Below are 67854 nucleotides of genomic sequence, written 5' to 3'. Positions count from 1 at the left end.
TCATCTTGAGTTCCTCCTTTTTAGTGAATCTGATCATCTGTTTTATAGCTTTACAGAATTATAAGAGGCTATAATCCAGCTGTTCCACTTGAGTGCCCTGAAGCAATTCTGCAAAGGGCAAGTGTCATAGACAGGTCCTGGAGCCACCTATCAGCAACATCCAGTACGCTCCTTTGGTAGTGGAGAAGTTTAAAAAGGTCAGTAGTGGTGTGGGGGGTAGTTTCCAAGAAATATAGGCTAATCTCCACTTAACAGTATGTCAATACCATTTTTGCTTGCTCTTCATTTTTTATGGATGCCATTTTATATCCCATTAGTCACCTATCCACTCTTCCACATGCTTATCAACATCACTAAAACAACTTTGCTATATTAATTTTACATAAGTGTGATGGATTTCCCAAAAAGAAATGCCACATTTATCCCATAGTTGTGGGTGCCATTTGACAAACGTTTGCAAACTCTACTGGGTGGCGATGGGAGACAATGGGGTGGGGCACTGGGGACTGCTAATGAGCACAGAAATGAAAAAGAAAAGATTTGTCAAGGGTGGAGCAGCCTAGCAAGGTTTGTGTGTGCACCTGTGTGTGTGTGTGTGCATGCACGCACACACACATGTGTGCTTTCATGTAAGTGTGGACAAGCAACGGAGCCAACAGTGAGAGGGACTGAAGAAAAGACCAACCCCTCTGTTCCTTTTATGGTTTCCAAGGGCCTGACTTGACTTGAAATCCAGAATGAGTTGAGACATGGTCTCAATGGTCTCATCTGGGTCACAGCTTCCCTTAGGACAGTCTGACCCACCTGTGACTCACCAGCTCAGTGGAAATACTCAGTCATGTTTAAAGGTTCCTGTCTGGACAAGGGGAAAACAACAAATGGCAAAGTGGAGTAGGAGACAGGGGAGACTGAAAGGCCAGGGAGTCCAAAGAAGAGACAGGTAGAGTAACAGCTCCTGGTCAAAATGCTCACCAACACCCCTTCGGTCTCATAGAAATAGAACCTGCAGATCCTAGGTGGCCAAACAGCCACTCAGGATGTAGCTCACAGTCTTCTCTTTCCCTTGCAGGTAGCTGGATTAGGCAATCTACTTGCAAGACAGTGGAAGCAGAAATGCTGCTTGTTGGCTTCTGGAAAGAAGTCTCAGTGATGCATACTCCTGGTCCTTTCCTCCACCCTAAGGACTGAGCAAGGGAGCGGGTGATGGGACCTACTGCCTGGGACCACACAATAACCCTGGGGAAAATCTTTCTTAGAGTGAATAAGCACACAGCAGGAGGTATAGCCACTGAAAGTCAAGCAAGAACAGTACTTGAGCCCCTGAACCCAGCAGTGCCTGAACGTATGTCCACTAGTATTTTTCCCAGTTATGGAGCCAATAACTGCCTATTTTTACTTACTCTAATATGAGCTGTGCTTCTGTGAGTTGTAACTAGGAGACCTACTACTGTGGCAGCATACAATTAACTCATCCATAAAGATGGCAAGCAATGGAGTTAGCTGCAGGATTAAATAAACTCATGTAATACATCAGACCTCCAAAGCTGACTGGAGCTGCAGAAACATGGAATCTAACTAAGCTTGTTACATGATTTCTTCTCACATTCTGATTTCATACTGGGCATGATTTCAATTCAAACCTTGGTGAAGGGCCCGGCGGCGTAGCTTAGCGGCTAAAGTCCTCGCCTTGAAAGCCCTGGGATCCCATATGGGTGCCGGTTCTAATCCCGGCAGCTCCACTTCCCATTCAGCTCCCTGCTTGTGGCCTGGGAAAGCAGTCAAGGATGGCCCAATGCATTGGGACACTGCACCCGCATGGGAGACCCGGAAGAGGTTCCAGGTTCCTGGCTTCGGATCGGCGCGCATCGGCCCGTTGCGGCTCTCTTGGGGAGTGAATCATTGGACAGAAGATCTTCCTCTCTGTCTCTCCTCCTCTGTGTATATCTTGCTGTAATAAAATGAATAAATCTTTAAAAAAAAAAAACAAACCTTGGTGAAGTTACTGTCTAGAGGCTCATGTGTCTTTGGGGTTTTTTTCAAAGTCTCTTAAATCAAATGCAAAAAATTGGAGGATACATATATTTTCATTCTGAATAGAGTCTCTAAATTTGAATTCTCTCTCTCTCTCTTTGCCTTTGTGTATGTGTGTGAGCACACATGTAACTTCAGTATGGACAGTATGATACAAAATAATCACTAATTTTTTAAGATTTATTTTACTTTTTATTGGAAAGTTAGATATACAGAGAGGAGGAGAGACAGAGAGGAAGATCTTCCATCCAATGATTCACTCCCTGAGTGGCTGCAATGGCTAGAGCTGAACTGAACCGAAGCCAGGAGCCAGGAGCCTCTTCTGGGTCTCCCATGAGGGTGCAGGGTCCGAAGGGTTTGAGCCGTCCTTGACTGCTTTCCCAGGCCACAAGCAGGGAGCTGGATGGAAAGCGGGGCTGCCGGGATTAGAATCCATGCCCATACAGGATCCTGGTGCATGCAAGACGAGGATTTTTGCTGCTAGGCTACCATGTTGGACCCAATAATTACTAATTTTTTCATGAGCAATTGTGTCCTAATCTGTGGGCCTTAATAAGAATTTCAGAACATGTGGCTTGTGGTGTTGCACGGTGAATTAAGCTTCTGCCTGTGACACTGGCATCCCATACAAACACCAGTTAAGTCCCAGCTGCTCTACTTCTAAATCAATTCACTGTCATTGTACTTAGAAAAGAATCAGAATATGGTACAAGTACCTGGGGCCCTGCCACTCAGAGGGGAGACCCAGATGGAGCCTTTGAGTCCAGGCCTTGGCCTCACTCAGCTCCAACCATTTCAGATATATGCGGAGTGAACCAGTAGATCTCTTTTTCTCAAACTCTGCCCTTCACATAAATCAATAAACCCTATTTTATGTTGTGAAAACTGGAGCACAAGAGAGTTACTTTACCCAAGGTGAAAAGCCAAGAAATGGTGAACCCACAGTTGAAGATCAGAGATTAGCTATGAAAATCCAGAGATAAACTATGATCTTAATCAGCACCCTGCACTCACCCACCAACCATCATTTGATATTACACAACAGCCCCTGGGCCCTGACCCATGCAAATGGAATCCAAACAATTTCAGCAGCAAATCAACTCTGTTTCCATCTGCATATCCTAACGGAAAGCACGACTTGGCCAAATGTATTAGGACAAATGTCTCAATTTGGAACTTGATCTGTTTAAACACAGCCCCCAAATCATAATTTATTTTTGGTAAATCATATTTTCTTCCTGTATGTCTAAATGACATTCCCCACTCTGAGAATTCTTGATGGAACAGTGACTAGAATGGAAATAACCCCACTGACAATTGGAACCTCATGGGAAGTTCATTTGAATGGAAATTAAAAATGAGAATAGCAAGTACAGTCACGCTTTCAGTCAGGGAGTCTACAAGGTGGCTGATTTACTTTTAATAAGACAACACAGCAGAAACCCTTTGAGAGACTATGTGCCCAGGACATTGGCCAGGACATCCCAGACTGTCCCTGCATGAAATTATAAAGGGAAATTTGGTTTGGAGAGATCTTAACTCCTTTACCCTTTCTGTCACTATTTTCCTATAATCTCATCTTGTACCCATAGAACTCTCCCTACAATGCAAGCCAACTTTTAAGAATGTCACTGGTATGGAGTAGCAATATGCTTCATGTTTCAGGTCAGACACTTGGTTTTCAATACCTGATCCTATTGCTTCTTAGCTGTGTGATCCCAGGAGAAGTTATCAACCTTTCTGTGCTTAGAGTGCTGATCTGAAAAATGAAGAGAAAAATATTCAGCCTTGGGTTGCTGTGGGGTCTAAAAGAGAACATACTGTTAAGAAGTAGATGAAGTCACAGTAGATGACACTGTATCCCAGTGAGGTGGGAATAGGTCCTTTTTTTTTTAATTATTTATTATTTAACTTCAGTAATTACATTGTATTATGTGACACAGTTACATAGATACTTGGGTTCTCCCCACCCCTCCCCAAACCCTCCCACCATGGTGGATTCCTCCACCTTGTTGCATAACCACAGCTCAAGTTCAGTTGAGATTCCCCCATTGCAAGCATATACCAAACATAGAGTCCAACATCTTATTGTCCAGTCAAGTTCAACGGCTTCTTAGGTATACCCTCTCTGGTCTGAAGACAGAGCCAGCAGAGTATCATCCCAGTCAATTGAAAGCTCCAACATACCATCAGCAAAAATTTACATCATTATGGAATTAATTGACATAGTAATGAGTAACCAATATGTTAAAGATAAATGGGAGTTCCCAGCCACCTTCTGTGACCACCTCACCTATACTTCAATTTTAGTTTATACACAACATATAACATTCAAAACATAACATGTTATACATAACATCATATCATCTTAAATCAAGGCAAACATGTGATATTTAACCTTTTGGGATTGGCTCATTTCCCTTAGCATTATGGTTTCCAGTTTGGCCCATTTGGCCACAAAGAACTGCATTTTGTTTTTTTTAATAGCTGAGTAGTATTCCATGGAGTAGATGAACCATAGCTTTCTTATCCAATCCTCTGTTAATGGGCATTTTGGTTGTTTCCATGTTTTTGCAATTACTGATTGTGCTGCTATGAACATAGGAGTGCATGTTGGTTTCTCATAGAACAAGTGTTCTGGATATATTCCTAGGAGTGCTATTGCTGGATCATACGGTATGTTGAATTTGAGTTGTTTGAATCTTCTCCATACTGATTTCCATAGAGGCTGTACCAGCCTGCAGCCCCACCAGCAGTGGAGTAGGGTTCCTTTTCCCCACAACCTCGCCAACAAGTGTTGTTGGTGCTTTTATTCATGTGGGCCAGTCTTACTGGCGTTAGGTGGTACCTCATTGATGTTTTAATTTGGATTTCCCTTATTGCCAGGGAACTTGAGCATTTTTTCATATGCTTATTTGCCATTTGGGTTTGTTCCTTTGTGAAGTGTTTGCCCATTTCCCGTGCCCATTTCTTGAGTGGCTTGTTTGTTTTGACATTTTGGTTGTTTTGTAGCTCTTTGTATATTCTGGAGATCAGCCCTCTATCACCTATGTCGTGTGCGAAGATCTTCTCCCATTCTGTGGGTTGCCTTTTTACTTTGTTGATTGTTTCTCTAGCTGTACAGAAGCTTCTTAGTTTGATGAGGTCCCAATTGTTTATTTTGGTCTTGATTTCTACTGCATCTGGAGTCTTTTTTAGGAAGTGAGGGCCTACCCCTAAGTGTTCCAGTGTGTTTCCAACATTTTCTTCCAAAAGTTTGAAGGTTTCTGGATGTAGGTTTAGATCTGTTATCCATTTAGATCTGATCTTAGTGTATGGTGAGAGATGTGGATCTATTTTTTTGTTTCTGCAGGCTATCAACCAGTTGTCCCAACAGCATTTATTGAACAGACCTTCCCATTTGCCTGGATTGTCGTTTGTCTTTTTGTCAAAGATTATTTGGCTGTATCTGTGTGGGTTTCCTTCTGGCGTTTCTATTCTGCTCCATTGATCTTCCTCTCTATCTTTGTGCCAGTACTGCCAAAAGCAATATATACATTCAACGCAATCCCAATCAAATTGCCCAAAACATTCTTCATGGAACTGGAAACAATGATCCAAAGGTTCATCTGGAAGCACAAAAAACCACAGATAGCTAGAACTATCCTGAAGAACAGGAAGTTAGCAGGGGGAATCACAGTTCCGGACCTCTGGACATACTATAGGGCAGTGGTTATCAAAACAGCGTGGTACTGGGAATAGGTCCTTTTAAAACGTGCACAAGATGTTTACTTCTGCCCCAAAGATTTCCAATTTTGTCAAAAGAACAGCAAAGAAGTAATGAAGTCCCTTTAATTAACAAGGGTGCAAAATGCTCGTTTCTCTCCAAAAGCTGCATCTAGTAAGACCAAAGTTCTGGTCCCGTTCAGAGCTGCTAGTTTTATCACTGGAATAGCAAGCAATGGTGAACGGTAATTAGGTGGAATCCCTGGGATGTGAATCTTCATTCCACTGGGTTTCCAATCTTATCAAGAGAATAGCAAGGAAGAAGTGATCCAACTCATTTGAGCTTTCAGCTCATCAGGAGAATAGAACATTGTCAACCCGGCCCTCGTAACAGAGCTTTGTTTTGAGCAAGCTGGACAACATTGAACCCTCTAACTGACTGGTAATTGGTGCTTTATTCATTCCCTCAAAATAGTGCTGGAAAGATTCCACCTCAACCAGCTTTGGGGATCTTTCTCTCTGACTGGCCCCCATCCTGTACACTGTGACAAGCGATTTCTCAAGTAACCTTGCTTTGCTCACTGATTTGTCCACCTAGAAAATTCTCCTTCATGTGAGACAAGAACCAAGGTAGCCTCCTTCCGTTGCACTGATTTCCTGGTAACACTATGTCTCTGTATCATAGAAAACCACCAAGCACACAGTAAGAGCTCAATACATGTCGGCTAGCATAATTATATGTGGCATCTTTCTACACTCCATGAAAATGTGTATTGTAGACAAAATTATGCAGGGATTTAAAAAATGTTTGTAGCAAAAGAAATATTTTTAAAAGAGATTTATTTATGTACTTTTTTTAAAAGATTTTTTATTATTATTTGAAAGCCGGATATACAGAGAGGAGGAGAGACAGAGAGGAAGATCTTCCGTCCGATGTTTCACTCCCCAAGTGACCCGCAACGGGCCGGTGCTGTGCCCATCCGATGCCGGGAACCTGGAACCTCTTCCGGGTCTCCCACGCGGGTGCAGGGTCCCAAGGCTTTGGGCCGTCCTCAACTGCTTTCCCAGGCCACAAGCAGGGAGCTGGATGGGAAGTGGAGCTGCCGGGATTAGAACCGGCGCCCATATGGGATCCCGGTGCCTTCAAGGTGAGGACTTTAGCTGCTAGGCCACACCGCCGGGCCCCTATTTATGTACTTTTAAAGAGCTACAGAGAGAGGGAGAGACAAAGAGCAAGAAATCTCCTATGTGCTGGTTAACACTCCAGAAGGCTGCAAAGCCAGGCCGGGCCAGATCAAAGCCAGGGTTCTGGAGCTTCTTTGGGGTCTCCTGCCCAGGGGGTAGGTCCCAAACACCAGGGGCCTTCTTCCTCTGCTTTTCTCAGATCTTTACCAGAGGGCTGGATCGGAAGTGGAACAGCTAGGACATGAACATACACCCACACGTGAGATGAACAAGTTACAGATGATGGTTTTACCTGAGATACCACAATGCCAGCCCCAACAAACTTGATTTCATTTTTTCCATGAGCTCTGACAATTTTCATTTTTATCTGAGGATCAGTGGAGTTGCTGTTTGCCTCTGCCAGAGGAATTTGCACAGCAACTTTCCCTCTCTGTTGAGAATGCACAGTGTAGGGACTCCAGGGACCCGAGCAGCCTCCCATCACACAGGGCCTTCTCCCATCCCCGGGACGGGCTGCCCTGTGGCATAGAGCCAGCTTAGCTTGGTCCTCTGCTCTAAGCACAACCATTTCAGTGCTGCCCTGTCTGTTCTCTCAGATCAAACTCAGTACCTTGTCTCAGCTGCTGGCTGGGTGTCAGACCCAGGCCCAGCGACAGATGCAAGGTGCCATGAGTATGAAAATCCAGTCCAACAATAGCTTCCCATTAGTTGAGTTGAGTTGAAACAGGGAAGGGGATCGCCCAAGTTCATCCTTTTGCAGCGCATGCCTGGAAAAGGTGCAATTGTCCTGTGAAATAGAGAATAGGTGCATGCGGTTTCCTTCGGTTACCTCTCAGCAATCAATCTGGAGTAGGTAGGTTGGGACGCCTCTGGAGCCAATTTTAGCTCCGCTGTTGCTTCCATGAATAAGATTCATTCATTGATGGAGGAAAGAATTAGAAGCAGGGAGCTAGCCCAGCTAGTATCTCTTAGAAATGTACACTTGCTTGCGAAGCCAGCATGTGACTGAACTGATTTCTCTCTGTATTCATCACTTTTTGGAGTCTCCTAAAATAAGTGTTAGGAGATAGGGAGTGATTGCGATGCGTTGTTCCTGCTTGCTTTTCTGCGTTATGCCCTGCGTTCACCCTGTTCTTATGACTCAAATTACTTGCCTGTATGTTGCTTATCAGGCACTTCATCCCCTGGTCATCCCCAGTCATCTTGGACTAGAGGAAGGACCCTAAAGCAGGCGCCTCACGCACTGTCCACTAGGTGGAGATAGAACCTCAGAAGTGCAGGCTCTGAGGCTTTGGGGGCCAGCTGTGGCTTATTAGCCCAGCTGGAAATTGCTGGCAAGACTTTGATCAGAAGGACAGCTGTGAGAGGCTCCTGGGGCACAGGAAGCAGTCAGTGGATGTACAATTTTCCTCGGTTCATCAAAATCAAACAGCTCTCCCCCCAACTCTTGGCAGGAGACAGGAGAGAGGCTCCAAAACAGGCTACAGGATCCAATGTCGATCTTGGATCTGATTGGAGTTATTGGCAGTGGAGAGTAAGGGCAATCTTCCTCTTACATGACTAATCTGCCCATTTCGCCTTTTGAGAAGCCAAGTGTTAGTGTGGCTTCCCCACCGCGTGGACTTCATCTGCAATAGCCACCAGCAAAATCCCTCACTTGGCTCTGCACTAAAAACCAAAGGGGAAGGGGCTCTGCCGTGGTGCTGGCATCCCATATGGGTGCCAGTTTGTGTCACTGCTGCTCCACTCCTGATCTAGTTCCCTCAATACAGCCTGGGAAAACAGTGGAGGATGGCTCAAGTTCTTGGAAACCTGCATCCAAGTAGGAGACCTGGAAGAAGTTACTGGCACCTGGCTTCTGAGTTTGAATTAGCCCAGCTATGATCTTCGCAGCCATTTGGGGAGTGAGCCAGACGGAACATCTCTGTCTCTGCTTCTTTGACTCTGCCTTTCAGATTAAAAATAAAATAAAATAAACCTTAGAGATAAGGAAAGGAGGGTGCGGTGCCTTAGTGCGTTAGATGCCAGCGTGGGGTATCTATATCTAGTATCACAGTGATATTGTGAGTCCTGATTCCTCTGAGTTTCCTGCTGTTGTGCACCAGGGAAGTGGCAGATGAAGACTCAAGTACTACTCATGTGGGAGACCCAGAGTTGTGGGCTCCTGGCTTCAGCTTGACCTGGCGCCAAATGCTGGGACGTGAGCCAGCAGATGAAAGATCTTTTTCTCTCTCGTCTTCTCTCCCCCTCTCTCTTTCACACAAATAAATGGTGTTTTAAAACACACACACACACACACGCACATGTTCTGCTGCTTCTCATAGCAGGTTCCTGTGTCTTTGTAGGCGTCATTTGTGCCTTTGGGGGACTTGTCATGGATACTACTGACAGTGGCTCTTTCATCTCACAGTTCACAGGTAAAACGAAAAGGATAGGTAAGTATAAAATTACTAAAAAAATGGCATGGCTGTGGCTAAACCACAGGACTCCCAGACCAAGTCCTCTCACACCCTGTCCCAACACCTGGAGTGGTATTTGGGGATAAGTAACGGGTATGTGGCACTGCAACTGGCTTGGTGACTTTTCTCTTTTCTTCTGTCTTCCTCTGTGCCTTCCACACTCCGTGACAGTCAGAAGTTTATTGTGTCAGCCCATTTGTTGTTGCTATAGCAAAATATCTGAGTCTGGGTAACTTAGGAAGAAATGACACTGGAGGCAGACATGCCCAGCATCTGCTCTGTGTCTGGCAAGGACCTCCTGCTGCAACACTGTGTGGTGCTCGGCATCCCACAGCAAAGCAGAGTATGCATGCTTGGGTCTCTTCCTGTAAACCCTCGAATGCCAGCTACAGGCGCCAGCCACATGACCCCATGTAGTTCTAACTACCTCCCCAAGGATTCTCCTCCAGACACTATCAGCATTAGTTTGAAGATTAAACTTCCAACACCTGAAGTTTGAGGGAGACACACAGACACACTCAGGAAATGTGGTTGCAATTATGAATGTGCCAGAAGACATCCCTCTCTATAGGATTCAAGGACTCTACATTAAGCTGTCAGTGAAAATTCCAATGATCCCACACACAACTGTTGGGCAGAGCATGGTTTGTTTCCCAGGCAATTAGGTAATGAGAGTATTGTTTGCAGGATCCTTGTTTAAATCGAGCTAAGGTGCTGGATCATCACACACTGTGGGTAAGGACAGGGTAAGGAAGGCACCAGCCCTGTTAACAGGTGGGATCAGCAGCAAGCTCTGGCATTTCTCATGGCTGGAAAACAGCAAAGATTGCTCACTGTTTGGAAGACGGAACAAAATGCTGGTTGATGTGGCTAAGTCTGAGGCTACAGCCACACAGCCTTGCCCTAGAGTAGACAATTCACACAAAGAAGGCTCACAAAATTGTATTAGATATTTTATTATTACAAGCATGGAAAGGAACTATAATTGCATGCTGGTATACTCTATGACATGATTTAAGAGATCCCAAGTCTTAATTATCAAAACACAAAGCATCCAGTTTCGAAGCTGGCATCTTCCTTGCAAGGATAGGGCACTATTCCTGTTACCTTTTAAAAATGCATAAGGCAATTATGTCCACAAGAAGCTCCTTTTTTATATTTGATGTTAGAAGAATCAGATTTCTGCTAATATGGGTGACCAGCTTTATCTTTGCAGAACAGGGGCCCCCTTGTACTTTACAATCCCATGATACAAATGAAATTCATCCCATTTAATCAGCATTTCCAGGACCAAAATGTTTTCTGTGTATTCTTACATGACTTTGCCCTACTCACCTCATCTTCATGTCACTTACATTCCTGAAGTCTTCCAATATACACTTCTCTGAAGTTCTCTACCCAAACCACAAGAAGGCTGTGGTTTCCCATAGTGTTTCTACAGTTCTGGTCTTTACAAGCAAGCTACACCCCGAATAACTCATGAGCATTGACTGACCTCTTTTCTTATCTAAACAATAAGACAAGGCAGGAGATGGCAGACACATGGCTTGTTCATGACATGATGTGCTACCTTACTGCATTCCTTGAAAACACTCCTGCTCTTTCTATTAATTGCTCATCTGTGAGTGCCCCAACCTCCCATCCTCTGAAAGATGGCAGAATGAGAAAAAGTCATAGCCATGACAATCTTAGAGGTCAACAACATGGAAGCCAAGTAGACCACTAACTACTAGGTTTACGCCAGGGTCATGTCTGAGCCCATGTGTCTCCTGCCCTCTGAGATTGGCTGCTGACAGCCCTAGAATCAATATTAACTAACAACTGGAGATCTCAGAACCACATGGGCCTCCTGCTTTCCCATCATGTACAGACCTCTCAACTACTTTCTTCTACAGTTTAGAATTCTACTTAGGCAAAGAGTAGTGGCGGTCAATGGGCTGACAGCCAGAAAATGTTTTGCCCAGTTTTTTGTTTGTTTTTTTTTTTTAAAGAAACATGAGCTAAAATTTGGATCCAGCTGTGCGCTGAGGTTTGCAAGTGGGGAAAACACACACACTCCCGAATATCTGTGTGTGCGTGGTGCGTGTTTGTGTGTGTGTGTGTTGGGGGAGGGGAGAAGGAGTAGTAATGGAACGTGCCTCAATTAATGAACATGGGCACACAGCCAGCCTTACATTTCTATGAAACTCAACTGACGGTTCCTGCCATTATCCAGGTTCCCTTTACAACCTCCAGCACAATGTTTCCCTAGGGATGCTTGCTGAAGTGGGTGGAAGGTCATTGTTTCTTGTTGTCTTGCATTTTTTGAACATGACGGCCATAGCCTTGTCCCACCAGTGGATTCTCGTTGGTTGTTCATGTCAAAGTCGCCCACTTGCCCTTGTGCTGTTATGACCTTGCATCATACCTCCTCAATATAATCCTAGGAATCATATCACAACTACTCTTCCTCAAGTCTTTAGTTTTAATTCGGTTGATACCCTAACTCAGTATTGAGCTCTGATAAGGTTGGTATTTACCTTGAGAATTTGCTCCACACGTATATCCTAACAATCACTTCCTGCAGCAACTTTACATAATGACTCGTTCAGAGAAAGGGATGTGACAATTCTCAGGCTAGCATCAATGTCCCTTGCAAATGCAGAAATCAGAAGCTTGATGCAAAGCACTGTTCATACCTCTGCTCCGTGCCTCTCATTCTCCATGAGGACGGTGCAGTGGCAGTCGAATCAAATTTTATAATGAAAGGAAGAGAAGTTTTAAGGGACTGAAATATTACAAAGGAAACTCTTTTGGACCTCAGTAAACAAAGCACTAGCTCTCATACACTGTGTCCCTGCCTTCCCAGTGGTGGTCCAATGTTGTTCTCAGTCCTTATACAGACCACAAAGTCCACTCATTCCAAAGGGTCCCACAGCTTGACTGTGTCTCATTCTCCTTTTTGGATCAAACTGTGATTGAGAGAGCATGTTTGCCATGTCTACAGCACATGGTGAACTCTGCTATGGGCTGCATTGTAATAAATATTTATATTTTGTATGAAGTACACACACAAAGCAAAACACCCATACACATAATTCATAATCAAATTTTTCAGAAAATCTCTGCCATTTGTACTTCAAGATAAAGTATCACTAGGAATACAGAGCAATCAGCTATAAATTCCTTCTGGAAGCTTTCCATGTGACTGAAAGATAAATTAGACTATAAAGCATGCATAATGGATATTTGTCTCAGAATCTAAACACTGAAAGAAATAATACACAGTGAGCTGTACACGCACCAGGGGCTGTTATATACACAGCAACAATAATAAGTAACAACAACAACAATATACAGTGCTTTGAGATGATTAAACTCTATTCTATGATGCTCAGAGAAGTACCTGGTTAAAGCTGTTACATACGAAACAGTTGGCATCTGTTTTCACTGCAATATATCAAAGTTGGCAATTAATGGGTATAAATATATATATATATATATATATTTATATATATATATATATTTGCTTTCAAAATGTGGAGCAAAATAAAACATAAAGCTTTTCTGATAAAATGTAAAACAGCTAATCACAGTTGAACCTGCTTCGTTCTGATCAGGAATTGTTATTAACTTCCTCTGCACACTCAGTGAGCTTAGCCCAAACCTGGATGTGCATAGGAACATATGCACCTGCATAGCATCAGGGGAATCAAGTCTCCTTCCACTTACAATTCTTGGAAATGTCATTACCCACATGAAAACATCCTGATAATGTAATTTCCTCCTCCCTTTCCCCCCATTCTTGGCTAAGAAAATATTAGGATGATATTAAACCCATTCTCAATGGTTTACTCCTAGTTTCCATTTTTGAGTCAACTGAAAAATTCTTAATGGTTTGGTATCTGAGAGCTTATGCTAGATCGTAACATGTGATCTTTAATGTTGTTTTCCTTTGTTATTTTTTTCTGTTTCTTTCTTTTTCCTTTTTTTCTGCTCCTTCTCTCCTCTTCCTCTACCTTTCTCTCCCTTCCTAGAATTCACTGGAATTATTTCCTAGCCACTACTTCTTTACTTATTATTTTAATAAAAGCTTATCTTTGTGTCCCACATATGAAAAGTGAAAATGTCTCTTTAAAATGTCATTTTACAATATAGACAAGAAGTTTGACCTGGGAGACTTGAATTTTCTTAAATACTATACACATTTGGGTATACCAGGGGCAGGAGGAGGGAGCAGAAAGGAGAATAACAGTGACTTTTAGTTTGTCTTTACAAAAGAGTCTTCTCTAGCAAGAAAGTCTTCAGGGTTTGCTCCCAGAGGCCTGCGAGAGAACACTTTACCATGACTCCAAGAAGGTCTGGTTTTCAGAGACACATCCATATTTGAAGAGGTCACATGGGTTGGATTTTCCTGTTCTTAGTTGAGCAAAGAATACGCACTGGACGAGTTTTCCAGAGATGAGCTGGTTGTTTCTGGGGTGGAGACATTATATGTTCCTGAAAAACAGAGCAGCAGTTCAGCTCTGTAGACCAGTCTTCTTGACCCCTGAACTATGAGCGTCTTCTCATGGACCAAGGACGCTCTAGTCCTGGAGTCAGGTAAGCTTGTCCATACCTGGAGACCCACCATGCCTGCCCTCCTCCCAAGGCCCAGAAGTGCCAGAGAACACACTGAGCTGTGGTTCTCAAGCATGCGTGCAGCCCACAAGCACTAACTACTTCAAATCACCCCAGCAGCCAGATTTCCACAAAAGACAGGAAGATCACAACGTGGAAAGCTTCTCCACATGCCACCACATGCACAGGCCTGGGGAGATCTGCTTGAGAGAACCTCCCTGGGTGATTCGGGAAAGCTCTTTGAAGGAATCTGGGAGTTGCACTGAAAGTCAAGGTTTGTAAAGGGAGGAGAAGGAAAGGTGAGAGAAAACGGCAAGAGAAGAAAAGGCAGGACCCGAAAGAAGCAGATGTCAAGGACGCCAACAGAACCAGTACAGCAAGAAGGCCAGTCTCTGAGCAACTGCACAGCTGGCATGGGCAGACTGGGGGGCCGGGCAATTGTGCATAGAGAGAAATAGTAGGTAGTGTTTGCTGAGCAAGGGGAGAGTTGAAGGGCCCACCCTACCATTACATTGGTGAACTGCCACTGCTAACAAGGTTTCCATCATTGCCTGGGGGGACCTTTGGGGAGGCTGACAACACAAACAATAGTGAGAGTATTACGAACCCCCCAAACAAGTACAAGTGGAGCTGCGTTCATGACCCTGGAGACAGTGGCCATGGCCAGAAATCTCAGAGTTCACATTCAACATTCATCCAACTGATTCAGAAATAAGGAACACATCTTATGGGCCTCACACATCATAATCCTGACTTCATGGAATTCTTTCATCAACTTGTCATTCTCTCTAACAAATGGTAAATGTTGAAGAAAGATTCTAGTCCAGTGTAATTGTTTTAACACAACTAAGTTTTCTTCTTCTTCTTCTTCTTCTTCTTCTTCTTCTTCTTCTTCCCCTTCCCCTCCTCCTCCTTCTTCTTCCTCTTTTCATTTCTTGCCAGGTAGAAACAGTGAGTTTGCAAAATCAAAAGTGAAAATCCACTACTTTCATGTGCAATTCATCAAACTGAAGCAGAAAACACCAAATTCTCTGGAGGTTTAATAACTCTCAAAGTTTGCTTTTGTATGAAAAGCATGGTTTGGAACATTTCCAGGTTTCACTTGTGAGATCTGTTCGGTTCCAGAAAGCTGGAATACATCCTGGAGTGTATTTTCCCAGAGACGATGGTGATATGGGACAGGGGATTCAGCAAACAGCAATAAATAGCTGAGAGCCTTTGCCCAAAGTCATTAAGAGTACTTATTTTGCATCAACAAGGTATATATTTTAACTGTGAACATTTATAATTAAATAGCTAACGTGGGTGTATGTGGCTAATAAACATCAACATGTACACTAGCATCTGTGAAAAAGGGAAAAATAATACATGAAGTCACGAATTGGACGCTGTAGAATTTTCAAAATATATTCATTGTTGCACCATAAGCCAGAAATGTGACCTATTTATTTCCATTCACCATAAACAGAAAGGGCGAGGAAAGCAATTACGGCTCTCATCTTGACAGTGGATAGTTTAATAAGCATTTTCCAAAGGCTGGTCTAAATTTAATATCTGATTCATTGTAAGGGACCATTAGCTGTTGATTGAAGAGAGTTGCCCCTGTATAGCATCCTGGTGATTTGCGAAAATGTAAGCAGACCTTTACATTGAACCTTTATCCCAAACGAAACCATTTCAAGTAAATCCCAGAGAATTGGGACAAGAGCAGGGGTGTTGAGGGCCCCACATTAAGAAGTGCTTGGAGGTTATTATTTACCTGTTTTACCAAATAAATTGTTAAATCTTCTTGATATTGGAGAGCTCATAGAAAATACAGGTGTGGTTGAACCTAGAGATGTTGTCTAGAAGACAGAAAGGAAAAAAGAAAACAGTCATAAAGCACATTTATAGTGTTTTGAGCTGTAGGAAGACTGGGATTGTGTCCTCTACTGTTCACTTCCTGTATCTCTAACCCCATCCAGTTAGGTCACCTTGACATTCTAGAATTGCATCATCTGTATCAGAAAAAATAACCTTGAGAGATGGAGGGAGGAGGGAAAAAGAGAGACAGAGAGAAGAGAAAGAGGATGGATGGATGGATGGATGATAGATAAACAGACAGATAGGGATGGAAATAAAACTAGAAATAGAGATGAAAGAGATAAAGAGAGAAGAAATGAAGGGAGAAAGAGAAAGGAAGAAAAAGAAAGAAAATTAGTCTTTCAATATGTTTTATTGTTTGATACATTTTCAGCATCTTCTATACATAAGGGAGTCAAATATATCCAAGGGCAACATATATACTCCAAAACGGAATGTAGAAAATTGCACCCATTCTTAAAATTGTTTTCTCTAATTTCTTAAATGCTACTGGTAGTCAGTTTCTTGTGCAAAGTTTTAGTGTTAAGTTTATATACTTTGCCATTTAAATTCAAATGTTAAAGCATAGAGTAGCATCTTAAAGATAGCTCTGTGGTTGTGCCTAACAGGCATAATAAGGTGAGAAGCAAAAATTTCTGAGCAACCCATGAAAAACTTAATAATGGAGGGTGAGGGATTGGGGTATAATGTAAATAAGGCCACTGATAAACCCCAAGGAGAAAATATAGTGCCCTCCACTTCTTACTTGGGAAATTAGCAAGGATATGACATAGGAAGCTTCCACAGAGAAAAGTGTTACCTTTGAATGTTGAGAAGACCATCTTGACAATGAAAACTTATTCAGCAAAGCTTCCTGAACCTGCATTGTTTTAAAGATACCATCATAAATTCGTCATGCCATGCATATTTTGGACTTTTCTAAGAATATTAACGTGTACTTGTTCTTACCTTCTGATCCCAGAGGCATCCAAACAGCAAAATGAATAATCCCTGGGAAAAGGGATTAGAAAAAGGTGCGTGTTAATCATACCCTGTTGTTTTGTACAATTATTAGCCTTGTGCCAAATATTTGCTACCCATCTTCCCATATGAGTTTATAGAATTAATCTAGGACATAATAACTTTAAAAGAGATGCAATAAATGGTCCTGAATATTATAATCTTGGGAGAGTATTTTCTAATTTCAATTATGAACAGGAGATCCTGCTGGTTGCTCTTACGCTTACAGTATTTCTCATCCATTGCTACAGGCTGTGAAGAGAAATTACAGCATAGAATGAGATGATTATTTTCTTCTCACTCAGGCATATCTTGAAAGTCATTAGATAGGAGCCTTATAGCTTGGAGCTGTAGGTCCAGCAGAAGAAGTGAGAGTTATATGATCTTGGAGCAAAAACCAGGAAGTTGTAACTCAACTACACCTCAAGACCTCCTGCCTCCTCATTAACTCAGAGGAGTGCACATTCTGCGGCAGGATTATTACTTTTCAAAATCTTACACCTCAGAGGCTGAAACAGAATGAATCACTCCTTTCCCTGTATTCCAAAGTCATCCAGCCTGCATGTCGGTGATAGTTCTTTTAACAGTTGGCCTGCACTGCAATTAATTATGTGTTGTAGTAGAGAAGAGAAAAGAACTCTTTCCAGCTTACAAATAATCCAACAATCTGTCTGCCACTTATTGCTCAATGTATGTTTCCAGAGAACCTATTATGTAACACACAGCATTCATTTCATTCACATGGTTACTGAGAGCCTGATCTGGTACATGGTCTTTAATAGGTGCTTGGGGTGTAGTAATCAGTAAGAAAGATGTGATCGCTGTAGGTATGACACAGAGTTCACTAAATTCCTATGGAAATTAATCAGAGATTTTGCCTGTTTAGATTGTGGTATTTTCACTTAGGAGATAATAGACTCAATCAATATAATGTTACAGAAATTACAAAATTTAGAAATGGTTCTTTCCTCTTCCTTGTATTACCAGGGCATTTAGAAGATCTTGGCTTAGACAACTAAGTCATGCATGCAGTTGAGGCATGAGGTTCCTGGGAACAGAAGAATGTGTTTCTGTCTCATTGAGTTCTTGTAATTACCACCTTTTAGGGCTAATCCTCTAGACTAAAGTCCTTCCCCATTCCTACTCCTGTTTGTGTTTCTGTCATTAGTGTGTCTCACAGAAACAGAAACTTTCTGAGAATCTAGGCACTTCAAAACTTACCTGGAAGGCATTGAGGAGAGTAAATATGATATGGAACACAGCATTGCTCCCTTGGAACACAGTAGCAAGACCAAAACCCCATGTGAGTCCCAAGAGTGGTGTGAGGACCCCGATGCTCTTGCTGATCTGAAATAGGCTGCTCTTTTCTTGTTTGCTTGGCTTGTCTCCAATGGAAGGTCTTAAAATCTTGGTGATGACCACCACTGTGATGGTCACATTGACCACCACAATGATCAGGGCTGGGATGACGAAGGCAAGCAGGGCCTTGGTGTCATCCCAGTTGAGCCAACAGGCATTCTTCCTCGTGTAGACTTCCTGTGGCTGGGTGGCCCCCACTGTGATGACTGAGATGACAAGGGGACAGCCATAGCCAAGAGAAAAGGCAATGGCTTTCTGAATGGACTTGCTTGCATCATGCAGGATGAAAACCAGGCGATAGAAGAGCATGAGGCCCAGCGCCAACATCCAGAAGAAGACACTGAGGTAGAAGAAGTGGATGAAGAAAGTTGCAGCCACACAGGCTGTCTTGTTGAGTGGGTAGTAATAGTCATGGATGGCAGTGGCTACAATGAACCAGGTGTCAGCAACCAGAAGGGAGGCAGCAATGTTTACTATGCAGATATGGCGCATGTAGGAAGTTCGGTTTTTGGTGACTGATTTCCACACCATTGCCTCCACCACTAGACAGGCCGCTAGGCTCAAGATAGAGAATCCCAATCCAATGTAGGAAATTATATCCAGCAGTATCTTCAAGAGGGAGTCAGAGTCTGGCAAGTCTGGGGACATGAGGATGGAGAATGATGTCAGATGGTCACAGGTGCAGAAGACACTGTCCCGGTCCATTTCTTTGACATAGCATCCACTGCTGTCCCACCCTCCTGTGTTGTTGGCAAGACTGAAATTCCAGAAGACACACTGCGGGTTCCCAGCTGTAGGATCGTTGATCTTAAAAATCATGGAAATCCTGAATGGTGTGGCTATAGTGTGGCTGACGGTAGTTGTCATCACCAAACTATTTGCAAAATCATCTCTCTGACCATCCTGAGCAAGGATGGTTTTGAGAGTTGGAAAAGCCACAGTGACAATAGATGAGTCAGGCTGCATGTTTTCCAGCTGACACTTGTCAATGACCACATTGCCCCAGAGGTCAGACTCTGGGAAAACAAATCTCTGTTGATATGGCTTGGGGTGACCAGATTTTATCACCATGCTCCTCATCTGCACATTAGGGTGGGACAGGGACAAAGAGGTGCTATCCCTAGACTGGAGGGCTTGCGAAAATCTTTCCACAGAATGCAGGAGCTGTGAACTTTGGTCGCTTCGTTGCTCTTGTAAAACCTTCCAGGTGCTCAAGACATTCTTGCTGAGGATGACATTAATGGTGGCAAGCACATGCTGTAAGTAACAAGGAATGGCATCATACCAAATTCTTTCAATCATAAAAGATAAATTTTACCTCCCTGGAAACTAGTGGAGTGGTTATTGGTAAGTTGAAGACAGAAGAGAAATATGGGGTAACCCAGACAAGGAGGTGCTATGCCTCTCACGGCAAAGGTTAATGAAGGATGGGACCCTAGTCTGTGTACATTCCTTAAACACGGAGTATTACTCACAATGAGAAGCACCTAGTCACCATTCAGGAAGGACAAGCTGGCAGGCAAGAAGAGATGTTTTGTGTCTGCTCCATTGTGTTTTAAATATTAAGTATGCAAAGGCTTCATGGTGATATTTTAGCAGAAAGAGTAAAAAAGTTCTAGAAGTCTCTCTCAAACTGGGAGCATCAAAGGAAGTGGGAAATTATTGTCAGAAACAGCTGTCTTCTCTGTGGAGCAGTTTGATTTGCTCCTACATGAAGATGGGCTTGCTATTTTCACACATAACTCTCTCCACAAATGATTTCTGTGCCTTTCTTTGCCTTACTGCCCTCTGGAAGTATAATTAGGCTGAGTAGTGGCCCTCAAAATGATATCTAACTCCCAAACCCTGTGATTGTCATCTTATTGAGACCAACAGTATTTGTAGATAGAATTACTCAAAGTTCCATGCTGGAATCCTTGGCTGAATTCAAAAGCAATGACACAGTCTTTATAAGAGATAGAAGAGAAGACTAATGGAGGATTGATGGAGGCCACAGGAGATTGGATTGGTGCAACCAAGAGCCAGGGGATGCCTGAAGCTAGACAAAACTGGAAGAAGAAATGAATTCTTTCAGAGCACTGGAGGGTGTGTCTTTAGTTAATATCCTAATTTCATACTTCTACCCTTCAGAACTGTGACAGAACATATTTCAGACATTGCATGCTCCTTACTTTACAGCAGGCATAGGATATTTATATAACTTCTTGGCATGTTGTTATTAAGTTCCTGAGCAGCTGGCCTCTTGATAGATTTGGCTGGGGGAGGCACTGGCAAGCGATGTGGAGGGATGAAAGAGAGGCTGAGATCCTCTCCTTGATGTTCCTGCCATTGCCTCTCATTCCCTCTGTTCTTAGCACATCTCTGAAAGTAGTTGTGGCCATCTAAGACTGTGCCTCCCACTGAGTGCCACTCCTGCAAACCTTCAACTCTCATGGGCCTCCAGCTCACTTTTTCTCTTTGCCTTAGAGACAGGTAATAGCTAATCAATAGTACAGGTGACAAGGTGCCCCATGACCTTTTTATTTGTTTCTTTTTTAACTCCTGGATTTATTTCTGCAAGCATCTTTTCATTGGAACACTAGTATGGGTGGATTTTATGTCTTTTACAAACCCAGATTGCTTCAAAGTTCATGGAGTGTTTGACCCTGGGGGACTGCTGCTATGTCCATATTCTGAAAGTATCTAGTTCCTGATTTCCCCCAGAAAATAGATAAGAATTTATTTTGTTTTCATGAAGAAATTAAAGCAAAAATTCACTAAGAAATTCCTCTGAAGGTCTAAAGCTGAATGCTAGGAACAACCCCTGACAGCCTAAAAGCCATAGCTGGAAGCACATGTGTCCAAAGGGGAACAAAGGGGATTAGATACTAATGTGAATGGCCTTCAAAGGCCCGTATGTGTTAACTTTTGGGTCCTCCAAATCGTGTGTTAATTGGTTAAGTGTAGATACTTAATTCAACTATGGGTCTGGAAATGGGGACCTTCAAAGAAGATTAAATTGAATTGGATTACTAGAATGAAGGCACCACAATTCCATCTATTCTGCTTACCATAAGAGGCCACAATAACATGGATGAGTTTGTTCCCTGTCTCTCTGCTTTCTGGGTCCTGTCCCACACCACCTTCAGCAGATACCAAGGCAATGATACTACTGAGCCTTCAATATTAGACCTTTAGAACTATCAGTTGGAATAAACCTCCTTTCTTTACAAGTAGTTTCACCCAGGTATTTTGATGATAATAATGTAAAGGTGCGTAATAATAGTGAGGAATTCTGTTTCTTAAAAAATATTCTGAGAAATGAAATAGTAAGACTTAAAACTTCTGATAAGAAGCTGCATGGTGGTGCATCTGGCTAATCCTCTTCCCTGTGATGCTGCCATCCCATGTGGGCACTGGCTTGTATCCAGCTGCTCTACTTCCAATCCAGTTCTGCCTATAGCTTGAAAAACAAGTAGAGTATAACTGAAGCCTTTGGGCCCCTGCTTCCATGTTGGGGACCCAGATGAAGCTCCTGGCTCCCAGTTTTGGATCAGCTCAGCTCTTGCTGTGGTGGCCGTGTGGGGAGTAAACCAGTGAATGGAGGCTCTCTTCTATCTGTCTCGCCTTCTCTCTGTAAAATCTACCTTTCAAATGAAATATCACTTTAAAAACAAAGCAAAACAAATACCTTTTGTTGGGTCTTAAGCAAACTTACCATCATCATTTCTGAATTCACTTGAGTGGGAACTGTTGAGAGCAAATCTAGAATATTAATAATGGCTCCCAGGCTCCCAGGAAATGAGCTGATTTCATGTTTCGCTTTGACTGTGCTGGTTGAAAGAGCTTTCAGGTATGTGGGGAGCTTCTCATCCTGGGAAGGGCTTTTGATCAAGGCCTAGAAAAACAAAAGCCAAAGCAAGGAAAAAATGTGTTATGGAGTTCACCCATCAAGCTCCAATGACCACACATGACAAAACCTACCTTAGCCATACTTAACTCTATTCTGTAAGTATATCCCAGGAGATAACATACTTTTAAAGGATGAACTCAAATTCTGTCTTGTCTAGGAAGGCTTTAGTAAGAGTGCGCCTTTCCCTAATGTATAAACATTTGTTTAACTTAATATGCCTTACATCTACTAGTAGAATTTCAATGTTTTAATTGTAGTATCTCTCCAATTAAATAGAAGCACCTCAATAACCATGTGCATATTCCTTCACATATTCCTCATATTCCATTAAGCCCAACATATTGCAAGACACATAACCTGGCATATTATCTAATAAATCTGTGCTGAATGGGTGAATCAAATGATCCTTTTCTATTGAAAATGTATCTAGGAATAGGTCCAGGGCTTATATTTAAACCAAACTATAATTTTTCTATTTATAGATTAGTATAATTTATATCCCTTATTCTTATATCCCTTATCCATCAAGGTCTAACTGATGCCAAGAGCTCAAGCAACATTTGTTGGTTTATCCTAGCAAAAAAGAAAGTGTATATACCCCTCTAGCTGGTTTGTATTCTGAAACAAATCAGAGTCTGGGTTCTGGGTTGGCCTCTCCATCTTGATAGAATCTAGAATAATACTTTTTTTGTAGCAGAAACTTTAATTAATGTGGTGTAAGATGAGAGACAGAACATAATTTGATAAAACACAAGTCAGTATTATTAGCTCTTTTCTCAATCTCCCTCCAGTGGTTGAGAGAATTTGGAACTGGTTTCCTAGCAGATAAAACCCCACTAGTTTTGTCAACAGCATTTATTTAGTATAAGTCATTGAGTTTTAAGTGTCTCTAACTTACAACAAATTAGGTGTACAAGTGATATTTGTTTTGACAGAATGAAAGGAATATTTCCTTGCTACATGGTTGTGGTCTCTCCTTTAGGTAAGACAGGCAGGTCTGTTCCTTTTTCATTAGTATAGTTTATCTTCAAAAGTTGAAGAAATCGCAGACTTCCAAGAACATAGAGCCAGCCACTTCTTTTTTCAGACTGATACACCTCATTTTTTCATGTTACTCATATTTTTGAAAAGAGGATAGCTATTTTCTGGATATCAAAATCATTTAAAGGAAAGTAGTAAGAAAGAGGATAACACAATGGCCTCTTGGATGTATTGGATACAAAGTACTAGAAGTCAGATCTCAGGTGTTCACCTGGCCTTAGGGCAGAACACATGTTTCATTGACTTCACATTTGAACATAAGCCAAATATCCAGATTCTTTATGCATTTGTTGATGTGCACCTTCTTTGGAAATAAAATATCTTTTGGAATAACACAAAGTATGCCAAAGACCATTTTCCTAAATACTGAGAAACATGGAAAGCCAGAAAGATCTTCGTGCCACAGGCTGAGTAAAATGTCTGAGGGTACCTTGGCCAACAGTAGCAGACTATTTATAGGGGCAGAGATGCAGTCATTCCTGTTCATCTTCCACTTGGAGCCTACACATTCATAAGTGATGACCCCACCAAGACTGCCAGGTCTGTTGGAAGCACTGGTGAATCGGCACAGTTTCTGGATAACTTTCCCAGGTTCCCCAGCACCTATGATGGGATCTTGGCATGTGATGTTCTTTCCTGTATTGGAAACACATAATTAAAAGGAGTAATGAAAAAAGAAAAATAGTGGAAATAGGAAGAGATAGATGTAGGACTCTGACGTTTGAATTATTATTTCCTTTCAATTTCAGTGCTCTTTTTGACGCTATGTAATTTCTTAATTTTGTTCATGATTTTCCAAAACTTCTCATGAATCTCCACACAAACCAACTTCTCCAACCTGAGTTGTGTTTTCTAACAGTATTTATTTTCTTTATATTGAATTTTCATCTCCAATTCTCAGAAATCCTCTCTGATGTGGAGGAAATCTAGATCTTTAAAATGGTGAGCCCCAAATGTGAATTCATCTACATGAGAGACACCAACTGTGCAAGAATCGTACAGGCACAAACCTTAACACAGGGATTCTCAACTTTGGTATATGAGAATAACCCGAGAGGAGAGTTTTTGGAATCTTCCATCATCCTAGGTAAATCTAGCCCAAGTAAATCAGGATTTTCAGAGATGGGATTCAGGCATCAGCAGTTTTTTAAGCTTCCTTGGTAATTTCAATATACTTTTGAGGTTAAGAAGCACTGCCTTACTTCATTTTATGTATTTTTTAGTATATATTTGAGAAGGCGAGAGGAGAGCAGACAGAGATAGAGAAATACCATATGCTGGCTGATTTCCACAATGCCTGCAATGGCTAGCCCAGGCCAAAAACTGAGAGTCAGGAACTTAATCCATGCTTCCTATGTGGGACAGTAGATATGCAACCTGCTGACTCCTAGGGTGTGTAGTAGCAGGAAGCGAAGAAATAGGAGCAGAACTAGAAACTGAACCACAGCACTCTAGTACAGGATATGATCATCCCACGCAGCATCTTGCCCATTAAGCCAAAAGCCCAACCCACACTGCCAAGCACCTGTGTCCTAAAGATTCTCAGCAAAATGTTTAAGCATTTAGTCCTTCTGATTTCCCACATATGTGACTTTGTCCCATTTGTTTCATGGTATATATGACTAGATAAGAATGGGCAAATGACATCTATCGCAGAATCTCCAGAAAACCTTGACTCTGATGAACAGATCCTGGTTTCCCCAGCATATTTATTTATTGTTAATTGAGATCTCAACCACTGCATAGAGTCTTGAACTGAATAAGTAATGTGTACTGGGAAAATGAAAGAGAACAGAACCAAGTGAATAGAACTTGCTGGATAAGATAGACAGTAAAAGACTAACCATTGTTGCCACCTGGAGGGTCTGTGCTTACACAAAGGAGCAGGACCACAGACCATTCAGTAAAACAGACCCACTGGGTGAGGAATCCAGGCATCCTGCCTCTATCTGGGGTTCTGTTTGTGTCCAGATTTAGATGAGGGAGGGCTTTGCTTAGTCCCTTTCCCCATGCTGGTATGGTAGAGGTCTCTTCAGCATGTGTGATCACAGAAATGGCTTCATGAATCATAACCTTTTCCTTGAAGATATTATGGAGGGGGCATATTGACCCTGAGATGCTAAAGGATGGGAAAGGCAATTGTCAATCTTTAGATCAATTACTCTCCTGTAGCCTGTCTCAGGAAAAGGGTGCTAATGATAACAAACTTTGCTGAAATCCCCAAGCAACCTAAGCTGCACACAGATACTACCCACTCTTCACCTTAGCCCTCCAGACTCAACGGAACCATGATTCCATTTGCAAGTCCTTCCTGATCTCTCCTTCCCCATCTACCATCAGCTTTTTCTGCCCACCCATGGTATCTCTAGCTCTGAATGTACCACATTGCAACTGATATAACAATTTTTAAAATCATTGCTACACGCCCCTTAGGCTCAAGGATGGAAATCACGGTTTATTTCTTTGCTAGTTCCCCACGGTTAGTCCAAGGCTTGCCAAAATTGCAGTGTTTGACATCTATTTATGAAATGGATGAAGACGTGAATATATGCATACCTGATCATGACTACAAAGTTTTGGAATTGTTTTCAGCACAACTTACCTGGGACCACATTCAGCTTGATAGATTGGCTCTGGACTGAATTATTAGCAGCATTAGTAAAGCGACAAAACATATCAATACTCTCTGGACAACGCGAAATTGAGTTTGCCATCAAATCATGTTTGTAGCACACTTGCTTTCCATTGACTTCTTTTGCTAAAGATAGAGTTGTTAAAATAATTATGTTTCAGTGTTGAGTTTTCAAAGTATACATTTTGCTAACATAGCTGAATATGTATAAGGTTGTCCAAACAATTTTTCCAGGAAAATTTCACATCGTTTTCAAACAAGAGTTTACATGTGTGTTAGCCAAAATGTCACTTCTTTCATTTATGATTCCAAACCTATGCTCCCATATTTTTGACAAGTGGAATGCTTTTACAGTATCCAAGTCTTCTACCTATCTAAATCCCATCATGCTCTGTGCATTTTGCTTATGCCACCACCTTCATCACTTTGGGCTTTGGTCACCTTCTTTTGGGTCTGTATTTTCCACTTGCCCATAACTTTCTGTTGAAAAAAGTAATTGTTTTATTTATCTTTGCATCTCCCAGAACTTAGCTCAGAATCTGGCACATGAAAGTCACTGAATGCAAACATGTTGGGAACAGTGAATATTGGAATGGTTGAATCTTCAATATCCAGACTCATGCCATTTTACCCACCATGAAACTCTCTCTAAATCTCCAGTCTTAACTGGATTTAGACTTTTCTGAACTTCCATTGTTCTTACATTTTTGTTACTTTGATTAATAATGTTATCTGTTTTGCTCTTTATGACATAGACCATCATAGATATTAAAATATGCACAGCACTTCCTTTGTCTCATTTTCATTGCTTAATGTAATGCCGTGCAGCAAGCAATCCCAAAGACTAGCTATTGAAAGAAGGAATGAGCTTATAAATTCCTTGTGATGGTGTCTGTATTTTGAGATTTGGAATTGTAAACTTGCATTTTATTGATGTTAATCCCTGAGAATCCAGAAATATTTGAATGAGCGTACACTACACTAGAGAGAATTATGTGTGTGTATATGTAGATAGATAGATAGATAGATAGATAGATAGATAGATGGCATTAGATGCTAAAAGTGAAACATTTTAACCCAATTGCTTCCTAGCTTGGAGTTCCAAACCACCTAGGCAGTGAAAACTTGAAGTCCAAGGGATCCCAACTCTGGGATATGGTAGACTAAGCCTCTGCCTGTGGCACTGGCATCCCATATGGGTACCAGTTTGTGTCTTGACCACTCTACTTCCCATCCAGCTCCCTGCTTATGGCTGGAAAAGCAGCAGAAGACGGTCTAAGACCTTGGGACCCTGCACCCATGTGTGAGATCGAGAAGAAGCTTCTGATTTCTGGCTTTGTATCAGCTCAGGTCTGGCTATTGTGGGCATTTGGGGAGTGAAGCAGGGGGTGGAAGACATCTCCCTTCTCTCTGTAGCTCTGGCTTTAAATATAGATAATTTAAAAGTTAAGTCCAAATCTGAGTAAATAAAGTATGGTTTTAATTCTCAGGGAAAAGTGCCCCCTATCCAGAGATGAGGTCAATTTTTCACTGGGAGATGGATTTTGCTTTTCTACCACTCTTACTGAACATGCCTCACTTTGAAGATTCTGATATTGTCTTGATGGCGGATGGAAATAGTGGTGTCACAGTTACTGTTTAGGGAGTACTTTGTGTTATACCTCATTCTCCCACATCAAAACTTAAAAGCTAAAGTGCTGAGTTTCTAATATTGGCAACTATCTACAGGAAAGTCTCAGCTAAAATATTACTTCCAGTTTCCTTTCCTCAATGCTTTTGGCACTTGGTTATTCTCCCTACTGCTCTGCATGATGAGGGAGGTCTGTAGAAGGTGGTTGTGGCACTTCAATATCATTCTATTCTATAGCATGAAGGGGAGGACTGTGAGACTATCCACGCCACCATATGAAGGAAGTAGAAATCCTAGGAAGTCATTTTAATACTGTCTTCTGCAATTTTGCTGAAAAAAGAAAAAAAAAGTCTTTACACCCTCTTAGACCCACAGAGTGTTGCCAGAAACTAATGAGCCCTGGGTCTATCGCCCAGTAGAAGGGAATTAAGGCTCATGGGGTCCTGCTCTGGTGTTCTATTTCTGATACATTTGCTATGCTTTAGAATCCCTAGCTTGTGAGTATGCTTCTAGACTGTGCACATGTGAAGGAGTTAGTATACTCTAATAATCCAGAAGTCAGCATCTTACCAGCAGGAAAGGATAAGGGACCCATGTGGAAAGTGACTATGTAATCTTCATTGTCCTCTACGCAGCACCTGGTGCTGTGGGAACTTCCGCATGAAATACTGGCTTCCAGAGGATCCAACATAATGTTTGGCTGTAGAGGCAGTGGGTGAACAGTGACATCCTTGGTTGCAATGCTGTATGAATTCTTATATCTAAATATGCAGTGATAGGTTCCTGAGTGGAGAGAAACATAAATGAGAGGGAATGAAATAATTGCTCCCAAAAGTCATTTGCTATAAAGGCTAAGAAGGACATGGTTCTCCCTCTCAAGCGTGTGTAAAGATACATCACAACTTCCTGGATTCCGGTGGAGAAAATGCTCGACTGACTTCCCACCTGTGGACCCCATTTATTCGAAGGATTCATCAGCTTCCACTTAAACATGTGCTTACTTAAAAAGAAAATTAAATGGTTTATTCAGGTCACATTGCCTATTAGTGGTAGAATTGTTTTGCACCAGGCTACCTATTTACACCCCAGTGCAGAAAACAAATGGGAGTATGGGAACATGAAGCTCTGCACAATTTTTTTAAGAGCATTTAAGTGTCATGACATTAATCCTCTCCTCATCAGTAAGTAAGCTGGTCCTTCGGATTCCAGAGGACAAGTCACCAGCAAGATTATAATGACATGTGCAGTAAGAACCTTGATGCTCCTTACATTCTTTCTTTTCTTCAACTCTGGAAAGAAAAGTAGAACACGGAGAAAAAAACAGTTCTTTCGATTCTAGCTTGGAGAGGGAGGAATTTAAGTTAATATAAAATGAAAATGCAGATTTAGAAGTTTCAGGTCTTACTTGGGGATTTCTTAATGCTTTAATATGACTGGAAAAGACAGGTCTTTCTAGGGACTCCCCAGCAGTAGGAAAGTGCATTTCAACAGAGTAGGTTTGAAGTTAACATGGCAGAAAAACGCTCCCATGTCCTGATTGTGTACTATGAAGGCCAGGCTTAACAGTAACTAGTAATTTCTACAGTGTTGCTTAGACTTTACATGAAAGGATAAAGCCAATTAGTCTCACCAAATCCGGAATAATTATCCTTAAAGTTAATGGAAGTCTTCTAAATAAAATAGAAGAATTGGCCACTAGAGCCAGACAATGTGAATCTGCCTCCTAATTCGGCCATATACCAGATAAATGACCTAGGAATATTTGCTTAACCTCCCTGGACCTCAGTTCTCTTATCTGCAAAACGGGCATAATAATAGCATTATCCTCTATATACTGCTTTTAATTAATAAGCACATTTAAATACTTTGTACAGTGCCTTTTATATAATAAGCTGGTAATAAGGGTTAGCTATTATTATGACTTCAAAATTTTCTCCTCTTTCAAAGGATAGTGTGTAGAAACAACTTGAAGGTTGGTTTAGCATCGTGATATAGTGAGTCAAATTGCCACCTATAATGTCAGATTCCATATTGGAGCACTGGTTGGAGTCCTGGCTGCTCTACTTTCAATCTAGCTCCCTGCCAATGTGCCTGGGAAAGCAGCAGAAGACGGCCCACGTACTCGGGCTTCTGCCACCCACTTGGAGACGTGGAGTTTCTGGCTCCTAGCTTCAACCTGGCACAGACCTAACTGTTGCAAGTAGTTTGGTGAGTAAACTAGCAGATGGAAGACCTCCTTCTTTTTGTCTCTTTCTCTTTGTAACTTTGCATTTCAAATAAAGAAATCTTAGAAATAACTAGAAAATTAAAGTAGTTATTTCTGTGAAATCCACATCTAAAATGGTTGCCTGGCTTTTTTGTTTTTATGGTAGTGTTGTGTGAATGTGTCTCAGGGACCAATAGAAGTATCCTCTTAACTTAATACAAAGAGAAAAGACTCAGGAGACTAGTATCTACTCTGGGTCCACAGAATGAGTTGTGTGTGCCTATACATATTTATTTGCCTCTCTGAGCCTCAGTTTCCATGTTTTAAAAATGGGAATAATATTCTCCTCAAAAGGTCTGTTGTTTTAAGTATGAAGACATAAGAAGTCTGGAAATTTGATAAAATAAAATTTAAAGCTATGTTTGTTTTGGTATAAAACAACTTTCAAATCCATGCATGCAAGGGATCATCAAAAAAAGTTCAGGGAAAATCATATTGTAGAGAAGCAACGCATGTGTACACATTTTTTGCACCAAGGTAAACATGCTTTAATGTTATTCTTCCACAATCTTTACGAAACCCCATCATACTGAATGCCAAATAGTTGGCAGAGGTGTGTTCTGGGACAGACCCTCTATGGAAGGCAACCCGGAACTGTGTCTTTCAGAGACCAGGAAGCACAGCACAGTGCCTGGACTTCACTCACCATTCCACTCCCTGGTGGAGGTCTTGACTGTCAGTTCTGATACTGCTCCGTCGGGGAACCTTCTCGTGGTATAAAACCTTTGATATATTTTAATTCCAGCAGAAGTGTTCCAGTATACCTCATCATAGTTACTCACATCACTGATGCATTTTATAGAAAAGTTTTGTCCCTCAGAAACAGAAATTGGGTCCGGGGTTATTGTTATGTTGGCTGAAAGAATGCAAACAAAACAGACAAAACAAAACCGACAACAAATGCCATGTTTAGTCTTTCTGGAGGTATTTACACACAAATGAAATTTTAGACAGAGACAAATGGCCATCCTGACTGTGCTGTGTCAACGCGGGACTGGTACCTTGCTGCTCCTGGGCTTTACTTGTCTCTAGGCTGTTCCCGGTGGTGCTCTGAACTGTACTCACTTCCATCACATGCCCGAGGAACTCGTGCACTTCCCTTTTGTGGCTGGAATTATCTCCTGATGATTAGCAGGGCAAAAGGTTGCAAACTTAGGGGTGTTGACATAACTGAGTTCCCATCCAACCTCTTTTGTGACACCACAATGAAGAATAAACGACTGGCTTTCTGCACAACCTCATTCTCTACTCTTGGAAAATACTTTGCTGTAATGTCATACTGCACATTAATTTTTCTCCTTCCATATCTCTGCTCCATCCAGATGTGAACCCTCCAGAATAAGCCTTTTGCTTTTCTGTCTTTGCATGCTTAGCACCTACAGCTGGGTCAAGTACACACTCAGTACTTAATAAACAAAAGAGTGAGTTCTGGAACCACGTTTTAGGTAGGGGACTCACAGAGTTTATTGGCCAAATATTTACATTTAGACCATCTTAGGCAAACTGGGATGGGCATATGCCTCAATTTTAATTATATAACTATGGTAATCTAATTCTTCATACATTTAAAATGATTCTTATTAGCAATTACACATTTCCTTCTTTTTTCTGAGAAATTTCCCATAGGCTTATGAGAAATTATTCATGAAAATTATCAACTTAACTATTACCAATAGGAAAGCTTAAGATGAATTCCACCCATTTTTGCCTCTGTTCAGGTGTTCTGTTTGTCCTGCAGCATTCCTTTCATATGACATGTGAAAATGTCATTCACTTCAGACTTTTAATGGTAAATAGTTTCACGCCTTAAGTCCACTTCCACTATCCTGCTTTCAAACCACTGTAAAATTTTAACCATAATAAAAAGAATCCAGGTTTTCATTATACCCTGTAAGAAACTGGAGTTCAAATATTCACACATGGCCCAAAAGTCACCAAAACATGGTATAGTGTTCTTTTAATTGTTAGCTATTTCTGAGAGTGGAAAGGAAAAGGTTTGTGGAACCATGCATTTTTTTTTTTTCTCTTGGCCAGTGACTTTTCAGCAAAGGCTAACCATCTTCCTAAAATATGTTACCTTTTTGCACAATTTGGAGAAAAGTCAAGTTTATTTTGACATGTTATTGACCTAGAAGAAACCCTAGGTATTTTGGGTGATTTGAAGTTTTCTATAGAGACAGCAGCTAAATGCTTCCAGTTTCCACTTTGGGAATTGTGTTGATAATATATGCTCACCTAGACCTATTAATGATCCTTTCCAAAATGCTAAATCACAATAGCAAATATACAAACCAGAGTAACAGGTATTATTTGTGTTAGTCCTGTCTCTCAGTTCAAACAAAATCTGGTGATTTACCTAAACAATTTTTCCAAGAAAGTTGGAAAAACAAGCTTGATTTTCCCATTTTTGCAAACGAGTAGAAATTTTAATGCTTTGTGATACGAAAAGAAATGACAGATTTATGAACCCAATTGTACTGAATAAAGGGACTAAAACACTTATTTCAACTGTAAAATAATTATCATTAATCTTATTATCAACGTTTAGACAGCATAATCTCTAGAACAGGTTAAATGATTGCGGGGAGGGTGGAGGCAGATGAGGATTTTATAAGGAATGAGCCAGGCCGTTGGAATCCAAGAAATGGATAATAAGATTGAGCAAAAGGGGCACTAAGGGTGCTAACCTCATCATTCATTGAATGGTAGTAAGACTAACCTGGGTGGGAAACTCTAGTTCCAAGATCATATTCTCCCTTACTAATGCAGTGCAGCCAGTTTCTTCTCTGTGAATACTCTTTCCCATCAGTCCCCTTCCTCGTTTTAAAAAGAATTTATCCAGATTTAAGTGCTGGAGAGAGAAACCCTCTTCTATGTACCATGGTGTAATATCTCAGCTACCTGAGGTGCATTATATTTTATAAAACACAACCAACTCTGTGATTAAGATTTGTAGCAAGGGGTACTTACCCACAGAGATGAATGTCACTTCTATGTTCTTACTGCCTCTGGCTCCGTGTGCACTAACGAACTCACATGTGTAGGTGATTGTTGTTCCAGCGGACCCACTCAGGCATTGTGTTCCATCAGCCTTGAGGGTGTATCTGCTGCAACTAGACTCCAGGTCTGTTTCAGACTCTCCTGAAATGACAAAAACAGTCCTTGTGCTGTCAAGTCCAAATGGCTCTGGCTTTGGTGGCAACTATACCAAATCAGTAAGAGTTACTGTTTTGATTAGATTTCTACTCTATGAATGGAAAGGTGGGAGAGTCCAGGGGGCGGGTTGGTAGATACTGCACTCAGGAGTTTTGGCTTCCCACATTGTACTATTCATGAGCAGAACAGTCACTCAGTCTGTTCTGTGCCTCCATCTCTTTGGGTGTCAAATGGGGATAAACAATTAGTAGCTGCTCCCAGGACTACACTCAAGTCACAAGATAATGAACAGTGACTGTCCTGGACTTGGCTCCTTCAAAGACCTTCAATAGTGGACACTGGAATGTGAAAACATGAAAGAGGGAAAAAAATGTTTGGGTGTTATTTTAACTGGAAGGATGCTGGAGTCAGCAGCCAGAGCTGGGAATCAAAACTATTACTGGTATCTAGTGGCTAGAGGCTAGAGTTGGTGCTAAGTATCCTACAATGCACAGGGCAGCTCCTCATAAAAAGAATAATCTAATCCAGGATGTCAGCAGTGCATATGTTGAAAATCCTTTTTGCTTGAAGATGAGATTGAACAGTTAAATTAGAAAACTAGTATAAGCAAAAGCACAAAGCAGCAACACATAGGTCTTTTCAGGGAATAACAGATAATTATGAGGGACTTAAAAAAGCAGAATGAAAATGGAGGTGTGACACCAAAGGGATGTCAAACTCAGAAAACCAAAGTAGGACCTTCATCTGAAAAAATGATGATAATGATGTGTGCTTCACAACACTTTTGCCTTGGGAAAGAAAGATTTGATAAAAGTAAGCACAGAAAACAGAGTTGAATATACTGAATCTGCCACAACAGCTATTTTGTAGTTAGTTATGATACTGTGAAAGAACATCCCCTTTTGCTTTTTTGCAATGTGGCAAAGAATTTTCATTAAATATTATTCCTTTAAAAATGATTTAAAAATCTACTATTCTTGATTATTTTCTTTCTATCTTATTGTTTTCCATAATACTTTGAAAATGTTAGCTCTTGTGCCCAGTGCTATAATCTAGTGACTTAATCCTTGCCTTGAATGTGCCAGGATACCGTATGTGTGCTGGTTCGTGTCTTGGCTGCTCCACTTCCCATTCAGCTCCCTATTTGTGACCTGGGAATGCGGTCGGGGAAGGCCCAAAGCTTTGGGACCCTGCACCTACATGGGAGATCCAGAAGCTGCTGGCTTCAGATTAGCTCAGCTCAGGCCTTTGCGGTCACTTGGGAAGTAAACCAGCAGATGGAAGATCTTTCTGTCTCTCCTTCTCTCTGTAAATTTGCCTTTCCAATAAAAACAAATAAATCTTAAAAACAAAAATGTTAACTGTCAGAGCAAATTGTAAAATCAGTACAAATTCTTTAGGGAGAATTATCTGCTAGACTGCTTCCTTCTGACCCGGAACAACAGGCACTGAAAGAATGTGTGGCATTTGTAGCAAGTAAGCTGCACAGAGCAAGCCAGGAGGAGTGGAGGAAGAAGGGCAGGGTGCCAGCACAGAGGCTAACTGCATTAGAGCACTGACTGTGCAGATCCTCAGGTGGCTGGCCCTGGGGCAGGAAATCCTTTGTTCTAGAGTGGATTCAGCACACACTGGGCATTGTCAGTGTCCAAAGAAATGGTTGCCAAAGAGGTCCCTAAGCATCTGCACTGGACTTCCTGGTTCCTCTGCCAGAGGGCAGGGTTTTTTCACCTCTTCAAGTTGAAAGCTCTAAGTCGGTACCAGGGGGAATTATGCAAGGTCTTTCTCCATCTGGTAGTTCCTTCAGGATGCATACACCTCCACTTCCCCAAAAATCAGGAAAGTGACTAAACACCTTATGCGTTAATATTTTTGACAGTTGCCAGATGCTTTTTCCGTTCATCTGAGTGAAGCTGAATACAGACAATGCAGGTGAAAATAGTTTGCAAAATAGGTATCTTCAGGAAAACATGCATGTAAACTGGTCATCTATTTCACTATTTAGTGTAATCTAATATCAAAAGCTTTGCAAACTGAGGCTCACAATACTAATGTTTCTCATGGACAAAGGCATATTTTGCTTTAAAGATTGTTTTTTCTCTTTAAAGGTGAGCATGCAGTACTGTTTATTCTTAAAAAAGGTGGACTTTGTTCTTCAAGGTTTCCAGACAGAAAACATTGTGTTCAGATAGCTCTGCTCTGACTCACCAGGAATGGTGATTTGACCACAATAAACACTGGAAACAAGAGCTGAGTTTAATCCAGTTCTTTCTTATTACAGTGTGACAATCTGATAAGTCATTTACTCTGCACCCGATTTTCTTATTTGCAAATAAGAGGTGAAGATTGAATTTGGTTCAAAATAACAGCTTTTTTTTTTAAAGAAGAGTTTAATCATAGACTCTAGCTGAGCACAGAGTCAATATGTTCTTTTATCTGTTACCATTCTTCACCAGTATAAGACAGATGATGGGGAACGTCAAAATTAAGATCTCAGATATATATATAAAAAAAGAAGACAGGATCTAAAACAGATAGGAAACGCTTGAAAGACAAACAGAAACATTCAGCAGGAGAAAGAGGCAGAACACACTAACGTGGGTGAGATTACAGAGAGAAGTGAGAAGGAGAGCCAACAAAAGAAGAAACACAGAACTGAGAAGTGCCAAGTCAGATGGCACTGAAAAGCCAGCTCCGTGCTAAGGGTGGGAAGGAGGTTGGAGATGGCCTTTTCTTCAGGCTGGTGGTGTTATAGACCAAAGTCTTTAGGAACACTGCCACCTGGGTCTTCTGCTAGTGGGAATGGATTGGAATCCAAGCAGAACACTTGCATGTGTTCTGAACTTTTGTGCTACAGTGCCTGAACTGGCATCATACAAGGCGTTGCCATACAAAGGAAAGTAGACTTCGGACATTTTTCCCTCCACTCACTAGGTCTCCCATTTTAACTTGATCAAGACATAAATGTTAAAGTACAAAAGGGCTTATCTTGCATTCTTACCTGGAATGCTAATTTTTCCTTCCTGCTTCCATTCTACTGTGCTCCAATTAGCATTATTCTCACTGCAGCAATTCAACGATACAGGATTGTTGTCACACATCACCTTCATTTCCTCACTTGCCAAAATTCGAATAGGTACAACATCTATTTTTTTCCTGGCCTCATATTCAAAGATATCCAACATCAGTTTGCAGACATATTCACCTGCATAGGAAACACAAAATTATTTATTATTGCTAGATAAATGTATTTCCTTAGATGAATAACAGTTTCATTTCATGTTTCCTAATGAGTTTCATGAAGCATAATTTTTAAAGTCATCTGAGATGCCGCCTACACTCTCCTGAAGTAACATGTAGGAAGTGCAGAGGTCACCAGGTATTTGTGATTCCACAAGGTAAGGAGCAGAGATCTAGTAGAAACAGTAGCAGCATTGCTGGGAATTTAGCTAATAAGAATAAACACGTATATGAATGGAAGAGATAGGAAAAAATTGAAAAGTTTTGGAGAATTAGAAGGACATGAACAGTTTTGGTGTCCCATTTAACTCTTTGAAACCTCAGAATCAACAATGATGGGATAGAAGTATCCACTTTATCATGCAGAGAAAAGGAAATGGTCCTGTTAACATATGGGCTACCGTAGAATTAAAAATGCAACTCCATCACAATTAGCCTTGGTGAAGAATCAAGATACTATTCTGCTATTTCCTGGAATGGTAAGGTGGACAGGAAAGCCAGAGGAAGGTGTTACAATGCAATGTAAGGAGATCTCAGAGGGAAGGTGATGGATAAGAACATTACCTTGATTCTGGTGAGGGCTTCATAGGTGTACATGTGTCAAAATTTATTAAGTCATATATTTGAGAGCATTCAAAGCTTATTACATCAATTCTACCTTAATAAAACTACTTTAAACTTTTAAGAAGAAAATTGAAAATGAATTAATAACAATAATAATACAAAAGTGAACATCTAATGTGTTATTGAAAAAATTGAACTAGAAGATAATTGTGATATAATTGCTTTATTTACATGTTTCATTTTTAGTAATATGTACCATCAATGAATTTTTAAAGAATACTTTATATATATAAAATAATAAAAATTAATATCATGGAATTAATTTTTAATTGTGATAAGCCAGAAGGTTTCTTTTTGAAGACAAAAAACACACTGGCTATCCTATACCATGACTTGCGTCTTTATGAGATTTTCCCTTATCCCCTCACACAAGTTGTTGATTGGAAACCCACCAGCATCACCCCTTGAGATGTTGTAAATGGTGAGGTGAGATACTGAGGTCATGTTGTTGAGCACAGTGGTATATACTGAGAATCTACTGCTGTTTTGAATATCGAAGCGCCTTTCTACATGTTGCCAAGACACGTTGGAAGACATAACCTCAGTTTCACATGTCAGTCTTACTGTGTCCCCTTCAAAGATGATTTCTGGTGTGACAAAGAACTTAGTTTCATCTGGAAAACCAAAGGAAAGATATTAGGATACCGAAGCAAACAAATGACATTTATGCTCTTCCCAGAATGCCACCACCACAGAGCAGTTTATGGGCAGTGTGCCTGAGCTGTGTTGGATGAGGTAACATGTTACCTTTTCCCATCTTCTTCACTGTGCCTGAAGCCCACTGACCACCTGTCAGTCTCCAGAGACATGGTTTCCAGGCTGGAGGATTTGTACTGTATGTCTTAGGAAACCAAAGTGGTAGATGGGGACCCTGAAGTTCTTTCCAGTATTTCAGAAACCCTGATTGAAAATTACACCTCTGTTTGCAAAATAGTCACATAAGCAATTAAAAACTTCAAGTTGTTTTGTTACTGAGTAGAATCATGTTAACAGGTTCTTACCAAGGACTGCTGCCTCCTGCTCATTGAAATATCTGACCTAAATCCCTGAAAAGAAAACACTAATGACTTACTGATAATACAGAATTCCAGGGAAATAAGAAAAAAGTTTTAAATAATTATTTTGTGTTTTTATTTGAAGGGCAAAGTTACAAAAAGAAGGAGAGACAGAGAGATATTCTATTTGCTGATTCACTTCCCAAAAGGTCTCAATGGGCAGAGTTGAGACCATCTGAGGACAGAGACTAGAGTTTCCTCTGTATATCCTATGGGGGTACAGAGGTCCAAAGCCTCGGACCATCCTCCACTGCTTCCCCAAACCATTAACAAGGAGCCAGATGGGAAGTGAAACAGCTGAGGTATGAATCGGCACTCATATGGGATGCTGGCACTACAAACAGAGGATTAAGTAGCTATGTCACAATGCCAGCCCTAGGAAATAAGATTTTTTGAAACAGCTAATACCTATGACTCCTTAAGGGTTGGACATTCTCTGTGTGTAGCTTTGAAGAATCTGCTTAGCCTCAACGAATCTCAACTTTCTTGCCTGGAAAATAGGAGCAATCTAGGGAGATGACTTGGGGATGAAAACAGGTAGTATTATTATTGTTATTATTATTATTATTATTACTGTTTTGGAAATAAGGTTACAAAGAATCAATGCAGTAAATCATTTCCCAGATAAAAACTGAAACTGACATTGGTTATTTCTACGCAGTTGAATGAATGCCATTTGCTTATACAGTATACAGGGGTATTTTCTCCAAACTCTGATGCTTTGTGGAAGTTTTGTGAGCTGAGAAAATCAAAGGAACTGGTGTAAGCAGGCTCAAAGTGTCCTCTTATACATGGAGAGCTTAGGCTGAGGCCAGGCCCCCTACATACTATAAACATGAGAATAAGACTGTGGTGGTAGGATGTTCTAATCTAAACATTAAGATATATGAATATTTTTTATCACTTCATTTAGGTCCCTGCTTAAAACAGGATTCTAAAAAATAAAAGTCAATAGAAATCATGATCATCTGTGGGTGTTTAATGTAGCATATCGATCTCACTAGACATACGCAAATGAGACACTAGTGTATGGAAGTGCTAAGATTAATACAGAACAGATGTAGTGTGTCACCGTTTCCATTACTCTTGTTTTTAATAAGGAACATTAGATGAACTTTCGGTACTACATGGTTATATAGGACTGAACATAAATTTAACAAGTATAACGAGAGAAAAAAAAAAGGTGCTGTGGTTCAGGGACGTGGTGATTGATTGATCAGATGTCACCGGATGATTAATATGCAAAAATCAGACAGCACTATTCAGAGGACTCCGCAGGCCTTTTGCATGCCATACAGATAGACATACAAGAAATCCTGGTAACAACTGACTCATTCCAAAATGTTTCTGTTGCCCTCCTCAATCCCAAACATGATTAAAACTACAAGAAACTAAAGGAAAACCTGAGTCACCTGTAGTTTTGAATGTCTGTGGTCCAGGTTAGCAGCACCGACCTTGGGAGACCAAGATGGTATCACAGTTTCTCCGTAAGATTGCACCTGAGTTAAGCTCACATTTCTAGACCTGTGCACATCAGAGATACATACTCTGGTCTCAGAGGAGAGCAGAAATCAGTGCAGATGCTCTGCAACCGAAGATGTTAAATGCTGTGTTCGCAATGATCTCACAACTTTTGGAAGAACAAGTCACAGACAGGAGCAGTGTTGTGAAATGTATTGTGGGCAGTGCATGCCTGATTGACAGTCACTCATTCAGTCAGACTGCTGAACACCTACTCATTTAAACAGCTTACCATTCTCAGCACACTGAAATGTTGGGGAAAAATAAATCATAATCAAAGTTTGGGCATTCTTAAGAGTATTATTCTATGCCCCCCGAATAAAAGAAGTTTTCAGGTCAAAGACAGTGAATCTACTGGTTATTGGGTGACACGAGGGATTGGGAAGGGGTCACATTGCTGATTCCCCCAAACTTTAAGGCCATGTATTTAATTTTAGGGTTTTTGTTTTTGTTAAGGAATGGATCAGAAGCAGACTGGAACTGGCCTTCTGGAAAGCTGGTATCACAAGTGGTGACTCAACCCACCCTGCCAGAATACAGCACTCTAGGTATTTAAATTAGAAATTCCACAAACCCAGAAAGCAGTACATGCTCATGAACCCTCAGCTACCCTCTCTCCTGTGCACCAGATGCAATGATATCCAGATTGGAACACATTGTTTAAGAGGGGAGATAGGACTGGGAACAGAAATGGAAGGTCTCTTTCACAGAGGACATCAAGACATCGCTCCTGGGTTGAAGCATAGTGATAAACACCATGACCACAGCTAAGCAGAATTTGCTTTCAGGAGAAAGGTAATAGTGTTCCACTTACTGCTTGTGACTGTTTGAAAGGAATTGTAATCCATTTTGTAGGTCTGATTGAGGTTCTGCAGGACTTGCTCGTTGGCTTTGTGTATTAATTCAGGTGACACTGCTGTTGCTGTGACTTCATACTTCACAACCACGCTTCCAGGCCTGAACAGAAACCACTCTGTTAATCTGTAAAGAAGCTAGAACCTTATGGTTATTTGTACAGGAATACAAACAAACAGGGACACCCTGGTACTACGATCCTTTGGGTTCCGTGATCTAAGTCTGTTCTCAAGCTCTAGTTGGAAACACAAGACAAGGCTTGAATACTGAAGTGTGTGTGGACAGGTTATCAGTGGGAAAGGCTGGCAGATGGGGACCAATGAACTGAGTCAAATAACCACTCCTCTACGCAGCCACAATGCAGAACTACTGACATCTGTCTCACGGCTACATTGGTCGGTCTGGGATTATCAGATATTCTGAATATTATGTGACACCAAAACTCTATCTGGAAGTCCCTGTATTCCCAAGATTCCTTTTTTTTTTTTTTTTTTTTTAATTTTTTTTTTTTATTTTAAGGTAAGCACCTGTCTGAAGTGCTGCACAAACCCATTCTGAGCTGCCAGGGCACTCAACACTAGGGGGAGCTGTTCACATTGCTACACACAGCTGTGTTCCAGCCGCTATAATTGTCTTCTCATTTGAAGATACCATTGCCTGACTTGTTTCATTTTTATATGTATAGGTCCTCTACTCTACAAACTTATTCAATATATTTATTTTTTTTTAAATCTTGCATGCACATAACGAACACAATTATTTTCCCCTTCCTTTTGCATGGATGTATACAGGTAAGGCATAAGTTACTCATTATATCCTCACTTCATGTCTCTACAATCTGACTTTAGTGTGCAACTCTACCAACACCTCCAATTGAGCATTCCAGGTGATGCCATGCTAATGAGCTTTTCTGCCTTCACTGGTGTTCCCTGTTATCAAATAGAAATTAGCAAATTCTGACGTTCTTACCTGAATCCTGTTACAGTTACCATTTTGAAGCCTGGTAAAATTCTGTAACCCTTCCAGAACTGGAATATAAAGCAAGATAACTGTCATGTACCAGTGTGTACCGAGAGATATGTGAAAAGAGTTGAAACAGAGTAAACAGTGAATATTCTTTTTTATTCTGGGGAAAAAATCCACCTGCATACTTTATTAGCACTGGCATTAGCAGATCTTTGAAGAAGTAATTCCTAGCTACAGATTTTAGTCTCCATTCTCTGAAAAGCAAACGCTAGATTAAATGGCACGGTACTTTGTGCATTACAGTATATATTATTCAAGGAAATGTCCGAGAAAGAACATGGGGAGGCAGTGGGAAGATGTGGAGAAGCATCAAATCCCAATAAAGCACAAAAAGAACGAAAGTTGAATAAAAACATGTGAGACTGAGGCTGAGGTTCAATGAAGCCTTCCAAGGAATCCTGTTTCTGACATTTTGGTTTTTCAGTCAATGACAAGGAACACTTTTGAGGTGGCAACTAGGGACCCTAGCTCCATAATATTCCCTATAATTGGAGATATAGGATCCTCATGGCCACCAAAATATGTGCTTGCTATCAGATGAATATCAGCATTACTTGAGCCAATGTGGATTTTAATGGTGCTCTTATCCCACATTGATCCTTTAAACAACAACCTGTAGATGATTCTGTTTAATACAAGTTACATTTATAGGGGGAGGAGGGACTATAATGTATTAAATATAATGCCAGGCACCTTAAAATATGTACCCTAGTGTGTGGTGTTTTTGAGGAGGGTGCTTGTGCTGGGTGTAGCTATCCATGCCTATATGCGAACTGTAGATACAACAAGCTTCTGAACCAGCACTTCCTCATGACACCTAGGGGAAGTGGTAACATTTGTAGGCCCACTTGAATAAGCAGGAGGCTTTTCTGGGCCTGAGTCAGTGCGCAGTGTCTGGCATAAAATTAACACTCATGGGATACTCTTTGCTTTCTCATATGCAAAAATATACATGTCACATAAATGTCTATCAACCTACAGTACACAGTGGGTTAAACCTTCTGTGTTCAAAAAAATTAGTGTTTTTATTTATGTAGTATGCAAAAATGTATAGAAAAAAAACTGGTTTTCTAGATTTATGTGCCTTAGTAAAGGCTTCACTGAGTGATATCAGCTGACTTGTCTCAACCAATGCACCCAAAGAAGTCTGTCCGTGATTCAAGCTGCTGTCACACTCTCCCCCGAACACTGATTTCAGCACAGAAGGGTATGAATCAGGTTGAAATCCACATTCATAAATCGCAAGCAAGCAAAGCACACACTCCATGGTGTATGAAATGGACTCAGATTAACCCTAAGAGGGTCTTGGAGCCAAAACTTACAGCTGTTTCCAAGTCAGTCTTGTAGGATCGGTAGAGGGCGGAGGATGTGTTCCTGAGGTCTTCTTGAAAGCCCACATTTAGCCTAACTGACATTCTCAGGATAACATCTGCTGAAAATGACCAGGCCATATTGAAAAACCTCATGTTAGTGTTTGTGCACATAAAGAACAGAGAAAGCACTTGCTTCAGCAGGTGTTAAACAGCTACTCAACACTTAATGAGCAGTTACTTACCTCCCTGGAACTGGCAAAAAGGTCCATTGGGAGGCAGTTCTTTGAGGCAACTGCAGTGGTGTCCTGGAGCAGAACTGCTGTGTTTTTGGCAGGTGAGATGATGGAGGCACCTTTCCTGCGGCCACCCATATCCTTTCTCACAGGAGCACCAAACTTCATCTCCAGCAGGTCTGCAGACTATCAGCAAACAGAAAGTGATGGAAGGAAATGGGCAAGCATCTCTTCATAATACATGCTACAAGTCCATATTGCTTTTCTGCAAATGTCAGTATTCGTGTGTGTATATGAAGCACCTCACTACCGTAAGAATGACTGCTGGGATTGCAGTCAAGTCACCTTTTAGGTGAGGATGCCCGACAGTAGATCGTTGAACAATGTCTATGACGAATCATCCAGCTACTCTGCTCCCACATTCCTAGACACAGAATGTGTACAGCTAGCTGCAAAGTGGCTCCTGACCGTGCTATTTTCTGAATACTAGTACACTTTGGTATTTCCCTCTTATGCTATATTGGGGTTGGTACTTTTATGCTGTATTTAGGGTTGGTACCTCTAACGCTGTATTGGGTCTGGCCTTATGTGACTAATAGAATGTGGCAGAAATGATAGCACAGTATTTCTGAGGACTAATAATTCAATACACTGTAGCTTTGCTCAGGTGTTCCTCTCTCCCCTCACTTGACTCACTTTGGGAAAGCTGGCTGCCACGGCATGAGGATGATCAGAAAAAGCCCACATGGCAAGGAACTGAGGTCTGCAGCCAACAGCTAGTGAGGAGCTGAGACCTGCCAGCAACCACAGGAAAGAGCTCAGAAGACCATTTTCTAGCCTGATTGAACCTTTGGCCAGATGACAAACAAAGTGGGAGGATGTACCTTTAACATTTCAAGTCAAATGTGGACAGCCCGTGTGCTCTGAAAACCAAGTGCTCTGAATCAATTCCTACAATCGGACCCAATCACATCCTTGGGAACTGTTTTTCCTGTAAATGGGTGTCCAGACAAAGTCTCAAAAGGTGCCTTTACAAAGGAAAGTCACCAAACAGTTGTTTCTGAAACCGAAGGGACAGTTAAGTCCCAGTGATTCCTGAGACACAAATGCAGACCCATGTTCTCACTGCAGGTTAGAGGAAGCACCATTAGGGACAGAAGTCTGTGCTGCCAGGGAGGGTGGTGGGCACCAGCAGGGTCATTTGGAGGATTGCCAACAGAAACTCCATTGTCAAAATCTGTCTTCTCATCTGAACTTCCATTGCTAAAGTAGTTTTTTTTTTTCTTTGCTGCAAGGGATAATTAAGGAGACTAGTTGAAGAATGCTTGCATCCCATAGAAAATAAAAGCATGTCTTAGAAGGACAGGAAAAAAAAAAACAACAACTATGATTTGGAGATCACCTACTATGTTCCAGATGTTATTCAGTGCTATACATGCAGTGTCTGGCTTTAAAATTTTGTTTTAGAATTATTACTAAAAATATCTTTCTTGAAGGAATTATAAGGTAAGCTATTGGAAGAGGTGTGTGAGAATGGAAAGAGGGAGAAGGTGATAATTTGGGTTCTCAGGTTTAGCAACATTGTACATCCAACCTGCATTTCATATCCATTCCATCCATCTTCTCCTGGGGGTCAACTATCCCCACTTTTTCTTGTCCGTCCTGAGTTACCTAAGAGTTAGAGCTAATCTGTGATGCGCAAACATCCATTTTGTTCAACCTTTTTCACAGTTAACTATCAGAAATATTCGCACTCAGTTATGTCAGTGACCAGTTTTCTGGAAGAATCAAATTTTCCAAAAGTGATCATGTTTCAAGAGATCCTTGTTTACCCATGTCTCTAAAATGACTTACATACTGTAGCCCCTTGATGTGTTCTCTAGTAGTACAATTAAATCCGGGAAAGTTTGTGAACTTGAGAGTACTTTTAAAAATGTTGTTCAGGGATGAAATGAAATGTAAGCTCATTCTGGTGCAAAATAAAGTGCATTGAAATACAAACTTTTTTTGCAATCTGCATTTTTCCATGGATGTTTTGAATACTGTTTTGTACCTATATTGAGTAAATATAACAAAATTCACAACTCAGTCTCCAGCATTCATAATCACAATCTGTTCAAGGAAAACAAATGAGTTAACGTTTCATTTTTATTGACCTGGTTTATTTACCAGATTCTCTTTCTAGCAACACACAGACATAAAAGGCTTCCCTTAAAAACTGAAAAACAAAATAAAATCGATTAACCATCTTTCGAACAATCTATTTTCTCTATAATCAGGGGAACTGATTTCAGAGGCAGAGGGTGTGTGCTAAGTGGGACATTGAGGGATGTTTACTCCACGTGTTCCAGAGTATCCCATTTTTGTGAGATGCTCTGTGGAGAAAGAGCTATGCAAGCAAAACCATTTGGTAAACAAAGCCTTAGCTCAAACCTATATGACATCTCATAGTGAACATTGATATCTAATTGGAGAACCACTAAACAAAATTGTTAGTCATAGAATCTGATGGAAAATGGAATGAAGTTCAAGTACTATATACTTGGAATCAAAAATTGAAATGTGTAGATTAATATCGGGATAAATTGGGCTCGGCAGCGTGGCCTAGTGGCTAAGGTCCTCGCCTTGATCCCATATGGCCGCTGGTTCTGATCCCGGCAGCTCCACTTCCTCTCTATCTCTCCGCCTCTCAGTATATCTGACTTTGTAATAAAAATAAAAATAAAATAAATCTTAATATCGGGATAAACTAATATTTGATACTTCGAAAACAATTTCAAATACAAAGATATATTTGTTAGTCCATTTAAAAATAACAAAATCTAAATCTACTAGTGTTGTTCAATTTACAGAACAGTAACATTTTGCAAAAAGCAGTCTCACTTCACAGCTTCCATGGCAGTCTCAAGTGATAACTCAATGAGACACACTGGAACTAGCATGACCTAGAAGAGTCAGTAATCAGAAAGCCCAGTCAGTGGCCCGAGAGCTTCTGCTAAATGCCTTTTAGTGACATAGGCATATGTCTACTCATTACTTTCTGACCTGTCGCGCCAAAAAGAGAGGAGCTTGTTCCTTTTTGAAAATTTGGACCAGTTTTTGCTATACCTATTATCCAGGGAAAGAAGATACAGTGGTTTGTCTTGAAGATGTGAACATGTGTTGGAACCATTTTATGACAACCGTCATATAAACTATCAAGAAATCCCTTAGTCATCATTTAAAAAAGGAAATCCATGCAGGAAGGCTTTGAAGTCACAGAACTGCACAGTAGACCTGTTAGATCATTTCACCTGCCTTCTATGTATAAAATACTCCAACACTAAGCAGTTTAGCTTTCCTCCTGGTGTACCCAGTCATCCATGACAAAGCAAAGTGTCTCCTGTTACTCACCTGTTGTCACCTCCATGCTTAAAATGTCAGCAGCTGGGACATTGCTGTTCCCTGGAATTGGAAAGCTAAGGCTGTTCAGGTAGGTTTTGATAGGCTCCAAGAAGGATGCATTTTCCAAACTGATCTCAATATCCACAGTGTACTCTTCAGCTGTAGGTCTGCTAGTGGCAACTGAAAGAAAGCACAACAAGATGTTAGAACTTAACCACAGCAAATGGAGAAAGATTCATGGAGATTTCAATAGCAAAACATATAGGTGGATGCAGAGCTCATCTATCCTTAAGAATTTCTGGTGAAAACCTTGATTTAAGACAAAAAAGAAAATTAGTGTATTTACCACCAACTTTTGTCCCCCACCATAAAGAACAAGGAAAGCTATGTGGAAAATGGACAATAATGGAGCAAATATGAAAGCAGGAAGAACTAGCAGACTTTATTAGCCATACAGACACACACTGTCCTGACACACAGAATGAGCATTTCCTGCGTGTTTTAGTTCACCTACACAAATGTATTTATTTATTTATCTATTTATTTTTATTTCAATGGAAGAATTACAAGGAAGACAGAGACAGGAAGAGAGACAGGCATGAACAAAGAGGGAGATCTTCCATTTACTGGTTCACACTCTAATTGCCTTCCATAGCCAACACCCAAACTCCAGAACTCCTCTGCATCTCCAGTTGTAGATGCTTGGGACTCGAGCACTTGAATTATCATCACCTGCATCCCAGGGTGTGTATTAGTAGGAAATTGGAGGAGGACCCAGGACTTGATCTCAAGTACTCCAATACTGATGCAAGCTTCCTAGGAGTACCTTAACCACTACATGAAATAAATGCCTCCCCCCAGACTTCAATATTTATGTATCAAAATAAGCTTATACTTTAGTTTTAATTGCCTTGCATTTCTTCAAGAAACACACACACACGTCTTTGTTCTTTCACATTTAATTTCTCATAGCTTCTCATATTACATCATGTCTAGACCAATAGTTGTAAGCATCCCAAGGGCAGGAACTGCTTCCTTCCTTTCTCAAGACTTACTCATAAAGACAGAGAACATCACATAAAGAATACGTGCCTAGTCAACTTATTACAAAGTTGGTGACTGCGTCAAGCTGCAAATTTCCCTCTTGCACTGAGAGAATGTTTGAGCCAGTGTTAGCCAGAGTATACACCCGGAATGGAAGTTGTAGTCTAAGTTAGTAGTTAAGAATCTTTGAATAATTAGAAATTTTATGCAGACAAATTGAGAATACCATATTGTATCAATTTTAAATGAGGGAAATATCTGTGGACACTTGCAAAACTACTTTTTAAAAATTTCAGTCGGGCCCGGCGGCGTGGCCTAGCGGCTAAAGTCCTCACCTTGAAAGCCCCAGGATCCCATATGGGCGCCGGTTCTAATCCCGGCAGCTCCACTTCCCATCCAGCTCCCTGCTTGTGGCCTGGGGAAGCAGTCGAGGACGGCCCAAAGCTTTGGGACCCTGCACCCCCGTGGGAGACCCGGAAGAGGTTCCTGGTCCCGGCATCGGATTGGCGCGTACTGGCCCGTTGCAGCTCACTTGGGGAGTGAAACATCGGATGGAAGATCTTCCTCTCTGTCTCTCCTCCTCTCTGTATATCCGGCTTTCCAATAACAATAAAATCTTAAAAAAAAAAATTTCAGTCAACTGTGGAAGTCTGATGCGTATATTTTGCTGTAAATTTTAAATTGTATGTCTGTTTTCTAAAAGGGCAAATAAATTTCTCCCAAAGTTGCAGGATTTGTTGTTGAAGTTTTGAGGGCTGTTGACAGGAACCATTAAAACATATTCAATTTCTTAAGAGATCTCCAGTTGTTAAATATTTCTTGGAGAAAATGGTGATATTGGTCCATTTGGAGTTAGAAACCATGCTTATCTTATTGGGTCATTTTTAGCTGTCAACTTTGCTGAAAGAATTCTTTCATTTCGGAATCATTCAACTTGGTGGTCTTAACTCCAACTCGAAATTTTGAGTAGATTTTCCTAAAATTAAGGCTGCATTTTAGGGTATATTTCTTCTTTATATGGAGATTCCACAGGGAAATGGAAGTGTGTTCTATGGTCCGATGTGTGGGACTGGCACTGTGCTGCAGGAGCTTGAGATGCGTCATCTTTAACGTAGCCATCCCTTACTGGAATACCTGTTCAAGTTTAGGCTGCTAACATCAAATCCTGTTCCCTTCTGATGCACCGGGGAGGCAGCAAAAGGTGACCCAATATTTGGTCCCCAAATATTTGAGACTTAGATGGAGTTTCTGGTTCATGGCTTCAATCCAGCCCAGCCCTGGCTATTAAAGCCATTAGGAAATGAACCAGCAGACAGAAGATATCTCTCCCTCCTTCTCTGTTGCTCTGCCTTTCAAACAAAATTTATCCTTAAAACACACACACACACACACAAGCTCCTAGTAGATTATTAAAAAAATTAAATAAAACTTGATGCACAATTTCAGCCTATCATGGTTCTACAACATTACTTCAATTTTCCTGTATTAGTTTTGGTTGTCACATGGGTTTTATGATTAAAAAAAAAAATCTTCCTAGAAGAACTGCTCATTTCAGTTCTTAAAATTCTAACTCTGCGCACATTTTTGTTTTTCCCCCAGGAACACTCCCAAGGAGGATGGCTGCACGCTATTTGTGAACTCTGTCTTAGAGCACATTCTCTTTCCCTGAAAAAGTAGTGCTGCAGTGTTTATTCCCTCCAGAGCATTCACCGGCCCTGGGATCCTTTTGGCTGAGGCCAGTCTGCTCTCCTCCCAGGAATGTAAACAGGATTTCCTGGATGGTGGCTGGTTTTGAGATGGGTGGGGTTGGTAACCATCCCTTATTTCATCATTTGTTTTGTTGCCTCCCAAGCTCTGATCCCAGACTGATATCTGTGCCTGTCTGAGTGGAGGGGCCTCGTTGGCCTAAAGCCCCTCTCCATGTGTTCTTTGCAGGTGTAACCGTACAGCAAGCCAATGCCTAGAAAGCACATGGTGATTTCATGGATGGTGGAATACTAGTGCTTGCAGATGGAGGATTAGCCAATTGAGACATCATGTCGACCCTGGGTCTAGCATTCTAAATCAAATGAAGAAATGAAAAAACAATCTTGGACAGCTGCCATTAGCCTCATTCTTGTTGCTTTTGCTTTGCTTTCTGTTTCAGACACTGCCTACCCAAACGACTGGGGCAATCTTGTAGTTCTCAGATGTATGCAGGGGCCTTATTTTCCCTCTTTCAACTTTAGGGGAACTGAATTTTGCTGAAATTGAATGGATGAATGGAAGATGAAAATAATATTAGTTACCATTAGTTACCATTTACTCATCACACAACAGTTTCTAGGGCTCTGACGACCGTGTGAACACTTAACTTTTGCAGACAGAAAAACTGATATCCCAGGAGTTAAAGCCACATTAAAAGCAAGTGCTGACTCCAAAGCTCACTTGTTATTAATAATTCCAAGCCATAGTTCAAACGGAAAAAGATAACAAAAATGGTCATTTTGTAAACTCTAAGACATCATAAAACATAAAGCATTATTGTCAAATGTCTTTAGAACTTGATGTATAATTACTAAAATAAAATTGGAAATCAAGCTCAAGGACAAATTTATTGACTTATTATTAATACATGAAAAATTGTGTAAAACTTCTATTCAGCATAACAGATCCTTAGAAACCCACATTCAGGAAAATGCCTTGCGACTCTGTTGTATACACACGATATTGATATGAAGTCTTGCTAGGTTCATTAGTCTGTTCTTTTTTGGTAACTTGTAATTTACCTACTTCTCAAGTGTTTATTTCCTGAAACTGTGCTGGATGTCAACCAAAGAAGACAAGACAAGCCTTTTGGGACCTTCCACCCTTATGCTGGAGGTAAATGATAAGTTTATACTTTATATCAGGTGGTTTCTTAGGGCCCGGAGGACTAAGAGAGAGCCAAGAAGTCTGCGTTACAGGCACACAGACAAGATGGCTAGGGCGTTGCTTCCTATGGAAGGGTTAGCGAAGACTTTTCTAGAAGGTAAACTTTGAATAGAGTCTGGAGTGAAGTGATGGGTGAACCAACAGAAGCTCTGGATTATAACCCAAAAGCGTTAACAAGAACAAAAACCCTGTTTTGGGAACATCACACAGACACCGCCCAGAGGGTCTTTCCTTCTCCTCCAGATTCTACAATGGTGTCATAGAAACAGTGTGATTGCCTGGCTTGAAGGGAAAGACTGCTGAATGTAAGTGCCACAAGATTCATTTGGGTGGTGTCAGAAGCTCATGCTCATGGCTTAGAAATGCCATTCCTCACCTTCCTCTCCCTTTAAACCTTCAAAGCCTGGGAAAGCAATGCTCTTCACCCTGCTTCAAGCTACAAGGCACACGCGCGCACACACACACGCACACACACACACGCACGAGAATGACTCCTCCACTTGTCTGCGTGTATTTTAGATGCCCTTCCACCCTTCTTGGCTGCCCTGTGCCACCTGATTCCTGATGACTACACATATTTTCTTTTTCCCAGGCTCCTTTATCCCAGGGATTGTTTGTCTGGACAATTCCGGCTCAATGGTACCCTGCCATGGAAGGTACCAAATCCCAGGTGTCACCAGTGTTATAGCTGAAAGCCTATCAGCAGACCCGGGAGGCACAAACCAATCAGGATTTCCCCCTTCCCCTTTCCCATAAGCATCACCATCCCCACAGCACTTATCTTAAAGAGACATTTCTGGAAAGTTGGCCACAAACTTTGACAAGCAACTCCGGGTCTTAATCACAGCTGTTTAAGCAAACAAGATGATTTTGCCTGGCAACATTCATGGAAACTATGGTTTCTCAGCGTCAAGCCCAAGTTGACACATAAAATTAATCTCCCATGTCCAAGAGAACAAGGTTCCTAGTTTCACCCAAAGAAAATAGGGCTGGAGTAGGGCTGGGGCAGTTTTCTCTGGACCTAAAAGGACAACACTTCATTATCACTGATAATTTATCTCTCTTCTTCCTCAGAGCAAGTAAATCTCAAAAACTATTTCTCATATGTTCTAAAGGGCAGCAACTTGGCAACATTGTCTCTCGCTTCCTGTGCCGTTAGTTGGCAGATAGATTTAAGTCTGTTCTTCCTTGGGGTTTTAGAAAAGTTTATTCATGTTAAAGAAAATCACCAGAACTTGACAGGTGTGGGTAGAGGAGAGGGTGATTTGCACTGCATCATAGCACATGAAGCCGGAAGAGAACAGATTCCTCTGGTCGTCCATATACTCAGCTCATCTAGTTACCTTGGTATACATAAACAGTTCATTCCTTCATGAGATAAAGACAAGCTTGTCTGTCTTCATGTGCCTCTAACGCTGCTCCAAAAACCATGTAGAATCAAACACAAAAACCAGAAACACATGTTGAAACTATGATTCTCATCTCAGAGCACAACAGAGACAGTGGGATAGAATGCTTGCTTACCTAGGAAGTTCATTTAAATCCATGAGTCACCCTTTGTTCATTTGTCAATTAGGTGTAATACTTTCTCAGCAGGAGTTGAGATCCTATATGAAAATCTCTTTCAAAGTGTCTCAACAGCCAGTAGTAAAATCTTCAGTTATAATAAATACCACAATATAGTCTATGCAGTTGTATGTTGGTAAGTCAATAAAAACAAATGCTAATCTAATAAGGGCTCAATTAGAAAAAAACAAACAAGAATATTAGGGGTGAGTGTTTGGTGAGTGGTTAACATACAGCCTGGTTGTCTATATCCCACATCAGCATGCTTGAGTTTGAGTCTTAGTTTTGCACTTAATTCCAGCTTCCTGCTAATTAATTCACACCCTAAGCAACAGGAGGGTACAGTTCAAGCGCTTGGATCCCTGCCATCCATGTAGGAGAGCCAGATTGATTTCTTGGCATTTAGGGAGTGAACCAAAGGATGGGAGGTCACTCTATCTCAGTCTTGTCTTTCTCCCTATCACTCACATAGAATAAACATTTCAATGAAAAAAATAGCATTAAGCAGGATCATTTTTTTAAAAAAAATCAAATCACCCTTAGCCCTCAGGGTCAAACTTAACATCAAATTCTTGCACCTGCCAGAAAGCGTTGATCCCTTCCTCTCAGTCCACTATCATCACTACTTGTCCAGAGCACTACATGCATCTTGCCATTAATATGTCTATGAAAATCCCAAAGACCTCAGGCTGGGAAATACACAGATCAGAAAAGGTCTGCAGGTCAGGATATGCATGTGGGCAGTCAGCAACCTGATATGGTAGGAATCTTGCACAGGCTAAATAGGTGTGGAAAGGGCAGCATGGTTAAAGCAGGATTTGGACATCTTGAACCTCCCTCTCTGGCTATTTTGTCTCCTACCAATCATTCGGTTAAGCCAAAACAGAAATGATGGGACTTCCAGTGCCAGGCCCAAGATTCTTTCCAATCAAGCGCAGGAACTTGGAGAGAAGCACTTAGCAAACTGATATTAGAGTTATTTCTGTGCAATCAGATATGCCCAGTCTACTATGAAGATCACCTTAAAAACTAAGCTTTGAGCTTATGCATAACCCCCCCGTGCAAGCCTTTCCTTCCCACTCCCAGTCTCTACCTGTGGCCTCCTTCACCCAGTTTCTCAGGCCCATCCGTTTCCAGAGAATCATGCAGATCATTGGTCTCCTTCATTTCATTCTGCCTCTGTGTCCACACCCTCTCATTCCATTTCTCAAATTATCCTTGGCAAACATTACCTCTGCATCTTTCCTATCCTACACCATGTCCATGGTGACATCTCCAGGTTGTGGAGCCTCCTAGCCAGTCTCCCAGGTACTGATTTCTTCTTTTGATTCCTTCACTCTAATCACCTAATCATTGCTTTACTTAGGGTGACTTTCAGCAGTCACTTCACTGTGGGTAATCCCTTGACTGACCTACAATCCACTTCCTGATGTAATAACAACCTAATTCTGGATCTTTGGTCTACTCTGATTTGCATCTGCTCCACAGCAGCCACTCTGCTTGAGAAGGGAGCTCCACATTCCTGCTTGCAGTGGGCCTCGGGGTGTTTGTGCAAGTATTTCCATCACAGTGATGTTTCAGGTTCTATGACATTTACCTTCTTGCCTTTAACTAGACTCTTCTTTGTGTTAGGGATGCATTACACCTTTCAAAGGCAATGTAATAATTACCAAAAAATCAGTTGGTTTGGGATTTATTTTCATTTTTTAATAAATGGTCATAAGAAGAAGATAAACTAGACAATGCTACTACCATTTCTAAAGTAATTTGGACATTACATTATCCAATCCCCTCCATAAACTGTCAGGAAGCAACTCTAAGATGTATGTGTGTATGTGTGTGACATGTGAGCGGGATACCCAAATGGAAAATATGTAACATATGTACAGTCATCCTTCAGGACCTGCAGGAGATTGGACTCAGGACCTGCTGGAGATGCTCAAGTTACATAAAACAGTGTATTACTTGAGTATTAGCTATCCACATTCTCCTTTGTGTTTTAAATAATCTCAGAGTTGCTCAAAATATATAACAAAATGTAGGTATTATATCGATATTTCTTATACTGTACTGCTTAAAAATTATGGTAAGAAACCATAAGTTTGCAGAGATAAAATTTTACTATTTTCAACTTGCAATTGATTCTGTGGATGCAGATCTCACAGCAAACCAAAGAAATTAGGTATCAATAGGCAAGTAAGGCAATGGAACAGACCTGGGCGGAGATTCATATTGTGCTAACAATAAATGTAAGTATGGCTTCTAACTTTAAAATTACTGAATTCAAACCCTAAAGATTCAGTTCAGTGACTCAAGAGAAAATTCTTGATTCAATTATTTTTCTCTTGGACCTTCAATTCCCAGTGCCATCAAGGTGTCAGAACAATGAGCATGTATGTGAGAGGGAATGCCACTCAGAAAACTAGAGACCAACCATAACATCTCACTTAGTTTACACACCAAGGGCCCAGACACCTCCCTGTGGCATCCTGCCCAATATAACATTCCTTTCCCTTGTTTCTTCATTGTCCTGGAAAGTCATGCTCTAAACTGTAATTTACAATCCTGATCTCTGGGGACCTAGCTCCTGGGCCTTCACATGACATTCCTCACTTCAGCGGATTTGTAAAAGTACCAAAGCCGTTTACAGGACTTTGCCAGCTCCTTCAAGATTGTCCTGTGACAGCAGCCCAAGCACCCGGCACCCTGTCCAAGCACTCTTCTGTGATGGAGCTGCAGCCCCAGGGACACCTGTGGTCCCAGGACCAGCCACGCTGGCCCAGCTGGAGCTGGCACTATGCAGTCTGGGCCCAAGCAGGGAAGTGTCCTCCTTGTCAGGGCCCTTCCCCTTCTCACTGCCATTGTAGATCGCTGTTTGTTTCTACTAATCAGCAATAAAGGTTTAGAGGTTTTGAAAAAAAAAGTACCAAAGCCAATCACTGTTTTGCAGATAATGGATCAATTCTTTACTCCCTTCTAGCAGGTCAAGAGAACAGATGACCATGTCTAATAAATGGAAAACATGTTTTCATGATTTGTCATTGATGCAATTGTTTTTAATGAAATTGTGCCTGGAAAATTTTTGGAAAAATTCTTAGATGTAGAAGCAGTTTCCTCCCCAAAGGCTACCTCCTCACACTGTCACCAGTGGGCCATAAACAGTTGAGTCCGGAAGGGCAGGAAGACGTTACTTTTACAGCTGTAGGGTAACCATCTGCTCCAGAGGAAGTTCGGAGCCTGAGCCCTAAAAGAAATTGGCAGAAACCTGGGGAAAACACTGTGATTTTAAAAGAATAACACCAACTGGGCACATCTCTGGCTCTGTCCCCCCCTCCCCCCATGGGGTATGGAGGGTTTGAGCAGTTTTCAGTGTGAGGCAGAGGTGAGGAGGATTCTGGCTTTAGAACACAGCACGTCTGGGTTGGGCTGCCATGCACTCAGGGAAAGAGGAGAAACAGAAAGGGGGATGCCATAGGGCTAATTAATTAAAGGCAAAATAAAAAAGAGAAGAGAAGAGAAGCAAGGAAGGAAAAGTAAATAAAAGAAAAAAGGGATAGGAGGAAACAGGAGGGGAAGTGAGGGGGAGGAGGGGGAGGAGAGGAGAAAAGAAGAGAGGCAAGGGGAAAGGAGGGGAACAGAGGAGAGTAGAGAAGAGAGGAGCAAACAGGAGAAAAGAGTAAAAAGGGGATCTATGAACATTTCAGGGGAGGGGAGGAGAGAGCAGGAAAGGGAGGGGAGGGAAGGAGAAAGTAGGGGAAAGAATGAGGGATCTATGAATATATTAAGAGCTGAATACACCGTGGTCAAATTCTCTTTTTTTTTTTAAAAGATTTATTCATTTTATTACAGCCAGATATACAGAGAGGAGGAGAGACAGAGAGGAAGATCTTCCATCCCATGATTCACTCCCCAAGTGAGCCACAACGGGCCGGTGCGCGCCAATCCGATGCCGGGAACCTGGAACCTCTTCCAGGTCTCCCACGTGGGTGCAGTGTCCCAATGCTTTGGGCCGTCCTCGACTGCTTCCCCAGGCCACAAGCAGGGAGCTGGATGGGAAGTGGAGCTGCCGGGATTAGAACCGGCGCACATATGGGATCCCGGGGCTTTCAAGGCAAGGACTTTAGCCGCTAGGCCACACCGCCGGGCCCTCAAATTCTCTTTAAAGTGTTAAGCAGCAGCTGTGTCTGGTTACTGCACTGCTATGAGTTGTAACAAATGCCTCTATTCTGACCATGCTTTCTTGGGATAGCCTGATATCTCTAACTGTATCATTACACAGATCAAGTCTCAGCCTCCCTGAAGATAAGACAATCTTAGTGTGATAGGTTAAGAAACTTTACCCCCTAAAAATTTAGCATAGCCATGAGGCCAATAGGACCTTACCAATAGGAACTCAGAAAGAGGTAGCTATGGCATAATATGGAAGATCTTCATTTCCTCACCAAATGAAAGAGGAAACTTCACTGGCTATTATGGAGATGAAGAGCAGTTAGGGTGTCCACATCTACTCGGGAAGGCCAACAGGAAGTGAAATGAACAAATACACACTGGGACAAATCTTGGGATAGGGAAATTCATCAAGGGTAGTGAAGGAACCCAACGGAAACAGTCCCTGGCAGCCTCAGAGTTTGCAGCACCCAGTGCAACCCAAGTTTTAAGCAGGAATCTCCCACATACATAAAAGGGAACAATAAGCAGGGCATCGGCCATGTGAAAATGACTGAAAGAGATGAAGTGGAAAAAGCATAAGGGACTTGATGAGGCATGAGAAGACTGACTTGCATATTCAAGGTGACGGACGTCCAGGATTGGTTTCATCTTGGGTAATAGCAGGTTTTCAAAGGTCGCTATTACTAGGAATGGGAGAACCAGGCCCTGGTGAAAGAAAAATTAAAAAAAAAAAAAAAAAAAAAAAACCAGCCTGGAGATGTACAAGCTGGGTGCTGCACTTGGCCAGAGATGCTGATAGTTTGGCAATGATCACTGCCTGCCTGTCTCCACCCTCCACTGGGCAGAGGTTGACATTGTCCATACCGCTTCCTCAGGGTCTAGGGGAAACTCCTTTAGGACTTGAGATTCATGCTCAAGTTGACCCACAAAATAAACTGCTGAGTGACAGAAGTAGTTGGGAAAATAAAAAGAGAACAAGAAAGCAAAAAGGAAAGCCTGCTGAGTTGAGCGTAGAAAAAGACATCTTTCGGTTATGGCAAAGGGCAGTGGAGGAGAAGGCCTTAGGGAAATCTTGGTGATGTGAGGAGTGACAGTGGTGACAGGAGACAAAGCGCTAAGTCTAGCATGTTGCTACAGTCCGTTGAGAGTCATTTAATAGAGGATGGAATGCTTTGTAATTATTTTAGCAGAATTGTACTGTTTAACCAGAAGGTACTGGGGAATTAAATTATGTGCATCACAAGATTCCAAAAAGTTACAACCTTTCTTATTTGACTGTGTTTACAGAAGATATTGCCAAACAAAGATTTCACTTACCAACTCGTTTTTGCCTTAGTAGCTCTTCATTAGCTGGATCATGTTCATGGAGACTCTGAAAGAACATTGTTGAAAATCATCAGTTCGTGTTAGAAAAGTTTTTTTTTTTTTTGCCACTAGGGTCTGCTACTCATACAGTCCTCAGTGTTAGAGCTGAGCTTAAGGCTGCAGATTTGGTTTAGCACCAAGTGCCCAGTAGATGGTAGGCAAAGGGCAACTGGTGGGGAGAGGAAACAGAGTCAGTTCTGCAGTGTGACCTAGAAGTATATTTCTATAGACCAGCCTGTCGGTCCGGGGGTGGAAGAAATCCTCATATCTGAGCTTCTCAGTGTTCCTGCCATTTGAGTCCTGTCAAGAACCGTAATTAATGATGTTGTAAACCTGTGCTCTCTGGCTAATATGTGAACCCTGAGTCATGTCACTGACCGTTTAGTCAAGATTCACAACCTCCTCTCAGAGCTTAGCCCATGCCCAGCTCACTAATTTTGCCGTATTGAGGGCCGTTTAATCACTGTGCATGTTTGGGAGGTGTTTTTGTCTTTTTCCTTCCTCTGTTCCTCTTTATTCTGGATGGTTTTAATGCTAGTTTCTGTGATAAGGGCTAAGACGCCACCTCCAGAGTTGAGTCAGGCTATATGGGCAGAAGACTGTGCCACATACCAGTTCTATGACCTGTGGGAAGTTCCTTATCTTAAATGCGCCTCAGTTTTCCTTTCTGTAAAACGGAAATAAAAATAGTTCTAGCATCATAAGATTTCTATGAGAACTAAGTACACCGTGACATGACATACAGCAAGCTATTACAAAATTTTAGTTATTCTCAAGATGGATCAAAGGACTAAATTTAAGACCTGAGACCACAAAATTGGAACATAGGAAAGGCGCTGGCACAATGGCTCAACTGGTTAATCTTCTACCTCCAGGTGCCAGAATCCCATATGGGCACTGGTTCATGTCCTTGTTGTTCCACTTCCCATTCAGCTCCCTGCTTGTGGCCTGGGAAAGCAGTGGAGGATAGTCCAAAAAGCTACATGGGGACCCTATATCCACATAGGAGACCAAGGAAGAAGTTCCTGGTTTCAGATTGGCTCAGCTCCAACAGTTACAACCATTTGGGCAGTAAATGAGTAGATGAAAGATTTCTCTGTCTCTCCTTCTCTGTAAATCTGCCCTTCCAGTGAAAATAAATAAATATTTTTAAAAAAATAATAAACATAAGGGAAACACTCCAAGACATTGGCATAGGGGATGGCTATTTGGACAAGACTCCCAAAGCACAGATGATAAAAGTAAGATTAAATAAATTACATTGTATGAAACTTAGACACTTTTACACAGCAAGGGAAATGGTCAATAAAGTGAAGATATATCAACAGAATGTGAAAAAATATTTTGTAAGATGCCTTAGAAAGGATTAATATCAAGAATATATTAGTAACTTAAGAAACTCAACAACTTAAGTAATTGGCAAATGGCTTTAATTTTTTCCAATCATATTTTCAGAAAAGCTAATAGCCAACAGAAATATGAAAAAATGTTCAATATCACTACTACACAAGGAAATGAAAATCAAAACCAAAGTGATATCAATTCACCCTGTCAGCTAAAACCCAAAACACAGAAACTAACAAATGCTGTCAAGAATGTGGGGAAAGTGGAATACTTATACACTGTTGGAGGCACTATAAACTAGTTCAGCCACTACGAAAAAGAATGTGGAGTTTTTAAAACAAACAAGCAAACAAGAATCCTAGAAATAAACTTGCCACATAATCCAGCAGTTACACTACCTGAGTATATATCTGAAAGACAGGAATATACTGTATGAAAAAGATACCCACACCACTGTTACAACGCATTGTTGTAAACATGCACTATTCAAGGGCCCGGTGGTGTGGCCTAGCAGCTAAAGTCCTCGCCTTGAAAGCCCCTGGATCCCATATGGGCACCAGTTCTAATCCCGGCAGCTCCACTTCCCATCCAGCTCCCAGCTTGTGGCCTGGGAAAGCAGTTGAGGACAGCCCAAAGCTTTGGGACCCTGCATCCGCGTGGGAGACCTGGAAGAGGTTCCAGGTTCCCGGCTTCGGATTGGCGCGCACCGGCCCGTTGTGGCTCACTTGGGGAGTGAATCATGGGATGGAAGATCTTCCTCTCTGCCTCTCCTCCTCTGTGTATATCTGGCTGTAATAAAATGAATAAATCTTAAAAAAAAAAAACATGCACTATTCACAATAACCAGAATATGGACCCAAACAAGATATCCATCATCAGACGAATAAAGTGTGACACACATACAGAGAGAGAATGATATATTTTTCAGCAATAAAAGAAAGAATGAAATTCTGCCATCTGTAGCAAAATGGATGCAACAGGAGGACACCGTGCTGAGTGAAATGAGCAAAGACAAATACTGCATGTTCCACCTTACCTGTTGGAGCCATGGTTTGAAAAAGAAATATCTGTGTGCATCAGTATTGCTGCAGACATAATTTTGTGAAATTTGTTTTGTATCTTTGTCAAACCACTGCTTAAGAATATTATGCTGCTATATTTTTATCTACTGTAACTACTTTAAAATTCATTGTATCTAGGCAAAATTGTCACTTAATTGTGGCTTGTAGCCATTGTCTATATTCTCTCTAAATTATAGCCTTTTTACTTCTCACTTGTTGAAGTTCTGTTTTGATGAAGTATTAAGCCTTTTAGTATAATACAAATTTAGAATATGCAATCTCAAAAACTACAGAGATTTAAAAAACAGGAGAAGAAAGGATGGTAAGAGGAAGAAAGAAGAAAATATCATGATATTTTTAGAATTGCAACCACAAACCATATTGAATGTCAAAAACTAAGAAGTTTTTTAAAAAATTAGACGATGTTATGAAAAATACACATTTATTTACAACCCCAACAATAAAACATAAACTGCATTAGGATAAACCTCATAAAGAATGCACAAAACGTATGATGAAGACAACCATGAAAGTTAATTGGAATACACATCGGTAGGCCAGCCTAACAAAGTGACAGGATTCACCATTTATCTGTATGGAATGTCTAATCATTTCTTGAAGAAACAAATGCAGATATGATGACTAATGAGTGTAATTTCAGAAGCACAATTGTTGCGTCATTGGCAGTTAAGGTTTTCTAAGGGAACTAAGCTAAGCAGGAACTGAAGGTGCCAAGTCAATGCATAGAGCTGGTTCCCATCCAGCTTCCCCTGGAGCCTGTTTGGCTTTGTGCCCATGCAGAGGAAGGTTCTTCCTGCATTCCTGCCTCCACCCTCCCTGGGTCCTGGGAATGAGTGGCTGCTGGTGATCTCTCCATCTGCTCCTCAGAGCCAGGAAGAGAGGACTCAGACAGTCCAGGAGAATGTGCCTATCATGGGTCTCCTTGGAACAGCTTTCCCAGGTGGGGTTGCTCTGTTTTCCAGTCTTACTGTCAGTTGTGTATGAAAATCAAAGAACTTTTCAGTTTTCTAATTCAGTCTTACACATCTTTCCAACAATGCCCATTGTTGCCTTCATACTCCCCCGGAAGACTCCATATCACTGGACGTGAAGCCAATCTTCTGTGGTTATCTTCTGAAGCTTTCAGGGCACTGGTGCAAACAGTGGCTTCCATAGTCTGTCGCTCACCTTCTTTCTGATGTCCAGTGAGAATTCACAATTCCTGGGGGAAATAACTTTTTTCTTTTCAATCCAATCATTGTGGGAGATAGTTGGTGGACAGTGGGGAGAAATGCATCCTGAGAGCAAAAAGCTTCTGGGGGACATAGGGGTGGTGGGAAATGACCTCGGTTTTCCAAGATTTGTGAAGTGACAAAGAGCTTCCTGTCAGTTCAGGCAATCTGGATTTGAGTAGAGCAAAGACAGGAGCCACGCTGCAGATGGCACTCCTGCAACTCAGCTTCTTACTGGGTGGGAAAGTCAGCTACTCTCTCTAAGCTTCTATTTCTCACATTATAAAGCATCTGTGCTGAGACACATTGAGTGCTCTGTGCAGTCCCCAGAGTGGTGTGTGCAGTGCCCCTGGGTCCCCCTGGCCTGGGGTCCACCAGAAAAAGAAGCACTGCCAGAGCCATCATGCCATTGCAGTGTGGGGGAACTTGTGTGCAGCTCTAGCACCTGTCTTTTCCTCAACATCTTAGGCGCAGGGTGGCACTCACCATGGGATCCTAGGACTCACCTGTGTGTTCACTCCAAACAAGAAAACAGAGCTCCTAAGTGAACCCTCAACTCTGACTCCCAGATCTCAGTGACAATGGCCAGCTCTGGCCAGAGGGAATTTCCTGGTGGCTGAGCTTCAACCAGAAGAGACAAGGTCACTAATTCCAGGAAGAGCCCCACCTGTCAGACATGATGACTTTCCAAATAACTGTTGGTGCTGGGGTGGGCGGCCTAGAGTGTGGGCAGGGCAAAGGAATGGACAGCCAGTTCAGGAGACTGTGGAGAAGGAGCAAATTGTAGAGCAACAAAATGGTCACCTAAGCGCACCAACCTCACCCCCCCTGCCAGATCCTGGTCACTAACTCTGCCATTTTTCACCTGGAATCCATTTAATGTTTGCGTCAGATAGTTGGCCTCAGCCTGAGTCCTGCTGGAATGTCTCCTCCCATAAGGGCATTAACACAAGTGTATTTTACACGTGTCTTTAACATAATAACCAATTTGGAAGTATTGGCTTCTTTGCTAGTAACACTGCTGAAGTGTAATGTGTATGATAATTTAATATCCTTACAGCAAAGCAGTGAAGGAGGTAGTATCTATTCCCGTTTTATATAGAGGAAATGGATTTGGAGCAATGGAGAAATGTGATGATGTTTCCAGAGTTAGCAGGGATAAAACACAGACTTAAGCCCATGGGCCAATGTCAAAATAGAGAATACAGCCCTGCTGCTCCTAAGGTAATTGTTGGAGAGGAGCAAGTGTTGCCAGAAGGACACACCTGAGTATACATCTCAGTCTTACTAAAATCTACATTGTAAGAAAGTCTTAAGCAGATTCATGTGCTTTTCAAAATGTAGGAGTCTCTGGGCTCCATAATTGCATTTCAGATGCTCACACCCTGTTTTTATAACTTGAGTATATAATAACATTATTCACACTAGTGAACAACCCAAGTTTCTATGGATGGGTGGATGAGTAAATCAAATGTGGTGCATGCAGAAAATGGGATATTATGCAAGCTTTAAAAATAAAGTGTATTGTGACACAATTTGCAGCATGGAGAAACCTTAAGGATATTATTCCTAGTGAAATAAGTCACCCACAAAAAAAAATCTGAATAGCTGATGATTTCACCTACACGAGCTATCATAGGTAGTCAAATGCATAGGGATGGAGAGTAAAATAATATTTGCCCAGGACTCGGGACAGACAGGAGGAACTAGTATATTACATTCTGCAATGTGAAAAAGTTCTGGAGTCCTAGATAAAAAACCATGTTAATACATTTAACAATACTGAGTTGTGGATTTTAAAATAGTGTAAAAATGCCTGCAAAAAGGAGGGCTGGCATTGTGATCTAGTGGGTTTAGCCACTCCCTGCAGTGCTGGCATCCCCTATGGGTGCTGTTTGTATCCTGGCTGCTCCACCTCTAATCTAGCTCCCTGCTAATGGCCTGAGAAAAGCAGGTAGATGGTCCAAGTGTTTACGCTCCTGCACCCACATGGAAGTTCCAGATGAAACTCCTGGTTCCTTATTTGGCCTGGATCAACTCACTGTGCTCTCTCTCTCTCTCTCTCTCTCTGTCTCTTTCTCCCTCTCTTTTCCCCTCCCTTTTTTCCCACCCCATACCCAGTAACTCTGCCTTTCAGATGAATAAATAAATATGCCTTCTTTTAAACCTATCACCAAAAGTTGCATTTAAGGTGCTACATTGTCAGCTGTGGAAACTGGGTAGCAGTTTAGGGCAGCATAAACTAATCTGGCAGACCCAAGCAACCCTCTCCAATGGAAGTCCTTGGTCTCTGTTTGAGGATTTTGTATCTTGAAGGACAATCCTAGGGAGGAAACTTCAGCACTTTAGATCTGGGAAAGGTTAAGAGTTTCTAGGAAAATGAACTTCAAATGCTAGTATTAATTCCAGAAGATTTACTTTTATATTCCCTGGACTGTCTGTGCCATCAGGCAAAGAGAGAGGCTCTGCCAGGACTACTATCAGGGCAGACCTGGCACACAGAGAGTGTGCTGCTGTAGCCATGAATACTGAGAAACTACACACAGACAAAGCTGAATTCCACCTGTTAAGATCACCTCAAGGCCTGACATTCTCTCCACACACATTGGATAACCAGGGCTCTCCACCAGTCATGTGAATTCACAAAAAGTGCAAAGATTTCCACCCTTAATTTGTACGAGCAAGCTACTTCATATGATGGCAAAGGTTGTATCGCACACACTGGAGTTTGGAAGAGACACACTGTGCATACCCCCCAAATCACAAGAAAAATAAAGAAAAGACAATGAAAGCCTCATTGAAGCAAGGAGCATCCCAACAACCAAAAGAGGAAGAAAACGCATAAAGTCATAAAGCAAAGTTCTAAAAATGAGACCAAACATACCAGCCACATACCCATATGAATAAATGACACTCACTTAATCAAAGTTAAGTTCTTTTAAATTTGGTTTAAAGGAGTAAACCTCAAGCACATGTATTTTTCAAAGATAACAACTGAAGAAGGATGGCATATTAGATTCTCAACAAAAACAGGAAAACGAACAAAAATAAGGCAAACTCAAAAACAAAAGCAGGATTGACAATTGGGATAGAAGAAAAAACTTAGATTCAAAAGTACCAGGTACAATGATAAAATTAAGCACAGCCATTCTAGAAACAGTGGCAGACTGAAGTAAAGAGAGCTAAAATATCTAACACAAGGAAAATTACCTCAACAGAAAAAGTTCTATGGGAAGGAGAGACATAACAATAGAAAACATACATACAGCACTGTCATGTTCCAGGCATTGAACTAAAGCATTTAATAGATATGATGTCACTTTAAAAAACTCACAATAAAATGAAATTAGAAGACATTTATGTCCATGCAAAGATTTTTTTTGAAATCTACATATCATTTTTCCTAGCACACATTTTCCATAAACTTTCTGAAGCATCCTTATATTATCTGATTTCATTTTTATAACATGCATAAGAAGTCAATACTGCTATTGTTATCATCAATCAAATAAGATTCAAATCAACAGTATACCCTAATTCTGACACATGCAGAAGCATAGATAAAGAATAATCTAGTAATTCCTGGGAAGACAAAGGAGTTACTTATCAACCCCTTTTACTCAAACGCAGCTCCCTCCAGTGTTCCAAAGACAAGATAACCGGAATAACTCATCAGCAGAGATCTTAGAGGTATCTGTGTTGGCCTCCGTTATATCAATCTGTAACTGTGACATCCAGACACACAGATTGATGTCTTTTGAAATGTGCTCTAGACTGATGCTAAAGTTAACATGAATCCCATGAGACCATACCTTCTGTTCAATCCTCTAAAGATGTTAACTGTCACTGCTGTCAGTTTCTCAGAGTGGAAGCCTTTGACTCAGGGACTGCAGCTGAGTTAGGGTGAGGAGGCTGGGAAATCTCCCTTGAACATACGCTGATGTGTCATGACTTATTTCAGAGGATGGCAAGTTGTGGCCCAGTATTCACACTACCATCCATTTTCAATCACCCTACCCCCATTTGCAACATTTTCTTAAAATACACCTCCTCCCTCACCCCTCGCTTATTCTTTTTCTTTTTTTTTTTTTAAAGATTTTATTATTATTGGAAAGCCAGATATACAGAGAGGAGGAGAGACAGAGAGGAAGATCTTCCATCCGATGTTTCACTCCCCAAGTGAGCCGCAACGGGCCGGTGCGCACCGATCCGAAGCCGGGAACCAGGAACCTCTTCCAGGTCTCCCACGCGGGTGCAGTGTCCCAATGCATTGGGCCGTCCTCAACTGCTTTCCCAGGCCACAAGCAGGGAGCTGGATGGGAAGTGGAGCTGCCAGGATTAGAACCGGCGCCCATATGGGATCCCGGGGCGTTCAAGGCGAGGACTTTAACCGCTAGGCCACGCCGCCGGGCCCACCCCTCGCTTATTCTTAAAGTATACCTCCTACCCATCCCCTGTTTAACAAACTTATGTTTATTAAAAACATTTTCCATCTACAATATGCTCAGAAAATCAGAGAAATGAAACAAAAATAGAACAAACATGGATTTACTCACCAAAGGATAAACTACAGACTCTAAGTTCAGCACAACTTTGGAAGAATAAATTACAACAAAAATGAAGCACAAAGTGGTTCTCCTTGGGGATTTCATTTCTTCAACTTTGAGTTGCTTCGCCTGAAATGGAAATACAATGGTTTAGAGCTAGAGCAACTTGCTTATTAGAAAAGGAGAGAACCAGTAGGTCCTATACAAATATCCTTTTCAGATGGAGTAGAGAAAGGAAGGAGCCCAGGTGCACTCTGTCAAGCCTGAGGAGAAAAAATAGTGTCAGGGAGGGTGGGGGGGGAAGGGTGAGGGGGTACAACATGTATATGGAGGAGGGGTAGCATTTTCTGGACAGGTGAAGAGAAAAGAAATGAAAGGAGGAATGAAGAAGAGAGAGGGAAACCAAGGAAAGGGAAGACAGCTCAGCAAGAAAAGCCTTTAACAATGTGACCCAAGGCAAGTAATACATGTACAAAAGAATTCAGAGAACACCATGTGGTTTATTTTGGCTCTCTCAGTTCTCTCCTATTCTATCATCCCCACCATCTCCAGCCCCTTGCTGCAGTCTGACAGCGAGGAGCGGTACACTTCCACTCCTTCCACCTCTCAGATACAGGAAGGAAAATGGAAGCATTTACCCACCTTCTCCCTGCCCCACCCTGACCCTCTCCATCCTAATCTGAGACTCACATAGGCTTTCAACTCCCTCATTTTTGTAATAAATATTTTAATAAACAACAACAACAAAAAAAAAACCAAAGTTGGTCCTCAGGGTAATAGTAGCTACCTTTTAGTGACCTTTTGGTGAGAGATGATTAGATCACCGAGGTACCTTCCTAGGAAGGATTAACACTTATCTCTTCAGATCTGGTTAAGTTTCTTTGAACTGGATTAGTTCTCAAGAGAGCAGGCTATTATCAGGTGAGGCCACCCCAACATATTTGGTTACTTCTACACATATTCAGTCCCTTTGACTCATTTATTGTGTTGCATTGTAGTCAGGGAGCCTCATCAGATTTGCCCCATGCACTTCCAGCCACTAAAGGTCAAGAGCCAAATGAACCTCTCTTCTTTGGACATTACCCAGTATCACATTTTCTGTTATAATGCCACAAAACAGACTTAAAATTAGTGATTTTTGAAAACTAATTAGAATGTTGTTAACGAAAACTGAGATTTATGGTGGCTAGTTTAATCATGATTGCATTCAACAATTCTAGTATCACATAGAACAAGCCCAACTCAACTAGATATGAAGACCGAGATGATAACTTCATAGAGAATTCTTTCCTGTTAGATTTTCCTACATCCAAGTATTGTTACAAGACTAAGGGCCAGAAGACCCACACTGGCATCCAAGATTCCCCTGAAGTAGCTGCATCCTTGGGGACTCTGAGTTTAAATGTCCTCATCAGTAAAATACGGATAATTATACATCTTGTAATTCTCCAACTGAGTTTTCTGAGGCTCACATGAGACTAAACGCATCTAGGAGCTCCAGGGATTCAGGCTGTGATGACTATAACCTGATTATTGTAGAATGCAAAAGGCAACCATGAGGACTGGCCAACCTTGGTCAAGACCTTGTGTCTGATGCCGGCCCAGGTTTACATGCCAGGCAGGCTTATATTTCCATCATCAGCTGCTGACTGGTGCCTCTTCCTTTTCCCCAGCGGAAAAGAGGGAAGCACTGGGGCTTTGGAAAACTGACCCAACTTGCAAATCTGGCAAACGGAATACATTTTTAAAATTCTGCAGCTTCATGTTTGTTTTTTAAAAAATACTTCACAATTTCAGTTACAGGAATAGATGTTCAAGACCATGTCGGAATGCTGTAGAGAAATCATAGCAAGGCATGTTTAGTTTCTAATTTGAAAGTTTCTTTTCAGGGTGAATTAGCCTGCTGACAACAACTGTTCCTGGGTATCATATGCTTAAGGAGTTACTTTATCTTCAAAGTGCACTGTACTTGTTGTCTCTAAATTGGAGGGGATGAGACTGAGGAAGTGAAGAGTTAGTGAGCTTCCCTTAGTATCTGACACCTAGGGAGGGACTTGGGAGCAGAGGGACCAGGCCCCATCTCTGCTTGCTCTTTCCTGATATTGGCAGTGCCTCCTTCGCCAGAGTCAGTAGAAATTACAATTTTCCCATATGGTCATACCTGGCCCTTCTGAATAAGCCATTGACCAAAATTCTTCCCATCTTTGTCCAGCTTTGTCTTGCTTAAGATAGCTGGTAAAACAAACCCACTTCTCTTTGTTGATGTATATGTTGATTACAAAATCACAAGTAGAAAGAGACTGAGATGGAGGGAGGATCCCATGATGGGAAATATATTCTCTGAATGCAGAGGAATGATATCCGTCTTTTAGTTCTACATCAAGATGAGGACAAAGAAAGAAGAATGCCAGCCCTTACAGGGGAAGGTGATTCTCAAATTCTCTGACAGCCAGTATGCTATGGGTCTAATGGCAGCAGGGATGCTAAGTGATCACTTTCAATTTTGTGGCTACTCTGAGGACAGCAGAGAAGGATTGTGGAAGGGCA

The 67854-nt window shown here is 41.4% G+C and overlaps 1 protein-coding gene across 4 annotated transcripts; it reads right to left on the bottom strand.

The window, feature by feature from the left end:
• Positions 1-12890: 12890 nt before the first annotated feature.
• Positions 12891-65426, bottom strand: ADGRF5 (adhesion G protein-coupled receptor F5). 4 transcript variants are annotated; one of them, XM_058662273.1, is made up of 21 exons: positions 65317-65426; positions 57076-57130; positions 46075-46245; positions 42691-42867; positions 42458-42567; positions 41079-41137; positions 40069-40211; positions 37071-37292; positions 35816-36019; positions 32632-32802; positions 30663-30782; positions 30308-30517; positions 27966-28178; positions 25736-25891; positions 23564-23769; positions 21898-22077; positions 18063-19457; positions 16791-16832; positions 16642-16701; positions 15739-15823; positions 12891-13859 (listed from the first exon to the last, which is right to left on the bottom strand). In XM_058662273.1, the coding sequence occupies exons 1-21, from the start codon at positions 65410-65412 to the stop codon at positions 13780-13782; spliced, it is 4155 nt and encodes a 1384-aa protein (XP_058518256.1). In that variant the 5' UTR covers positions 65413-65426; the 3' UTR covers positions 12891-13779. The 4 variants fall into 4 exon arrangements, with proteins under 4 accessions (XP_058518256.1, XP_058518258.1, XP_058518260.1 ...); XM_058662275.1 differs by having other exon boundaries at positions 42458-42564; XM_058662277.1 differs by lacking the exon at positions 30663-30782.
• Between the last annotated feature and the right edge of the window lie 2428 nt (positions 65427-67854).

This window comes from Ochotona princeps, chromosome 1 (genome assembly GCF_030435755.1).
Source record: "Ochotona princeps isolate mOchPri1 chromosome 1, mOchPri1.hap1, whole genome shotgun sequence".
Taxonomy (NCBI): domain Eukaryota; kingdom Metazoa; phylum Chordata; class Mammalia; order Lagomorpha; family Ochotonidae; genus Ochotona; species Ochotona princeps.
Note: the sequence above shows the minus strand (reverse complement) of the source record. Positions and strands in the feature narration are given on the sequence as shown.

Coding starts and splice junctions, on each gene's coding strand:
- ADGRF5 (XM_058662273.1), bottom strand. CDS start 65,412: ATGAAATCCCCAAGGAGAACCACTTTGTGCTTCATTTTTGTTGTAATT. Junction 42,568..42,690: donor TTTTTGCCAGTTCCAGGGAG/GTAAGTAACTGC, acceptor GGTCATTTTCAG/CAGATGTTATCCTGAGAATG. Junction 16,833..18,062: donor CTCTCCTCAATGCCTTCCAG/GTAAGTTTTGAA, acceptor CCCTTTTCCCAG/GGATTATTCATTTTGCTGTT.